The 62,701-nt window shown below is 39.2% G+C and overlaps 3 protein-coding genes across 8 annotated transcripts; all 3 read left to right on the top strand.

Moving 5' to 3' along the window:
• The first annotated feature begins 3,970 nt into the window (after positions 1-3,970).
• Positions 3,971-23,454, top strand: hps3 (HPS3 biogenesis of lysosomal organelles complex 2 subunit 1). 5 transcript variants are annotated; one of them, XM_067596323.1, is made up of 25 exons: positions 3,971-4,077; positions 5,326-5,546; positions 5,654-5,725; positions 7,602-7,695; positions 7,898-7,971; positions 8,160-8,372; positions 8,766-8,832; positions 9,143-9,231; positions 9,918-10,035; positions 10,812-10,965; positions 11,068-11,150; positions 12,038-12,212; positions 12,792-12,873; positions 13,015-13,172; positions 13,473-13,574; positions 15,916-16,024; positions 16,975-17,237; positions 17,976-18,153; positions 18,429-18,662; positions 19,179-19,376; positions 19,570-19,773; positions 19,993-20,097; positions 21,090-21,296; positions 21,455-21,542; positions 22,591-23,454. In XM_067596323.1, the coding sequence occupies exons 2-25, from the start codon at positions 5,496-5,498 to the stop codon at positions 22,716-22,718; spliced, it is 3,246 nt and encodes a 1,081-aa protein (XP_067452424.1). In that variant the 5' UTR covers positions 3,971-4,077; positions 5,326-5,495; the 3' UTR covers positions 22,719-23,454. The 5 variants fall into 5 exon arrangements, with proteins under 5 accessions (XP_067452424.1, XP_067452425.1, XP_067452422.1 ...); XM_067596324.1 differs by having other exon boundaries at positions 8,763-8,832; positions 10,815-10,965; XM_067596321.1 differs by having other exon boundaries at positions 8,763-8,832.
• A 1,160-nt stretch (positions 23,455-24,614) lies between these two features.
• On the top strand, positions 24,615-35,761 carry LOC137187446 (uncharacterized). The gene is made up of 15 exons (XM_067596319.1): positions 24,615-25,077; positions 26,166-26,342; positions 26,471-26,545; positions 27,561-27,676; positions 28,354-28,528; positions 28,967-29,092; positions 29,987-30,030; positions 30,138-30,237; positions 30,781-30,995; positions 31,866-32,046; positions 32,817-32,900; positions 33,196-33,341; positions 33,594-33,835; positions 33,986-34,095; positions 34,977-35,761. The coding sequence occupies exons 1-15, from the start codon at positions 24,946-24,948 to the stop codon at positions 35,172-35,174; spliced, it is 2,121 nt and encodes a 706-aa protein (XP_067452420.1). The 5' UTR covers positions 24,615-24,945; the 3' UTR covers positions 35,175-35,761.
• A 10,555-nt stretch (positions 35,762-46,316) lies between these two features.
• Positions 46,317-60,634, top strand: ttc14 (tetratricopeptide repeat domain 14). 2 transcript variants are annotated; one of them, XM_067596318.1, is made up of 12 exons: positions 46,317-46,946; positions 48,876-49,000; positions 49,588-49,787; positions 50,416-50,500; positions 51,280-51,409; positions 51,710-51,865; positions 53,354-53,425; positions 53,570-53,689; positions 54,450-54,572; positions 55,979-56,096; positions 58,583-58,689; positions 58,815-60,634. In XM_067596318.1, the coding sequence occupies exons 1-12, from the start codon at positions 46,813-46,815 to the stop codon at positions 59,830-59,832; spliced, it is 2,388 nt and encodes a 795-aa protein (XP_067452419.1). In that variant the 5' UTR covers positions 46,317-46,812; the 3' UTR covers positions 59,833-60,634. The 2 variants fall into 2 exon arrangements, with proteins under 2 accessions (XP_067452419.1, XP_067452418.1); XM_067596317.1 differs by having other exon boundaries at positions 48,873-49,000.
• The last annotated feature ends 2,067 nt before the right edge of the window (positions 60,635-62,701 follow it).

The raw sequence follows: 62,701 nt of genomic DNA, 5'->3' as shown, positions 1-62,701 counted from the left end.
TGTCTCCAATATAGTCCGTATTAAACACAAAGTACCGTACTCAGCTGTGTTAGGTTACTTGCCGAATGTTTTGGCCACAAAAATATGTCATCTCCATGTATAAATATAAAATATATTTTGTCAAGTCTGACCCTCTTTTTCATTTTTGCGCACCCCTGCCCCCCTGTGGTATTCTTAAGTAACTGCGTCAATTGGACGTAAACGTGCCTTTCTGCTGCCGATATGAACTGCAAAACATACAGTATGTACAGTATATTGCACATTATGTAATAATGTTCCTTCGGCTCCTTATTTAGATTTTTTTTCCAGCACATACCAACACCTGCTGGATCCTGTGAGAAATGCTACTCTCACTTCAAACTGTGTAACTGTGAGGTATATATGCATTTCATGCAAAAAAACAACAAAAAAACATAAACCACCAAATGTTCATGTATAAAACTGTTTATTACTGCTACATCCTGTTTATAATGCATTTTTACAAAGGAAACATGTGGCTGAATTATTCAGCTGACTATTCAATATAAAACACTTTTTTTTCCAAAAACATTTCAAAGCATTTTAACAGTTGGGCCACACAAAGAAAATTCATTCATTCATAATTGTGACTGTGAACCTTACTTTTTTTATGTTAACATACAATTAACATTACATTTACAAGAGTATAGCAAATGAAGTCAAACTGAAATTGAATTTATTATAAGATGTAATAGAAATTAGACTAAAACAAAACCAAACATCAAGACACCAAAAACACCAAAACTGATCTTCGTCCAGGTCCATCTCTGAGTTTACACAAATGGTGTGAAAGTTTGTGCCAGTTGTGACACTGGAACCCACAGCACCAAATCCCTCTGGGACCTGAGGAGGATAAGCCTGTCTGCACTGTCCACACCACAAAATCATCCTGTCTGGTTTTTGGCTCTTTGCAGCTCTGTGGCATACTCAGAGAGAAAAAAACAGAACACATGAAAGTAAAATGCTGAATTTTGCAGTGGAGGAGGAGGAGGAGGAGCTGGACAACATGGGAGGGGTGGTGGAGGCCTGCCAAAGGTTGGAAGCTGCACATACAAAAAGATATGACTTAGACATGTCTCGACACATTTACTCTTTTATTATAGCTGTTAAAAATGCTGTTTAATGCTTTTACATATATTATATCAAAGGTCTCCTCCACTCAAATAATGTTCTTATTGTTCCTACAGAGGAGTTTGACACCAGAGGGCTTTTTTCACATTCATCTGCTGAAGATGGAAAGTTACTCTGTGCTCATTGCAAAATAGAAATGCAAATGCAAAATAGAAATACTTGCTCTGTCAAAACAATTAAGAAAACTTTACTTTCCACTAAATGATGACCCTGGCCCCAATAGGAAGGCTCATGAGGGATTGTGTGATGCTTGGGGTAAACACAGAGGGGCTTTGGGAGGCAGAAGAAGGAGAAGAGGGAGAAGAGGGGGGGCTGAGAGGGCTGAGGGAAGGTCACAGCTGGTGGCTGGAGGGGTCTCGATGGCTGGAGTGAGAGCCATTTGGCAGGGTAGAGGAAGTTGCCAAAGTGCTGGAGTCTTTGTCTCTTCAGATATGACCTTGGGTTTCCATTCCTGCTACATGGTGGTCCACCTGTTTGATGACATCTGACATCTCCTGCGCCGTCACCACCTGCACATTCCTCCTGACCTTGCCGGTGTTACAGCTTTGGCTGGTTTTGGCCAGGAGGTGGGCCAGGTCTGCAGTTATTGATGCTACCGGAGGATGGGTGAGGTAAGGATTAGAAGGGGGATTCTTGGGCAAGGCAACTGGGGAATGGGGATGTTGAGATGAGTGGGTAGCATCAAGTGATAATGGACTTAGGGGAGCTAAGGGGGTCCCAATCCACAGTCTAGAAGTCAATGGCTGTTGGGTTCATAGGATAGATGCCACAACCCCTGAACCCTGCCATGACCACCTTTCGATCCTTAAGCCTCTGGTAGGAGTCTCTCAGGACCCTTGAAAACTGATAGATCTCCTGTACAATCAGAGAGGTCTTCCTTCAAGGATCCAAAGAAACTCACGTCCAGAAGCTGCAGGATGTGGGGAGTGTGTGGTGGCAGGCACAGGAGGAAGACCCCCTCCCTCTCTGCTGCATGGACGAGCTCTGGATCCACCTGTGACTGGTGGCTGTCCATTACCAGCAGCAGCAGGCGCTCCTGTACTGCAAACTTCAGGAAATGCACTGTAAACCACTTCTTCAACAGCCCTCCATCTAGGTTCCCCACTGGTGACATCCCATGGAGTGCATCAGGAACTCCTTCCTTCAGGCCAGGACAGTGATGTGGTCTTGTGTTATCTCGACCTACCTTTGTAAATGTTAGGTCTCTTGGGGAACTTTCTTATTCTTAGAGTCCAACTGAATCCTGTCTCAGCACAGCTGTAGATCTCAGGAGCATTCTCCCTCAAGCCCTTCTCCTCCAGGGTGGCAGTGAGGAGCCTGAAGTCCTCTATCGGCTCCCTCTTCTTGCCAGATTCCTTTCCATGATCAGTGGTGTCTGAGGTCTGGGTGGCAAGACAAAGGCGGTTCTGCTCCCTGAAATAAATCCACCACGTCTGGCCATGCATTGTCTTTGTTTTGTCTGGATTGTGAAAGTTGTAAATGGCCATAGCATGAGTCAGAACCTGAGACCTTGTCAGTGGGAAGCCGTGACTTGCAGAGCACAAACAATACTCCACCAGTGAACTCTCGTCTTCAGGAGTAAGAAGCTGCTTCTGGAGCCAGTGGCCACCTTTCCACTGAGATGGTCAGTCAGGCTGGACTTGGGGACCCCAAATTGCTTGGCTGATGTTTAGAAGGACATCTACATGCTTTTCAACATCTGCCCACACTATGACAACCACAACGCATCCAGCTGAAAGTTACCAGTTAACATGGTTACTGGTTAAAGGACCAGTGTGTAGAATTTAGTGGCATCTAGTGGAACAGACTTGGCAGAAATGGAATATAATATACATAAGTATGTTATAATTAGTGTATAATTCCATGAAAATAAGAATTATTGTCTTTTCATTACCTTGGAAAGAGCCCTTAATTTCTGCATAAGGAGCAGGTTCCCTTCCATGGAGACCACCATGTTGCACTGCCATGTTTCTACAGTAGCCCAGAACGGACAAAATTTCTCTACATTCACTTTATTATTATTATTATTATTATTATTATTATTATTATTATTATTATTATTATTATTATTATTATATTCTCAAGTAATTTAACAAATCCAGCTTTGGACACTTGTCAAGCATGCTAATACAATTACTAAATTACTAAGTTCTAAGTAAAATGAAAACTTCTTGAAGCTTCTCCTGCATACAGCTGCATTTTTAGGATTTAAAAAATATTTAATTGAGAACTGCTCTTAATTTTGGTCTTTAAGTTTAAAAAACAATATAATTTAAAACGGGAAAACAGTTATGCACAAAAGTGCAAAACAGCCTCAAAATAATTAGATGAAATGTCAAATGAGAAAATGAGAAAAATGTCATAACCAGAACACAGAAAATACTAAATATGTGTTGGCTGAAGCCTATTACGTCAGCCTTTCTCACAATACAAAAAAAAATTACAAAATTTAAGAACAACTTACACAGTAAGTAAAATTAAAAAACATAAAAATGTAGTTATGCATACAGACATATATACAAATACATCCTTGCCTTTGCAATACATAAACATGCATAAACACTTTATATATAGTGAGTCAAATGTGTGTAACAGCATTTTTGCTTTTGTTGCAGTTTTTAAAAAATCATAACATACAGGTCAACCCATTTGACTGTTTATATACAGTCAATGATCAACCCATAGGTAGGAAACATATACATATCAATGGATCCACCCTTAATTTTTGACATCTTGATAGCCAATGGAAACGTCTGACGCGATACGGGCATGAACGTAAGCCAATGAAAATGAAGAGGGGGCGGGAGCACTGGTGTTGTGATCGACTCTAACTTCCTGCTTTGCAGCGTGAAATCTATAAACCGCAGTAGCGACGCAAAAACCAAAGTAGGAAGAGAGAAGAAACAGAAGACCTGGCAGCAAAAGCAGGTAATTTTAACTAAGAATCTTTCACTTTCGATACGCACCGACTTCATATTTTAACTAGAATGTGAATAAAGAGACGATGAAATATGTTAATAAGAGTTGATTCACCCGCTGCTGCTCACAAGACTGCGGCATGTGATATCGATTAGAGGGACACACACAACCATTGTACAGTTTCATACAGGGAAAGCTTACATTTAACATCGTGGTTAGTAGTTTTTCATTAGTTAAACCTGTGTTGCTCTCTTTGGTCTTATTTGGTTACTTTAGAAATTCGACAAAATGAAGTATTGTGATTGTTTTAACTGCATACATCGATAGTGACAATGTGTTGATATCAATCTTAATCATTCCTCCTGTTCATACTGACCATTAGAAGATCCCTTCATAATGTACTTACAATGTAAGTGATGGGGGACAAAATCCACAAACCTCATTTAGTGCAAAAATTTATTTAAAAGTTTATGAAGCTAATATGAAGTTTCAGTCCAAATGAGTCAAATCAAGTAGATATCTTTCAACGTTACAGTCTTTTTAGTGCCTGTGTCCTTCTTTTTGTTACTGTACTTCCACCACAGCTCAACACTATCCGAGGAAACATAAAGAGGGAATTTTATGCTAAAAAGACTGTAAATGTGGCAGATATCCACTTGATATGACTAACTCAGACTGCTGAAATCTCATCAAAGCTTTAGATAAACTTTTAAATACATTTTTGCGCAAAATGACTGTGTGGACACACTGTGGATTTTGGCTCTTATTACTTACATTGAAAGCACATTTGAAAAATTGTTAATCTTTCCTTTTAGGGAATACTTATGGTGCTTTCAGAAGATATATCGGTTAGCTCAAGTACGGTAAGTTTTGTTGGGTTTCAGTGGTGACCAAACAGGTAGACTAAAGGCAGTCATTGGTCATTTGCATTGACCAACAATAACAACATGAAAGGGTCGGTTTTTCAATGTTTTAAGCGCCACAAAAAATTCTTCAAAATGCAGAAACAACCAACCCGTCAACTACCTTGAAAAACTGTGTGCAAGTATACCAAGGAGAACTGGTGCTGTTTTAAAGGCAAAGCGTGCTTCAATACTTTTGAAAGTATCCTCACTATACTTTTAGTGCCTAAAACTTTTGCACAGTACTGTATATACTGTATGTATGAAAATAGATACCACAGGAGACAAGTGAGAAAATGATTGATGATGTTTTTTTGTATGATGTGATATCAAAAAAAACCCTTTTTTCTTGCAGGGCGGTAGGTATCCTGCTGGATGAAGCCTCTGAGAAACACAGATGAAGCAGTGGAGTGAATGGATTTCTCGCCATCAAAGCACCATCAAAAGAAGAGAGAACAGCATTCAAAAGCTAATAAGCATTTCCACGTTCTGGTGAATTAAATCAGCTCTCCGAGTGGTGCAAACATGGTGCACGTCTACAACTGTCACCCTTTCGCCTCACAGCAGATCCTACAGGTCAGTGGAGCCTTGTTCGTGTTGCTTCAAAGCATGTCTGTTTCTTTATGTAATCAATAGTCACAGCTGATCATTTTGTGTAACTTCTTTCCCTCTCTGGGACTCAGGTGGAGCAGGAGCCTCGACTGGTCTGCTGTGGAGGTGGAGCCCTGTTCGTGGTGGCCACTGGAGGATGCAAGGTTACTTTAAAACCTACATATTTTTCTTTCTTGTTTGTCTGAAAATAACTTGTTTCCAGTTATCTTTGTGCACATAATTCCAGTAATGATCCTTTTATAACATCTTTTGTGGTTAAGTCTCCAATAATGAACCCATAATATCTACCGCCTCGACAAATTGTGGCATGAGTCACTTTTCTGTGAATGTACTGTTATCGCTTACTAGATATTATATGTTATTGAATATATACATAGAAATACAGCTGCAAGCGGCAATGGTCATGGTCCAAGCAGACTTGGAGCATTTGAATGCTTGTTTCTTATTTAATTGACAAGAAGCGAAACTTGATTTTCTTTAAAATAATTCATCATGGTCATTACTTATGATGCTTTGTTGAAGTATATAAATCTACTTTAAGAGACATTTGATGTAGCTCATGACCTTCAGTGAAGACGTGTTTCACATGACTGCATTTGTATTGAGTTTTCATTTCGTTTAAGATCTGGAATGCATCCCGTGTCCAGTAATTTATACACAAACACTGCTGCTATGTGAGAAGTGTCAGAACTTATCCTGGAAAATGCAAAGATTCAGATCACGTGCAGGATGGCAAGAGAAGGATTTGAACTCATAATCTTTTCATTCAAAGACAACCATCTTACCACTCAACTACTGAGCAAACCAGATGACCATCGTGTGTGTGTACAAGCATGGAAAATACCAAGGAATATGCCTAGGAGGTTTTGACTGGAAGAATTATGAATTGTTCTGTTTATGTGAGTTGGATATACTTTTTGTAGCATTTTATACAAATTTGGATATTTGAGATTTGTCACAGGAGATTGGGAATTTGTTGAAAAATAACAAAAGATATGGCTTGTCAACTTTTAAACCATCAATCAATTTATGAGCGTTGATGTAAAACTGAACTTAAGGTTTAAAAGTATATAATTTCGAAATGGATGGACATATCAAAGTTTCCTTAACAACTTAAGATCAGTGAAGTCTGTAGATGATCCTGACTAAGTTTTGTGACGATCGGCCCAGCGGTTTCAGACAAGACAAAAATAAGATCTTGAGAAAATAGAGTCCATTTAAAAGACATTTTTAGAGCTGAAGAGCATTGGAGCAAAGATGCAGATGAACTGAGAGATAAAATGATGAGAGAATTTTGACTAGAGGCCAAGCCGTTCTCAAGAAGAATTGCAAAAATGTAAACTTTATTATTACAGCGCCACCTTGAGGTCAATGAGTGTTATTTTATGTGCCTGAGTTGTGGGGGGAATTTGCAACCCACTTGCAAATTTTGGTGTTTCTCAGTCTTACGGGTTTTTTCTGCACAAACACTTTAAGCAAAGAAGAAAAGAAACAAAAAGAGGAAGAAGAAGAAGAAAAAGAAGAAGCTGTTTCACTGCTTTCGCCCCTAAAACACACAAATGTAACACAATCCAGATGCAAAAGAGGAAAATGTGAATGACGGGTTTTTCAAGATCAATGTCTGTATTTTGAGACTAAAATAAGTCATTGTCTTTAAGTTTGGCTATTTTCAAAATGATGCATTTCCACAATAATTATATACTTATCGAACAAAAAAGCAAATGCATAAGATCAATTTGAAACACTTAACTTGACACTTAAGTGACGAAGAGAATTAACACCGAGATGCACAACTATACCTTCAGTAGCAGAGCCTGATAGCTCATTAAATGGATATCCAATTAATAAAAGGTTAATATGAACCCTTATATATCAGTGTAACCTCATAAAAACATACACATGAATGTCTGCAGATTGTGGGAATTGCAGCATTCATCACTTTAGCTCAATTCTCAAGAGGTTACCTTTTTCTACGGGACACTGACTGTGTTGTGTCATCTTGTGTTGTGGTGAACTAAGGTGGAGGCCTACAATCTGGAGGTGGAGGGCTGCCCTCTCATCTGTCGCTTCGCCACCATGGGCACTGTGAGGAGCATGCAGCACAGCAAAATAGGTAAAGACACTTTCTTCTTTCTTTGTCAGCCTCTCATCATAAAGACTGGTTTCCATGTGTAGCAGACTATTTGAATCCTTTTATTTTGTATCCGAGAAAAGTTATTAAGCAGAAGTGGAGAGGGGAAGAGAGAGACCACTTGAGAGACCACTTTCACATTATGGCTTTCTTTGCTGCTCCGTCTCTCCTCCCTCTCATCTAGGAGACTATTTGGTGACCATTGAGGAAAAGAACAGCGCCACCTACTTGAGAGCCTACACCAACTGGCGGTACCAGGTACACACTGACGAGCTTTTTCACCATATTATCACTTAAAGATGATCCAAACTAGGAAACTGAGTAAACAATAACTGGAATATAATTCTGTGTATGTTTATGTATTGATTATCTGCTTTTATGCATGGATTGTACTATATAAATAAAGTTTATTATATGATTATGATTATTTCTTGCCCCACGTTTAGGCTGAGGAAAAGGCCCGTGTCGGGGTGCGCTTGTTGGGTCACCTGCTGCGTGGGGCGTCTCAGCGGGGTGGAGTACAGATGGAGATCATTGAGATCCCTATGTCAGAGCGCCCTGTCGCCGTGGCGTGTTGCCCGGTAACGGGTGACCTTCTGGTTGGCTGCGAAAAGACTCTGGTTCTGTTTACTTTGAGGAGACAGAACCAGCAGAACCTGGTAAGAATCCAACTGCTAATCTGGGATTTTAACTCCTCTGTAGATTTTATGTAAATTTAAGACACATTGGCATATTTTCTTCCTTAATATGATATAATTCCTGTTGAAAGAAGTTGTTGGCGTGGTAAATAACACAGTGAGGGATCTCTCTAGAGTATAAACCAGTTAAATATTATTTATTTGATTTGATTGTGTCCATTTTATTGCATCTCTAAGCTCTAAAAAAGTATTAAAATATCAAATGTGGTATTATCTTTTCATCTGGTTTATCTCTCATTTGAACATGTTTTGTGTCTTTTATATATTACCTGCTGTAATGAATATAAGTTGAATCTTATTGATACAGTAAATGTTTTAGCTTCATAATGTTTCTTTCTCTGGAAAAACAAGCAGAATCAGAGTCAGCAGAACCCTCAGAGCCCCTGGCCAAACACTCAGCAGAGCTCCAGTCAGAGTCAAGGTAACTCAAGTCAAGTAACACATAGATGTGAACATGTGAACACATTATTTGTAGGCATATTAAATTAATCCTCACATAGAAAATGGTGTAAATTATTTGTGCACTGAGACTAAAGGACAAAATTAGTTCCTTTATGCAAAACAGCCATGATGTGTACATGCAGATGTCATTTGATTCTCATCACTGGTCATTGATGGCTTTTTACACACCTTAAGAGAGACCAGTGTGCTCATAAACAATGCATATACTAAAAGGCCTGTGATGATACAAAAAGGTCGACCTAACAGACTCTTGTGCTTCTTGCTCCAAGGTCAGACCTCAAGTTCAAACCAGAATTTTTCCTTTTTGGACTTTGAACGCTCCGTCATCCTGCATCTTCCAGGAATGAAACCTAAACAGGTATTTAAAACCTTTTCTTCACTTTTTCCTTTTGTTGTCTTGTCTTCATAGTCTGTTTAGCTGTTATACAATTATACCAGTAAATAATATTCATACTAGCTGTTGTGAGAATGTGCAGAATCCCGTCAGTAGGTCGTGTTCATACTAATTACACTGTGTATAACGATATAACTAATTTCTTAAGTTGCTGTACATTCCTAACAAAACATGACCCATAATAACTGTATTTAACATTATTTGTGAGTATTGTTAAATGATTACATGCATTAACCTCTAAATACAGTATCAACCTTATGTTTTCTCTATATTCTAGACCAAACTTTAAACCAACTTTACGCCCAATGCTGCATTGATGTTGTTTTTATATCCTCTAATTTTACCATCACATCATATTGCACAGCTGTATTTGTGTTGAATAGGCTTACTGTAATACCTGGCTTAGATGTTACCACTTTATTACCACAACACCTGAAAGTGGGGGGACAAAAAGTCTCGTTGCCCCCCCCTATTCTGGCGTCAGTGTGTCAGTCATGAGAATAAATGATCGATAGAGGAAAAATCCTAAAACATTCTACTCGACTACTCAAACATAAGACCGCATAAGCATTTGCAGTTTTCATATCTTGAAACTACTAAAATTGACATTCTCTGGTCTTGGTTATTCTAACACCTCATGTGCCCCCAAGGTTGCGCTGTGTGGAGGATATGTGGCGATGCAGGCGGAGCTGGAGGTGCTGGTACTGAAACTGGATGCATCCACTGAACCTATAACCCTGGAAGAATCATCGGACCCTCATAAAAGTGGTAAAACACACACAAAACGTCATCAGTGTTTGTTAAGTTTTTGACTTCATCACTTGTTGGGTTGTATTTAGTTAGTCAGTTGTGGTTTTTCGTCAGAGTTGAGCTGAGATTGGACCGGCAGTCAGCAACAAAAACAGCTGACTGTGATGGTCCGGAGCATTATAACGACTCTCAAATATGACACATTGTAAAAGAGGTGACATGAGCTCTGAGGCCCAAATGTTTTGATTTACAAAGTAGAGTTTGGATGATCTTCCACTTAAAGCTGTGGTTGCTTGTTTTGGGTGCAAAATGTTGACATTTCATGTTCAGTGGGATCACAGCTACAGTTTTCATAACTGTGATTTTTATACAGTTTAAATGCTCACTGTTTCTTTTTTAATATATTTAAGGGACTCAAAACAGGAAAATCACATTAGCAACATACAAAACACTCAACGCCTTACCGCAGTAGTTCTCAAATTATTTCATGTCAAGGACCCCTAAACTGACACAGATTAGACCATGGACCCCCATTTGTGTATTATCATTAATATTGTGCATTATATTGTGCCCGGACCTCACCTTGAGAACCACCACCTTACTCATAACAAAATCCTTCCCAAAAACAAAATGAAAAAGACAGAACAGCAGCTCTTTTAAGCTATTCATTTTTGCCGAAAGCTGTTGAATATATTTATTTTTGGCTACCATCAAGCTTTAGGGTGTTGCAGCACATGAGAAAAACATTTGTTGTGTGTGTGTGTGTGTGTGTGTGTGTGTGTGTGTGCGCGCAGCAGATTATCCAGAAGACCAAGCTGACTTCCTGCTCCTCCCGAGACACGGGGAGTTGCTCGGCGACCGAGCTAAAGACTGTGACATCCCCGTCAGCATTGAAAAGACCGGACTGGAGGACAGAGGACAATACACACTGTCCTACGTCCTCTTCAGGTGTGTATATTTTTGAAAAGTGGTCGAACTTTAGATCTTATGAATCAGGCTGTTTTATTACTGAGTGAGGTATATTCAGCCTGTGTGATTTCTTTCCTGCAGGCGTTTTACTCCAGATTACTTCCAGGGCTGCAGTGTGGAGGAGACACAACTTCACTCCCTACAGCTCCACCCGCTGTTCACCAGTGAGTTCACTATACAGCATGACAGGAAGAGTGTCTGTATAAAAGCAGCACATTTTGTCTAATAATGCCTTCTCATCTCATAAGAACCCACTGTTTTATTAGAGCTCAACCTGAAATGCTGTATATTATCCTTCTTTATATTCTAGAGAAATATTAATAAAGCAGTACATGGTAAACGTTCTAACAAACAGATATATAATAACAAATATTCAAACCAGTTTTACATTAATTTAACAATTTTAATTAATTTTACATCATATTCAGTGCAAAACTCATTAATTTTAACAAGTCACAAGGTCTCATCTTCAGCTTTTAAGATTTATTTTTCTGAAAACAAAACAATTTAGTCTGTGGGCTGAGATTTTCTACTCTTTCTCAGCGCAGTTTTCCTTTTTTAAGGACTTTGAATAAATGTCAACAGCTACAAACTAGACAAATAATGCTGATTGTTGCTCTGGTATCAAGAAAAAGACTCTTGATTCTATGAAATTCTTGAAACACGTTGATTTGCAGATCATAATCCATAGGTGGCAGATCCACAAGAAAAATGTAGCTTCTTCTTTTTAGGTTTAATTTGGTTTGTATTGAAATGGATGAAATTGTGTCACTTTTAAAAACAATTAAATGATTTTAAGACTCTGTAATGGACAAATAACTTCTTATGATGGAGATTTATTCACAATGGTCCTACAATTCCACAGATTTACTGCTGTAATATCAAAAATTGACAAATGAAGTTATATATAAGCGTGTATTAGTCATTTTAGTAACTGTATGTGGTTTAATATGAGCGTGCATGTTTATCTGCTGACGAAGACCTTGAGAGTTGGCTGAAAGCTGTGGAAAGCTAAGCTATTAATATTGTTTCTGTCTCTGTCTCTCTGCAGGTAACCAGTCAGTGTCTCTTGATGAACCAGCGTGTGTCTTCTGCTTTTTCTCACTTCCCAGCGCCGGCTACCTGTACAGTCTGAAGGGTGGAGTTGAGCTTATCTCAGCCTATCAGTATCCAGAGAAGGTCCTGGAGGCGGTGCTAACAGACCATCTGCTACACGTCATAACCAAGTACGTCTGCAGCCCTGATTTAATGTAGATATCGGTGCGTGTCATGTCAGTTTTGTTTATACAGCCCAGAATCACAATATGTACAACGTATGATCTACATATGAGTCTTTATTCAGATCAGGAAAAAACTCTAAAATGCCAACATTTGATACTAAGTAGTGGTATAGCCCTAATTTTAATATTTAGTCTTCTGAAAATGAAATTAAATTATTTGTCTTACTTCAAAGATATCAGACTCAGTAATAGACTAAATGACTTAAGATGTCTTTCCTTATTACTCAGGTAGAGCTGGGAAACATGGTTGAAATCAATATCACATTATTAATAAGGATATTTTCTGATACAGTATGAACTGTGTTTCACTATTATGCATTAAATGGGTAAATGTTATTTTTTGATTACAAATTAGTTGGAATCATCAAATTGAACAGCAGAATTTTGTAGAAAGATAACATGAGATGATCACATCAGTATGATGCTGAAAGTCAGATATTGAATTATCACTCAGTCATATAGTTTCTGTTTAAAATACATCGCACATACTGAACATGTGTGTGTTTATTTCTGTTTGTGTGTTAGGAGTGCATTGCAGTGCTTCACGGTGCGCTGTGCAGCAGTAGCTGCCAGGATTGAAGACCCTTACATCGATACCACCATGAAGGTATGAGCCTGACCTTTAACCCCACACCTCTAAACCAAAACTCCTACTTTACTTTTTGAACATTTTGACTCTTTGTTTGGTGTAGTTACAGACACAAGTATCTTAAAATATATATGTGTGTGTGTGTGTGCGTGTTTGAAGGCCTGTCCGCCCTCCGCCCTCGAGGTGTGTGCGCTCAGGATGCAGCTGTTCATCGGCCTGCGCTCCGTGTGTGTCTTCGGCCGCCATGTTGTGCTGCTCTCCACCGCCGACGCAGAAACGCCAGAGGAGACCGAACGCAACACACAACGCAGGGGCCTGTATGTCACGCACACACACAAGCTGTACACACACACTAATACATGAACACACACATGACTATGATACTATATTGATCACACCTTTCAGTTTTAAAACCAGCGTTGAATATGTCAGATAGATAGACAGATACCTCCCTGTAGATACAGGAATAAACTGAAGAGAGGTTGGTGGTGTTTGTGTGTGTGTGTGTGTGTGTGTGTGTGTGAGTTAGTGTGCGTGTGTGTGCGTGTTTGTGCGCGTGCGTGTGCGTGCAGGCATACATGCATTTATAAACCTGTTTACTGTGTGTTGTATTTTAGCGAGTTGAAAGAACACACCATGCTGACTGGTATTTTCCTGGCGGTGGGAATCGATCCCGCAACCACGCCGGCTCTGGAGAGCCTTCTATCACGCCCCTTCCTGTAAGACAAACCCCAACCCCCCCCCCCAACAGTCTCAGTTGTCACTTCCAGGCCGAGCTGCAACGCTAAGACCCTCAAAATACTCACCTAAGCAGATGATTATTAAAGGAATCATGAGAGTAACTCTTATTTTAAAGGAATATCTTGACGGTTTGGACATTATTTCATCTTTAATGTCTCAAAACAAAAAGCTGTTTTCTCTCAGCTTCCATTGAAGCAGCTTGTTTGTGTTGTTGCATTCATCACTGAAATAAATATTACTAGACAGCAAATCAACAGTAGTGATTCGCCTGAACTGGAATATCGGTGTAGAAAGTTTTTCCCTACTTCATAAAAAATGCCTTGTGAGGGAAAAATGGACACAAGTTCAACATGTCAAGATATCTCTCCCTCACCTTGTCTATAAGATACATTAAGGTTTTAAAAACATGGAGGTACAAAATGTAGTAGGACATTTGAATGTGTGACAGCGCAGCAGAAATAGAAACAGAAATCGCAGCTGAGCATTAAAATAAATCATTAATATTCAGTAAATTCCATCAAATAAGAAATTTGCATCATTTCCAACCTGAATTTTGTAATTACGAAGCTAATCATTGATTTATATTGGTGCCATTAATCCAATAATTACAGTCACATGTGTTTGATATAACTGAAATATTAAAGGAGTGACAAACCATTTAAGAATTATATGTAAAATGATTATATGTAAATATTGCAAATCTATCACCAACTAAGAAAAATCTTTACTTTTTGATTATATTTGAAAGCAGACAAATCTTTGCCGTTAAAGGTCATTTATAATGAAAGTATCCACACAAATGCCCCCAGATTGTCTGAGAAAGAGCAAATGTTTACTAAGATGTAGCTCTTATATGGCCTTCAGTAACCTTTTCTGATGTTAAAGTTTCCCGACATCGTTTCACCTCCTGTAAAGAGTCTTAGAAACTAGATGGCAACATATTAACAACATATTAAAACATCCATACAGGCCATTTAACAGCCAGTGATTATAAATTGTCAAAATTTCTGTTAGACTTTGCAGCTTGGTCTAAAAGTGACAACACTTCCTGTTTTAGTCCCTAAATCTAGCCGACCATAACCTGCCTAACCGCCCTCAGTGTGTGTGTGCGCCTCCTTGTTCACAAACTAATCACGTTTGGAGTGAAATTAAAAAAGACGTTTTGGATTTTGTTCTGCGCTTTTAGCTAACTTGTCTTTTTTTTTAAAGAGAACACACATAATAAATGACACAAGCATGTTTAGGTACCTGACTGTTGTGTGTTACATCTAAGTATTAAAACTGCAGCACAGAAACGGAGAAATACTACGTCTGTTTTAGGCATCACGAGACAATCTATGGACGTTTCAATAGACTTGCTTCATAGCAAACTTAATAATGGCGACTAAACACACACAAGTTTTCCAACCATCATTTACATCTCCTACTGTAGTGCTGGCAATCTCTAGTAGATTGTAAAATATGCCTGTTTGTCTAAAAACCAACCAGCTGCTGTTACACACACACACACACACACACATACACACACACACACACACACACACACACACACACACACACACACACAAATCACATGCACAGGAGCCCCAGGTTACCTTTTTACCGTGTTAACACGTTCACTAACAGTTCACTAACTGTTTGTCTGGTTATGTATTAGTGTACTACCATTTTAGTGTCATACACGTGATGTATTATCTAGCAACTGTAACCAAAAGGTTGTTCTTCTCTGGGAGTATGATGGTGATGCAGATAGTATCCATTATAAGAGTGAACAACTGTCTCTAATACTGTAGTTTGTAACGCATGTGCAACTCAAGCTGTAACATTTTCTCCACTTGGTTCATGTAAAACCTGTGAAGCGATGTTTAGTATACTGTTTGTGTATGTCTTAAGTGTATCATCATTGTCCTGTGGAGACACATCCACAAAGACAACCAGATCAAATCATATGGGAATAAATAGGAATGCTGTTAGTTTCCTATGGATTTAATGTAACTTTAAAATAGAAGGTATTCTGGATAAATGGCTGAATCCCAGTGTCTGGGCCAAATCACTGATATGTGGGTGAGTGTGACAGGGCTTGTCTACATTTTTTACTCATTGTTCTTTCAAATTGACATAAGTGATTTAAGGATTTCCAGGTATTTTCCAGCATTTTCAGGTTTGAAGATTAGCTAAACATCTCCTCAAAAAGTCAGAGCCCTCCAGCAGAAGTGTTCGTCAGACTGTGAGATCATGACACCAGACTCGGGGATTCAGCTCATCTCTCTGTTTGCTCATACTTATTGTTACCTCTCTGTGTGTAACCTCTGACCTCAGGAGCAGGAAGTGGACAGTCTCTTCTCCCAGAGAGACCAGCACGGCCGGACACGGATGGAACCTCTATGTGGTTGACACCGTCTCCCCCATCACTCTCTACCAAGAGATGGTAATACATCACTTTATTAACTGTCAAACAAAAGTCTCAAAGGCTCCATCTGAATGCCTGTACTTGTGTATTTCTTGCATTTATAAGCACAATGATGAAGAATAATCATGAAAGAAAAAGGAAATGCAACCAGCCCCCCCCCCCCCCCCCCCCAAAAAAAAACATAGGACATCTTAGAAATAGAAAAAAAAGTGAAAAAGTAATTGAAAGAGCACTGAACTGTAATGTGATGTGAAAGGAAATAAACAAAATCAGTCATCGGGTGATTTAAACATGTATACTGTAGAGGCACATAGATATTTGCAAATATGCATGTGTATTAAATGCCACCTGGACTATAAAAATATCAATTGAGTCCTTTTTCTTAAAACAGTAAAGTTATCCAGTGCAGAAGAAAATAATATTTTAATCTGTTTGCAAAACATGTCAATGTGTTTTAAATATTTTCTAAAATCAGGTTTCATGTTACTTCATTCCAGTGCCCTGACATGTCTTGTTCCTTCTTTACAGACAGTAATTTCTTGGACATTCCTGAAATAAGTTTATTTCTACTGAAATCAGATTGAAATAATCTTCCTACACTGACAGATTTTTTCAAAAAAATTAAGAAATCAATAAGTTGACTATTTTCCAACATCTTTGTCCATTAAAATCCATTAATTGTTGTAAATGAAATTGAAATACCAAACATTTGCAAGCTTCAGCTTCTAAAATGTGACAATTTGCTACAATTTTATAAAATTGTAAATTGAATATTTTCTGAAAAAGCAATTAGAAGTTGGCACCTTTTTTTATAGACTCAACAATGAATTAAGTAACTGAATAATTGATAATTAAAATTATGGTTAGTTGCAGCCCTATTTTTAGGATGAGATCTTTTTTCAGTACAGATGTGTTTGTGTGCATGAACACGTTCCCGTGCTTGTCTCACTTCTCTCCCTGTGTGTCAGGTTGAATACAGTCAGCGTTATGCAGAGACCAACCCGCAGGCCCAAAGTCTGCGACACCTCTTCAGTGAAGCTCACCTCCTTCTCCGCGCCTCCTTACTCCAGCCGTCAGAACAGAGACAGAGCAGCGAGGGCGACCCTGCGGTGTCTCTGCAGACAGATACAGACAGACAGACTGAGAGACAGACAGCTGCGCAGACAGAGAGACAAGAACTGGAGGAGGCGTTGAGGGAGAACTGTGCTCAGCTGGGAGACTGTTTCAGCAGGTAACATGGACACACATCCCTTAAAACAGATATAGAAATGTAGAAATCATCTCTTAATCTTTGCACACTCGCTCTAATATGTCACTGAAACTGATGCCACACTTTCAAATGTGCAAACTTAGGGGACAGACCTCTTAAATATATCTCTGTTTATATATGTATAGTTCGTTTGTAGGTATCTATGTTTAGTGCATATATATTGTAATATTTTTTCATGTCAGACAATGAACTTCTATCCCTAAAACAGCAGCTACAATGATGAGAATAAGTCCAGGACGTAATTGTTTCATCCCTGACGATGTTTGATATGTTGTATTTTAAGATATATTTAAGTTGTATCAATAAACCTAAGCCTAAAAACCTCAAATAAAATGATTTAAATCTGTAATAGTTATTGTAAAAGCAGACTGATGAGCATGTTGGCAACATTTAGAGCTTTGCATGTTGTCTACTAAGGATTGTTGTTTATTTTATTTATATAAGTAGATGCACAATTAATATTGCTAAAAATGACCCCAATGTCATGTCCTCAGATTGCTTGTTGCATCTGCAACGGTCCAAAACCTAAAAATATTCTATTTACAATGACATGAAACAGAGAGAGACAGCGAATCCTCACATTTGAGAAGCTTGAAGCAGTTGAATGTTTGGTGTTTTGAGTTGACAAATGATTTTCTGATGATCAATATTGTTGTTGAATTGTTTCAGCACTAATTCCTCTCTTTTCCCGTCTATAAGGGGCAGCCAGAAGGACTGTCACCTGGCTTTGCCCTACTACAGGATGTCTGGTCTGTCAGTCACAAAGGTCATGGCCAGGAACCGCCCCTTTCCCAGCAGCCCTCACTCCTACGGATCCGGCTTCTTATTTTACCTGAAGCATTTCCTGTTAGAAGAAACAGAGCAGGTCCTCAGTCAGGTAAATAAAAGCTTCACACTTAACATAAAAATTCAGCTGTATTCATGGAGAACTTGCTTATGTTAACTACTTTAAAATTCGTTGCCATAGGTTACATTGAAAACTCACAATGAGATGGCCACAATACAGCCTGTAAATTGTGTATTAAACATGTAATTAATTAGTTGTATCTTTTCATGTTTAGCACTTTATCAGCTATTGTCATAAACACTTGCACCACCTGAGAGCGTAAATAAAACAATATAAAAGAAAACACAAAAAAACTCTCTCTGCAGGAAGCAGCCGATGAGGTCATAGACATTTTCAGCCAATCAGAGCCCTCGCAGCTCGTCAGCGTGTGCGCCAGCCCGTCCATGATAAACATCAGTCCTGCTCGGACGGTGCAAATCTTACAGCGTCTGGAGGACAGCACCGGCGTGTTGGTGCCACTGACAATCACCATGGCAACCATGATGCTGCGCTTGGATGACCTGCCGCAGTACACGCAGCTGATGGAGAGACACACTGAGGTTAGAGGGGAGAGGGGATGTGGTGGTTTTGTTTATTTTGCTTTCTTTTTTCTATGGTGTTTAGGGCTTGAAGTGTTTTTGTTTGTTTATAATGAACAGTATCATTGAAACTACACATATGATGTTTACAAGTGAAATCTTCATACCACATGGCCGCATTATTCCATCAAATGAAAATGTCTTGTGCATCATTTGCATATATTTCCCCATGCATTGAAACATTATAAACATTTAAACATACATTTAAAATTTAAACTTTGGGTCCACCTCTAGAATTTAAAATAAAGTTTAGTTTGGACAATGTTTGGCTGCCCAGCATGAATTTAATGACTTTCAGGTTAATCAATGGTATTTAAAAGGTTAAATAAATTAGTTTAATTCATAAATTGTTCAGTTAGTATTGTAGTCAAAGACAAATGAATCAATAATTGTGAACATAAACTCTAGAATGAGAAACGAGAGGTTAAAATGTAAAAATCTGCTGCTTTCTGTGTGTGTGTGTGTGTGTGTGTTTAGATGCTGCTGGTTTACGGGTTCATCGAGGAGCCGAGGCTGTTGCTGCACGGCGGAGGTGGAGGCCAGCATACACCCATCCATCCCACAGCGCTGACTCAGCAGCTGGCACGCTCCCAGCCAGGACTGCTAGTGGCTGGCATGGTCGCTCTGCACGAGAACAGCAAAGTTCAGCTGGAACAGGCGGACCATATATTCAAGGTGTGTGTGTGTGTGTTTTACTGGCACCTGGAATTTAGCTGGAAACAGCTATGAGTCAAATCAACCCACCTATTTGTCACATTGCCATATTGCTTGAAATTTACACAAATTTTGTTCATTTTGATCAATCTTAAATGGAAGTTCTTGAAAAAAGGAGCATTAAAAACGTGTGTGTGTGTGTGTGTGTTTTTAGGAACTGGGCTGTGAGAATTGCTTACAGGTGGATTTCTGGGAGGCGATGCTCATGGCCTCGTCACAGGAAGCTGTCATCCAGGAGCTTCTGTTCCGATTGGCTTCTGTCTACATCGACCGACTGACGCAGACAAACTCAGATACACACACCAACCCGCCACACAAACGTCCAACACGCAGGTCACTGAAGAGCGCCGACGATCTGGTACAGTAGCTGAAAATTAACGCTGTTGTCTTTGTATGATTAAAAACACACGTTTATCTCCATGAAACAGCCAGATTCATTAAAACCGATTCAAATGCTAGCTTTTCTTAAAATGACTTTTTTGATACAGGATTTCTGGTGATATTTGACCACCATCTTTAATCTATTGGCCAAAAATGATTATTGTCTTAGACGTCTGGATGTTTGTGTGTGTTTCAGATCAACTCGTGCACCCATTACGGTGCTCTGTACCCGTGGCTCACTGTTCTCAGTCCAGCTCACAATACCAGCTCCCAACACCAGGAGGCGTTATGCAAACTGCAGGTAATTTGTCTTTGAACAAAATCAGTCTGCTTCTATAGCCTCGTTTTGACCAAAAGGAACTAATCTCAAGAACTAAACTTGGAACTCTAAGTCTCTGTTGTGTAGTCGTTTCCTTAAATTAAAAATAAAAAAATCACAGCCGTGCTTGAAACACAGCATAAACACATGAGGAAGAAACAAGACAGATTTGTCCTGTTGTTTTTTGTATTTACTGCTGCATTAGTTGGATGTAACAAATGAATGAAAAGGAGAAATACAGAGGAGGAAAATGAAACTAAGACCGTGTGTTTCCACAGTAAATCAGCTGTTGTGTGTTTAATGGTTATTTAATGTAACCACCATGAAACAATCAGAAAATAACATTTTATTTCTCTCATTCACAGACTTTGTTCTCTCTACCGCAGCTCCCTCTCCTTGCTTGACCACTCTTTGCTCGCTCGTGCTCTCAGCTCACTAGCGCTCTCTCATCTTTTTTTAAAAGAGTCGGGAAGCCGACAACAAAGCCTAACTTTAATTTTAACTGTTCCTAAATCGATACTAGAGTACTTCTTCGTTTTATGAATGAAGCGGTACGCAGCGGTACCCACCCTAGAGCAGGGACTTTTCTGGGGATAAAACAGTCTCCCTGGAACTTCATTTAGACCCTGGTCCCTCCAGTGGAAACACAGGTCAAGGAACTGAGATCCTCAAAAGGTTCTTAGTCCCTGTGGAAAGCTTATATGTTCTTCATACTACTACATGTTCACAGAAACAGTTTCCCCTCCATATAGTCATTCCTTGTGTATATTTCTGAAGATTTTTGTGTTGTTATTTTGTGTAAGTACACTGAGAGCTACTAAACTGGAGTCAAATTCCTTGTATGTGTAAATACACTTGGCCAACGTTATATGTATGCTATCTATTATATATGTTAAGTTGCTTCAAGTTGTTTCATTTACCTTTGTCCAGTGATTTTAATGGGATTTATTCCTGTCTCTCCTCTCTCTCTGCAGTCTCTGCTGTGCGGTCCGTCCCTGTCTGTGGGCTCCGTCGCTCCTCTGTTGGAGCGTCTGTCAGAGGAAACCTTATGGGGCTTCAGCCTGCACCTCCTCTGCTCCACCAGAAGGGGGCAGTACGACAGCAGCATCGAAAAGCTGCTGGACCGCTGCCCTCAGGCCATCATAGCCTACGCCAATCACCAGTTACAAGACAAAAACATGGTCTGTACTGAGTGGCAGCTTTAACTGTGTGTTAACTGTTTACATTCCCCTCAATGGGCGTCATGGCTGTATTTATTTATTTATTTAAGTTTATATCTAGTTTTTCACCAAATATTACACTGTCTGTCTAACTGTCTTGTCTTGTCTCATCTTTGTAGGTGTTATGGTGGCAGAAGCTGCTCCCAGAGCTTTGTAACAGGACAAGAGCTGCCGCAGACAACAACATCCTTCTGGCTGCTCTGAAAGGTAGAAACTTATCCAACAATACAATCAGTCTCCTTTAAAAGTAGCCCACAGGTTCCTCTGAATTTAAATCCAGGCGCCTGCTTGTTTTAGGGCATCTCAATTTGGCTCTTTTGGCTGCTGACGTGAATATCAAGCAGGTTTGACAACTTTCCTGGACAAACTAACAACAAAGTCAGGAACACTGGAGGGAAATTAAATCAGGGCTGTAATGAGGACACTGAAGTAACGTTCTCTGTGTTTTATCAACCTGGGAGTGTTGAAAATGTACACATGTTAGGAATTTATCGGGTGATTGGGTGATCTTTTCAGACTATTTATATTAAGATTTGAATACTTTTTACGCCAGACAGAATAAAGGATTCAATATTTTCCTAAATGACGTTTATTCCTGGCAGTAGAGAGAAGGTTTGAAACAGTGTTTAGACCCTTGTGATAGTAAATTTATTAACAATAATTTAAATTTTTATAGTTGAACAAATAAAATCCATTAGAGTGTGTTCAGTATATGTTGCAAAGGACAAATGAGCAACGTTATTACTGCAACAACTACATTTTACAGCCATGCAGAGCAGCATTAAGTAATAAGGCTTTGATAAAGTACAACTTTAACCAATAATATTAATCTTAATAAAATGTTAATAGAATAGATTGTATGAAAGTTAGTAAATTGGTAATATTACACACTAAACACATAATAATGAATATTTTAATAGTACTTTGTTAAAAATACTAGTTTTACTCATATTTAAGTTTTTTTTTTTTCTTTTTGGTGTCTGGTCAGAATATTCTGAGGGGGTTCATTGTGTATGACCTCACTATTTCTAAAATCCTGGCTACAGTCCTGAATGAAACTCACACCGCTCCATTATGACCTAGTGAGTGAGCGTTTGGCCTAAATCACTGCCTACATTTTTAAAAAGTATGTCATTTCTACAGAAAATTGAAAGTATGACATTGAAGAAATTAGAGTTGTTGAAAGAATATCTCACAATCAACCGGGTTGTTTTCGAGCCTGCATTCTACAGCATGTGACTTTCCGTGCCAACAGAGACACTGGTCGTGGTTGCCATGGAGATGAGCCCCGCAGAATTCCTGGAGCTGATACCTGACGACGGCACGGCCTCGTACTTCCTGCCTCACCTGTTGACATGTAGCCAAAGACACCTGCTGGCTTGACAAACACACGGTTGACCTGGGCGTAGCCGTCAGCCCTTCATTCATCCACACTGACGCAACAAAGCAGTTTGTGGTTCATCAGTTTGATCAAACAACCCTCAGTAATGGTTGTTGAGGCTGATTCAACCTGATGACACTCAGATTATAATCCTGACTATCTAATCTCTACACTACAGCCATCCTTTTGGTTATCTGATTTGAGTATCAAGTAATGAAATGAATCCTTTTACAGTATTAGTGCTTCTGGTGATGTATTCTCTGTTTATTTCAGCTGATTAAAGTAGATGTAGACGAGAACAGAATATGAAGGATTTAGGTCCTTCTGCAGGTTTCTGTTACTGGGAACTACACAGTCCAGCCTATATTATACATCTCTTTTCCTGGATTTTAGTTTGTTGTTTGGATTTTGCTTTATATTTCTGAGTTGTGGTTGCCATTCATATTGTAATATGCTGTATTATTGCTGCTTATTGTAAAATTTTAAATACTGGTACTGGTATCACAGCTGCAGAGAAACATTTTTAAATATAGTCCACCAGTAGCTATCAGCTTCTTTAATGTCTAGCCACTGTGATGATTTTTATATATTTATTTCTATTTGAGCCACTATAGATTTTAAGTTTGTAACCCTAAAACCAGAAGTTTTAAGCACTTTTTAAAATATTTTGTCCTCCACTGGAAGCCTTTTTTTTGCATTGTATGCTGAGATCTGTGGTGAATAAACACCTGAAGAGTTTCATGTTTTGTTTTGTTTTTCTTCTGCAACACAAAGTTTTCAGATCGCAAGAAAATAACCTTGAAATCTTCTATAGTGTGAAATCTTTTCACAGCGGTGAAATGGTCGTCATGTTTGTCACTTGAGCAGGAAGTGTTTTGGATTTTACCCAAAAGATTATTTTATCTAAACTGCAATCACCCAGTTTACCAAAGCTGATTACGTTCTGTAGATATCGAATTCTCACTACAAACTTCCTGCTACCCTCAAAATGAACAATGAACAACTTGAAAACTGATATTTATGCCTTTCACGTCTCATGTGATTATGTCAAACCTATGTGAAGTCAGTAAACAACAGGTTTTAAATTTCTTGTTGTGCTGAGTGCAGGGAGTTGCTGATAGTGCAGTTTGAGGACAATTCCTTCTACATAGCACGGGTATGTGCTTGAGATCTGTTACAGATTGTTAAGTGTGTGTTTTTGCTAAGTCACCACAGTTTTACCAGAGAAATGAGGTGTGACACCTAAACAAACACTTCTCTGTTTTGACTTTGTCCCCTTCAAGATACCTGGATCATTGTGGTTTAGTATCTGCTATCTGGGATCCTGCTTAAGTCTGCAGCATTTTATCACTTATCAAGTCTGTCATTTTGGAGTTTTCGAACACAAAGTTCAGGAAATGTCACACTTTACTTGGGCTGAATAAACCTCAACGTTTAGGACTGTTGAGCTTAAGTGTCGTTTTCCTCATGCCTTTTAGTTTTTATCATTGAATAACTACAGGATTGATTTTGGGGACAAAAAGGTTGAGTCCTATGTCAAAAGTGACTCAATCATTGGATTAATGATGAAACGGGCCACAAAAGATGTGTGAAGAGTGGCTGATTAATGACATTAGTTGTGTGTTTGTCTTTTTCAATCTTGTTAATTAACACTGATTAAAAGACTCTTCTGAACAATTGAATTCATTCATTTGAATACTGACAAACAATTGTAATATTTAGGCCAATATGCTGTAACTCTACACACTACTAGAACCAATCGGAGATGTTTAACACACCTCTCAACCAATAAAAGCGTCAGACCTGTCCACACAGCCAATCACAGTCTGAGAGCACAACTCTGAGCCAATCAGAGCTGTAGACTCTGATAGATCTCAGCTTGAGGTAATGAGTTAAGATGTTTGGAAGGCCTCACATCACCTGAGGAGTATTTGGAGGTTCAGCTGTTTGGGGGAGAGGTAGAAAGGAGAACGGGGGCACTAAGAATGAAAATAAAGAGGGACAAGAAGGCTAAGATTGAGAAATAAGGGACAATAAAGGGAAAAGTTATCAGAAACAGTGGGGGAAAGTTGTGGCTGAGGCGAAGACAGTGATCTAAAACAAAAGCTCAAAAAGGACAGAGAAGGAATTAGGTAAGAAAGAAGTGAAACAACATTGTTCAAAGTAGGATCAGTTGAGGAAAAAGGAAAGAATTAAAGCAGATATCAGGTTTTAGTTGCAGCAGAGAGGATGAAGTTTAGTGAGAGAAAGGCAGCGCTGCTGGCCATCACAGAAAACATTGAGATGGAGTCATTCTCTTCAGATGAGCCCTGTGTGGTGATATCAACCCTGGAGAGGAAGGAAGAATACAGCTTTCCCCAGGTGTGTCTTCTGTAACACTGCATCTTGGAAAAAAAAGAAACCTAGAAGAGGACTGTGATGATCCTCACACTGCTCTTTGGTGTCATATAACATTTTCTCCAGGTCATGTGAAAAAAATAAGTTTGTCCCATACATCTATGCAAATGTGTGACTTAAAATACATTCGAGAGTTAAGGAGAAGGAAATCTATTAATTAAGAATGGTCGTAAATCTGAGTGAGATTAGAGGCTCGACGCTGCTGATTCCTTTACAAAAAATCTCTGAAAGTAAAATTAATAGAACCGTAAAATGCATAAAGATTAAAGATTAGTAGAGGAGCATTAAAAAAGCAACATAAAGGATAAAAATTACCAAGTGCAGCTTTAAATTTTAATTAAAGGTCAGGGCAAACAGATGCGTCTTCAATTTAGAATTTAAAAGTATTCAGCATTGTCCCCACTCTGAGATCTTCAGGTAGTTTGTTTCAGATGTGAGAAGCTAAAAGCAGCTTCACTATATTTAACTTTAAAAACTACAAGTAGACCAGAACCAGCTGACCTGAGAGGTCTAGAAAGTTCATACTGTCTGAGAAGATCTGAGATGTTTTCAGGACCTGAACCATTCAGAAATATATAGACAAGCAGTAATACTTTAAAGTCAATTCTTTCACACACTGGCAACTGGTGTAGTGATATGAGAACTGGTGTAATATGGTCTCAGGACTCTGAGATATATATGATTTATTTAATGATCAAAACTGTGTATCAGTCATTTAAAATACTGAACCATTATTCCAGTTTCAACTGGATTTATTTGCACGGTTTAAAATCAAACAAAGTCACAAATAACTAATAATTAAAATAATATTAACTAAATGTGCAGGGGTTGAAAGGAAAGACCAGATTACCTCTTTCTAAATAATATACAGTATATGTACTAAAATAAAAGAAAAACAAATCACATTGTTAGAAATAGGATTATAAAACCGAGATTAAAGCCTTTTTTAAAGAGTATGCCCCTCAATATGCAGCACCCATTTGTTGCTTTTGGGATTATTTATGTATGTTCTTGCATGATAAACCTCCTCATCTTTCTCTTCTTGAACCCAGAGATACCTGGAGCATCCTCTGGAGCCTGACTATGAGGAGGATCCAGAGCCAGAGGTCCAGATTCAACCCAGGCACCAGACCAAGCCCAACACAGCGTCCCAGACCAAGGAAGACACTGAGCACCGTCCCCCTGTCTCTTCATGGAGCTCCATGGAGGAGATAGAGATAGAAATGGAGGTCAGTCAGTATGAGGGATGTCATGTTGGCTGGTAGGAAAGTAAATAAAAAGATTGAGTTTCATTGAATAGGAGCATCACATCCTCACTTACTTTCTTTATTTCCTCTCTTTTCCTCCCCTGTCTCAGGTGTTTCCTCACCTCAAAGTGTCTGGGAGCGAGCTAACAGAGATCAAGTCAAACCATCCTTCCATCATGACCCCGGTAACCATCCTTAGCTTTTATTTTGTCATCGTCTCATCAGCAAATGACAATTAATTTCAGGGCCTTGGGTCCTGTAGCAAGGTGGATACATACTAACATGGAGCCCAAAAATATAGATTGTATCAGGTTTAGTGTTTGTGTATTTCAGTGACCAGGCTATTAGGATAAGGGCTCAATCCTATCAGTTGGATGGAGACAGTATTGTCAAAGTGCCAAAGTCATGCATAAAAATAATGTTACCTTAGACATTTAGCATACAAAATGTCAGAAAATTAGAACACAGCTCCCAGAGCCAAAGAGGCTGTCTTTCAATTGCTTTAGTTTATCTTAACATTAAGTTTATTAAGATTTAAGAATGGGGGAAAACTGATTTTTCTCATGTCGGGGATGCTGGTTCCTACAATTTTTGAGGTATTTTTATTTGATTATTATTATCATTTCATATTGGCGAAACAAGACAAAACACAACAGGTGATTTAGCATCAACGGACATGATGTAGATACATACAGCGAGACAAACAGTACATTTAACAGGCTACAGCATGAATGTAAAATGAGGAGTGATATAGAGCAGGAAATCATGTTTAGGTGTGATGTGTGTGTGGTTTGTTAGGAACAGATATGGCATATGGGGATATTTTGTGTGTGTGTGTGTGAGGCTGATGTAAATGTTCTTTTACAATTATTTACAAATATTACTTGAATATTAAAGTTGTTCTTGATTGATTTTGTGTCAATTGACTAATTAGTCAACTAATCTTTTCAGCAGTAAGGTTATCTTTTCTTCTGTACTAGATTAAGTTGTTTCTTATTATATTTGCTGCCCAGTAATATTTAAGTAGTATTTAAGAAATAAGAATTGTCCTTTTTTTAAATAGTTTGCATCAAAAAACAAGTTATTTTTCTGTTAGAGAGAAATCATCACATCAGTCAGTTTAGACATCTTTCACTCTGTTTTGTGGATCCATCAAATCAATCTATATCTATATGTGTGATGTTGTACTGTGTGCTGCAGCCGTCCCCAAACAACGCTAACCGTCTCAAATGGAAGAGACTGACTCCGCAGAAGACGGGCCTGGTGGTCAAAGATGTGGTCTGTCTACCTAGAGGACAATACCTGGAGCTGGAGAGGTGAGAGTGACTGCACTACAGTAGATTAGAAGACTAAAGTTCTGGCTAGACTGGATATTTATAGTCCACATTATGAGTCCCTCTTCACTGGAAAAATGTTTGTTTTTTTCCTTCTTGTTCCTTCACTTGAATGGGTTTGGGTTTGAGTTTCACTGTGCAGCTTGATGATTGTGTAAACTTTGACGCTCAAAGACTGTTTTCACATTCATCTGCTGAAAGTGGGAAGTTCCTTTTATTGCTTACCGAAACTCTAATGTGGAAACTTGAAACCTGGAATGCATAAACACTGAGATTGAACTTTTCAGTGAAGTAGGAGGCATCTTGTTTCCAGGAGGTTAAACTTATGAACTGAAAAATGTTTTAATGAGCATAGATTCTGGACTTTTCAAAGAGGGAGGAAGCCGTTTTAAAAGGATAATTGTATTTACATTTTTTGTGGAAAAAAACCATATCAGACACAATTTATTCTTCATAGCAGAGTATTTTTAAATATTTTAAAACATATCTAGAGGGGATCTCTAATATCTTGTGTACTTTTTCTCAAGTAGCACCACTATTAGTCAGAATTGACCAGCTCTGTAGTTGTACTCTGTACTCGCTGATGTGTACTGATATCTGATCATCCAATAAATCCATAAATATATCAATAAAGTAAATATTTATTTCCTTCCCTGCAGACACATCATTCCACGAGGCAAAGAACGAGCAGCTCTATCAGCCATGGGAATGACTGCTCGCATCACCATTGACTATGGCTGGTCAGCCAATCAGATGGAGAGTCGGCTGGTGACACTCTTCCGAGGGCGATTTGTCAAACAGAAAGGAGAAAGGTTTTCATTCACATATTTACAGGTGTGTGTGTTTATATGGTGTATTTCTTTCCCTGTGTGAGCTAGTTTGATTTCAGCATGAGTACATTTGACTGGTTCTTTATTTCTTTGGAGGCCAGAGAATTTATTATTCAGGTAAATTGAGATTACATTTAGGATTAAGTTTAGTTTGCCACAGAAGGTAAAGAAATCTATGACAACAGCGTGAGCCAGCTCAATATCCTGAAAACAAATATAACACAGAACTGAACTTAGAATTAACAAAATAAACACTTAATGCAAAGACACTTTCCTTTCTGGTAGTTTCGTATTTTAAATAACCAGATTGGGGCTGAAAATATGATCTCATCTCTTCATCAAACAAAATCCTGTTGTACTGATTCAAATAAATCTGTTGGTAAATAAAAAGTTTGTTTCTCGTGTGTGTGTGTGTGTGTGTGTGTGTGTGTGTGTTGTGCAGTGTGTGCCGGGTTCCAGGGTGCTGTTTGTCCCAGACACCCCTGCAGAGGGCTGGACCGGAGAGCAGCTACTCAGGATCTCTGCACACGGTGCTTTGTATATCCTCAGCCACCAGGACGACCCGCAGGTAAACCACAGCAGCTCAGTCGTCTGCCCACTTTATTTCTCTTTCTAGCTTGACTTTGTCGTTGCTGTGACATTAGTGTAAAAACCCAGCTGCCTTCTCAACACTGCACTTATAAAAAAAAAAAAAAACTGGAGATGCAGCTTTTTCCATCAATGCCCCTAAACTATGGAACAGCAGTAGACATCAAGAAGACAGCCTCAGTAATTAAAAGCTTTTAATTTAGCTTTTAATTAATGCATCAATTTTTTTTAACAGGCTTTTCATTGTTTTCAATTTAACCATTTGATTATCACATTTTTTAAATTATTAATCATGAATCTGTTGTATTTTTTTCTCTTGATTTTTCATATTTTTACTTTATGTGAAGCACTTTGAATTACTTCCACTATACAAATTATGCTATATGAAAACATTTTGACTGATTGATTGATAGTGGAGGTTTTTGTCTTTGCAAAAAAACCTTTTAGTGAGCAGAATTATTAAACATATATTTTCTAACAAATATGTTTTCAAATTCCATCAGCTTTTGGACCCACAAAAGTCCCGCTCTTTAATTATCAATTTAAAGAGTCTGATTCCACTGACTTTGTTAAGGTTTGCTGTGCAGGATTGCACATATAATATAGATGGAGGGAGCTTTGAAAATTTACACTTTACTGTAGAAAAAGCACAGTTGTAAATAATAACATCTATAATAAAAATAATCAATGGATTTTATGTTTGGAAATTAATGTATTTACTTTATTAATTTAACTTTTATATATTTCCTCTGCAGTGGATAAAGTTTAAATATTGTATACTGTTTTGCAGTCCGATATATATCTTTATGAAAAACTTAATTTTGAAAAAGTTGAGACCTACTATAAATTCCAAAATTAAATCTTCTCTTACCAGGAGGAATCCAAGCAGACAGCAAGCGAGACACCTGTGGTGGACAGGTAAGAAAACAGTAAGCAGTGCCAGTTTTAGAGGCTTTTCCACGTTGCCAAGAAACATTAATAAAATAATGAATTATAAACCATAGAACTGAATTACCTCTCTTCAGGAAGGAGTTTTGTCTGGAAGCCAGCACAGAGAGCTGCCCAGAAGACAGTCAGCTGGGAAAACAGACCCAGCAGACCAGTGTCCGCAGGAACACAAAGGAGGTGAGTTTATTTCACTCTCAGCACACTGAGACCTCAGTAACCATCATCTGGGATAAAATTATACCTGTTTTACCTGAGTTTTGTTTTTAAAACGGAAACTTTTTAGTTTGTCATTGAAAATCTATGTCAAGTTAATAAGTTAACCATGATTTCCTTCTCTGAGTTAATAAGTTGGCTATGTTTTGTTAGTCAAAATAGTCATTTCTTTGGAAAGTTGAATGTGTCATATACAGCTCCAGCATCATGAGACATGACTATTAAATGATGGTATACAATAATATGCCTCAATCTTTAACAAAAACTGGATTGGAGATACTCCGAGTGACTGCATTCATCTGTGGATAAATGATAAAACTGGAGAAACAATGTGACCAAATCATCATTTAAATCAAACATTTGATTAGTCCAAAAAATCCTATAATTTTGGATTAGTCGACATAAGAAGAAATTTTAGTAAAGGACAGAGAGGACAACATTTCCTCGGCTGTTAACCTGTGTCTCTGTTATCCTGTGTCTCTGATAACCTGTGTCTCTGGTGTGCAGTTCACATTAGACCTGGACACCATCCTGAGACTGTTAAGACAAGAGAACATGGTTCGAGACGTAGAGACACACGTCCAGGTGAGGAGGAGAGATCTGCTGCACAGCGCTCTGAAGGAGGTGAGGAGGCCGGGCTTCTGCTTCAGGACGACTCCCATCATCTCCTTCAGCGGAGAGGAGACCGACAGCCACGAGGGGCCTCTCAGAGAGTTCTTCAGGTTATGATGGTTTCCCTCATATTTTACCAGAAGCTGTATTTATATTGGTGATTTCAATCATTGCTGCTACTTGGACTGTGAAATATGAACAGAGTTGTCTCTGTTCTCTGGTTTTTCATACTTCTGTCGCTTTAATTCAGTGGAATTTTGAATAAGATTATAATCATGTGTTTCAAAGTAAAGTCTATAGGCTTTATGAATGGTGATAATACAGTTTTTTGATGCATAGAAACACAAATTATCTCTATTGGCCAACTTTTTATAAGGTTTATAACATTTATAAGTTTAGCGTTTATAAATTCCCAAAATGAAAAAAATGTTTTAGATATGTTCATAATTTGATGGAGAAATGACTTTTTATGTTGCAAAATTATTATAATCTCAAAAAATACTGATAATGTTTTGTTTATAATAGATATAGTATACAGTATATATTGTGAGGCTGCAACTTATGATTATTTTCCTTATCAGTTTAATTTAAGCATTTAGTCTAATACCAATCACAATCTCTGAGTTGGAAGACATATTCAAATTACTAATGTTATTCAACCAAATATCCAAAACCCAAGATATTCAATTTACAATGATATAAAGCAAAAGAAAGCGAAAAAAGTTATATTTTGATGAATTTTGTGCTTGATAAATGACTTAATAGATCAACTGATTGTCAGAATTATCTGCAATTAATGATTTCTCTCAATGAACTATCGATTAATCAGTTCAGCACTAATATATTGCTTTGGAGAGGAATAACACATTCAGTCTTTATGATAGTACTCTACACCAGATCACTAAGATCTGGTGTAGAAGAATTTTGTAGTCTCTGAATCCCTGACTAAAGATTTTTTTTTTACATTTCTTCTCACACAGGTTGACTCTGCTCGAGCTGCAGCAAAGTTGTGTCTTCGAGGGTCATCCAGGACGCCTGTTTCTGACCTACGACCTCACAGCTCTTGAAGATGGGAAATATTACGAAGCAGGCGTTCTGATTGGCTGGTCGCTGGCTCAGGGTGGTCCAGGACCTCGCTGTCTGCACCCTACACTCTACCAGGTTGTCCACCATGAGTCACTTATGTAGATACTTAAAAAATGTTTCCTTAACCCTCACATACTGTTCATATTCAGTCCATCCACTACTCTGGTCCAGACTTAAATATCTCAACTACTGAATGGATGGCCATAAAATCTTGTTCAGACATTCATGTTTCCTGGAGGATGAATCCTAATGACTTTGGTGATCCCCTGACTTTTCATTGAGCGAGTTTAGTGCTAATTGGCAAGTGTTAGCATGCTAAACTAATACGGTGAACACGGTAAACATTATACCTGCTTATAGTCAGCATGTGAGCATGTTAGCATGCTGATGATAGCATTTAGCTCAAAGCACTGCTGTCCCTCAGTACAGCCCCACAGAGCTGCTAGCATGGCTGCAGACTGTTAGTCTTGTTACATGATGTGCACAGATTGATCACCAATATGTCAACAATCAGTGTTGAAAAACGGAAATTTACTAATCTACTGAAATTATCATGGACTACTGTTTTGCAATTTCTAAGAAATTTTAAAAAAGTTTTAAAAATATGTACAGGTCTTCTAATGATCTGTGATAAAGAAATGGTCTCTTTGTTCGGGACTTTGACACAACTTAGAAACATAATATGAGATATAGCATCCTTTCCTGGGTTATCTTTCTTGGATGGCACCTTGTTTGTTTAAAGCAGAGATTTACAATGGAAATAAGGTGGATAATTGTGCGTGAACTGTTGTGTTCTGTATAAACAGAAACTTCTTTCTCACCGTGTGGTATTTATGCATTAACAGTTGATGTGTGGCCACATTCCATCTTTGGAGGACTTCAATTGGAGAGACATTGTTGACGCGGAAGTTCAGCTCCGACTGCAACAGGTAACACAAACACACATGCACACACACATGCACACATACCTGTATAGCTGAAGACATTGTGAAGGATCAAGGGATTAACACAAAAGAACTAGATGAAGTGTTATTTTTTTTCATGTGTTGCACTCTTCTCTGTAATATTATCTATTTAAGCCAGTACAACATAAATAGGACTTTCTTGTGTGTGCCTAGAAAATTAGATTTATTGTTCCTAAACGACCTATTCCAGAGAGTGTGTATGTGATGTACACACATACACTATTACGTGTGCATACTCACTATTCTGCTCTTCTTGCAGCTGCAAAGTTGCACTGATGTGAAGTTGCTGTCTCCCAGTCTGTGTGACTGGGTGTCGAGCTGTGGGATCCCTCAAATCTATTCAGCCGGTTCTGATGAAATACCAGCATTCTACATCCACCTGGTCAAACACTTCATCTACCACAGGTAAACATACACACAAACACATGCTGTATACACAGATAACACTCAAACATGTATACACTGATAACATTAATGCAGTCATAAATTTTTGGTTCATAACAATATCACAACAGCTGCTGGTATGTTAAACGTGACTCAGCAGGATGGTAACAAAACGTGCTGTCTCATTCTTCAACAAAAAGTATTTAAAAAGGTCATCTTCACTGAGCCAGTGAGACAATGAGAGTCTCAGTCAATCACTCTGCTGTTTTTCAGGGTGGCCAGTATGATCTCCCAGTTCACCGATGGAATGAACAGCTGTGGTGGATTGTGGGACACGGTACAGTCCCACTGGGAGGCGTTTGTGCCAGTGATGACGAGCGCACAGCAGCAGCCTCTCACCTTGAAGGAGTTCAAACAGCTCTTCACTGTCTGCTACAGCCATCCAGACAGCCAGCTGAGGGCGGCTGAGGAGGCGACAGCTGGACACTGGGAAACAGTCCTTACCTTGGTCAGCGGTAAGAATGAAGGGATGGGAGTAGAGAATACAAACACTCCTGTAGTTCTTTTCTCAGACTCTGGAAGAAAAAAGCATCATAAAAATTCTCTTGTCAGGCTGTACTGTGAAAACATTTTTACTAAAATAATTCCTCCTTATTCATAATCAGATGGGCAGGCAGATTTTTCCTTTGAAGACCTCCTCGCCTTCATCACAGGAGCTGATCATCTGCCTCCTCTTGGGTTCCCCAGATTGATCTCCCTGTATTTTTACACACAGGTTGGTATATATCAGATCGGCATGAATCTGAAAAGGGTAACGGTATATGCAGGGTACATGCAGTGGTATAACTGGTTTACTCAAATACTGCACTTAAATCTGCACTAATTGATTTTTTTGGCCACTTCAGGGCAGTGCAACAAGCTGTAAACACAACACTGACATATTATCAACTTTTACATTTGATGTAGTGAACATATTGGCAATAACAGAGCAACACTGGCATTCTTTTGGAGTCATGTGAGGATTGTAAGTCCAATATTCACTCTCATTTTAGCTCTGTTTTGGTCTCCGTAGATCCCTGACGGAAATATCTGGCTCCTTAGCAGCTAAGTGCTTCAGTATGCTCACAAGCTAACCGCTAACTTGTGAGCACATACTGCATATTTAGCACTGAACCCATACATAAAACAGATAAAGTGCAAATGAAAAGAAATAAGTTCATATATAAACAAATAAAATGCAAATAAAAGAAATAAGCTCATAAAGCAGATGAAATACCAGTAAAAGAACAAAGCTTGAATATAAAACAGAAACAAGTACAAAATATATGGAAATGTGTATAAAAAACACAAAAATGATGACACCAAATAAAAGCATATAAATTGTATGGCAATAAGATTAAATAGAGTAATATAAAAAGAAATATAAATGTTTTTGTAATTTTGTAGTGGAACATATTACAAAAAAACATGTTTTATTGGATGTTCAACCCAGTTAGAGGGCCGTCTTGTAGGTTATCAGGCTCAAAGAGACTTTTGATCACTACCTTCCAGTATTAACTAGATTAGGACACTGTTTCCAACTTGAATGTATATTTTGTCGTCTCCGGACAAAAATCTTCATGTCACAGTTCCCTTGTCTTCAAATTAATTTCACAGGATGCAGGCACATCAAATGTGCGCCTTCCCCACGCCTCCACCTGTGCACTGGAGCTCTTCCTGCCGAGGGGAGCGACGGGGGCTGCTGACCTGTTGCTGTTGCTGAGCAGAGCCATGCACGAGGCCTTGGGCTTTACACGTTTCCAGGCAGAGGGAGATGGAGAGGACAGCTGCACTGAAGTGATGACAGGTTTATGAAGTGGAAGCTCTCCCTGATACCTCACATCCCGCTGAAGTTGACTCTGTGGAGCTCAAAGGTTTCTGCAGGATATTACAGTAACAATGACTGAGAAGAAAGCTATGCCCCAGTTAGGTTATAAAGGCTGATCTGTGATCTTTTAATTGTTCCAGTAGTCACTGTAACTTGTGTGACCTGATTGGGGAGCATAGAACAATTTTTACATTCTTTAAAGCTGTATTCATACAAGTTGCACAGACGGTGCAAATAATTTCTTGTGCGTCATGAGAATAATAATGTAATTTAGAAAAGTAGGAGGGAATTCTTCAAGATAAGTATATACATGGTTATTCCAACATACTGTAGATACCAACTCTACAGATATGTGCCTCCAACACACATTTTCAGAATTCCTCTTTTTTACAGAATAACTACTTTGATTATTTATTTAATTTCACATCTTGTATTGTGTCTCTGCTGATATCTGCAATTTGCTATATTAAGGAAATATTTTACACACTCAACAGCAAAATTTTCACTTGATATGATTTTTTTTGTATTTTCACATGTTTTAAGGCAGATCTTGACTATGAATGTTTTAACTATAAGTAATTGTACAGTATGTGCTTTAAAATAAAATTGTGAATAAATAAAGTTTCTTTTAGAATGATTTATTAATTGACACAAAAAATAACACAAAGAATAGGCATTTCATATAGCTATGTCTCTTTATTCATCTTTCATTACATAATATAAAATAACAACTAGTAATCTTGTGTGTAAATGTAGTGTTAAATCTAACTTAAGTCTAAACGTCTATCAAGGTATGGCTAAAACAGAGTCTGGAGAAGAAATTTCCATATAGCCATAAATGAAGGTGACTGAGACTAAAAAAAAAGTATCACATTAAACAATAATTTTTAAAGTGAAGTATGCATTAGGTCAAGTAAGATTTAAATACAAAAATAATTTGAAAAAACAATTCAAATCAGCAATGAATCAGGGAAGAGATACATTCTGAGTGCATGTGACAAAATTAAAAAAAACACTTGTTGCATACGCTGACAGCAAGAGAATAAGAAATGACACACACATGGCCTATGTTCAGAATCACAAATGGTTTATCTTACTTAAATACATCACATTTCCATACATTTGACACATAGTAAGCTCAACACCAGGCAAGTTTACCAAATGGACAGGAGACTGAAACAGCCTGTCCAAAACATACACATTTAGCCTTTAATATGTGCTTTAAGACCATGTAATATAAACGTTTAAAAAATGAACCTTCATGCAGTAGACTTCCTTCTCTGTACTACAATATTTAAAGGCATTGTTTTATAGCCAAAACCTTCCACACAACAAACAAGCAGTTCCTTCATATTCTGGTTTTCCAATAAATTGGAAAGACAACCTCCAGTATAACCTTAATAAATCAATTCTTAACTACATAAGACAAAACAGATTCACATTCATTAGTTACATATGTACCAGTCACATTCTGCCAGTATCACATGGCAGACCATTCATATCCTTAATTCAGGGTGCAATAGTCATTCACATGGTATGAGGAACTCAGTGAGGTTATTGTTGCCAGTGTATTATATTTAATGGAAGGGAGGAGTGAGCAAGAAACATTTCCTGGTTACCAGGCTTGTCAGGCATGTTGATAGATGCCTCTCAGATAATAAAGCATGGTAATTATTGACACCTCTTGAAAACCTCTTTGACAGCTCAGATTGCTTGGTTTGAGCTTCCCATTGTCTTGCTCAAATAATTTGACACTTGATTCAAATGCACTTCCCCACTATTCACAATCCCTGGGAACTACAGTGTAGCATGGTGCTTAAAATTCTTAAGAATACTGTTTGAGGATTAGAGATGAATGAAAGTGAGTCTTAATATTGACTCATTTGAGGAACTTTTTCAGATTTAATTTGACAAAATGATTAGAAGCAGGCAAAAGAGGGGACTGAAATCTCTGTGTCTAAAGGGATCGTTTACTCAAAAACACTATCCACGTACATCTGCTGGTTGGGGGACATTTGCTGTAGCTCACTTCAGCTCAGTGGAGTACAGTGACATGCGATGTGTTCTGCTAAACTTATTGAAAAACTCAAAAGAAATATCTCTTTCTAAATATGATGAAACGTTTTGGGTGAACTGCCCCTTCACATTGTGTTAAAACAATACCACCAGCATAACCTTGAATTGCTGTCTTTACACATTCACCTTTGACCATTTCTGTCCATATGATGCTTTCATGGGGAAACTTGAACCCTTTGAATGTTTATCACCTTCAATGTGTGGGCTGTTCCATTCAGAAGCTGGTCTCTAAAAAACTAAATGGAGAGGAAACAGAGAGTAAATATCAGAAGATCTATCTCATTCCCTTCACCACAATATATATGTTTGTGTTTCTATAATTTATCATTTTAGATGAAAAGCATTCATAGACAAAGTTATTAAGTCACTCTGTTTTACAAACCTGTTGAATGTCTTTAATGATGGTCTCATTGCTGACCAAGCCATAGGAAATGATCTTCATCTGTAGATGTGCTAGTGATACCAAGCCTGCAGGGATTCAAATTCGGAAATCAATAAAAGACTAATAAAAATTACTTGTGTATGTCAATGTTGAAAACTCATCCTGAAAATAGTAGATTTCCTTGATCATACAATAATTGCAGTTCCATCACTAATGTTAAAGGTAATCACTAAAGAAGACAAATGAGAAAAAATGGCTTTTAAGGTGGGTTTTAAAGCTAAAATCAATCACTGATCGTCTCTTTGGGGTAATTTTATTTACAAGCAATAGACTTGGAGTCAATTCATTATAAATAAAATTTGGGATGAATTTTGTATGACCACTTCCGATGTCATAGATCAAAGTCTAAAGAACGTTTTTATTATCGCACCTCCTAGTTGAAACTTTCCAAAAAAATCCTACATTACAGCCAAGAGATTGGAAGAAAAAATAAGGGAGTCACATACCTTGGGTTGTTGTTTGTCCTGTAGTTGAGATGGTTGGTGGTGTGGTGGTAATGGGTGTGGAGGTTTCTGGGGGTATGGTTGTGGTGCTTGGTGTTGTGGTTGTGGTGACTGGGGGTGTAGTAGTTATGGATGTGGCTGTGGTTGTTGGAGGTGAGGTTGTGGTAGTTTCAGGGGTGGTTGTGGTTATTGGGAGTGTCATTGTGGTAGTTGCTGGGGTGGTTTGTAGGGATGTGGGTGTAGTCGTCTTAATTGGAGGTGGTGTTGTGGTTTCTGGGGTTGTAGTTACAGGAGCAGTTGTGGTGCTTGGGGATGTCGTAGTTCCAGGTATAGTTGTGGTGCTTGGGGATGGCATAGTTACAGGAGTACTTGTGGTGCTTGGAGATGTTGTTGTTCCTGGTGTAGTTGTGGTGCTTGGGGATGTTGTAGTTCCTGGTGTAGTTGCGGTGCTTGGGGATGTCATTGTTCCTGGTGTAGTTGTGGTGCTTGCAGATGTCGTAGTTACAGGAGCAGTTGTGGTGCTTGGAGATGTTGTTGTTCCTGATGTACTTGTGGTGCTTGGGGATGTTGTAGTTCCTAGTGTAGTTGTGGTGCTTGGGGATGTCGTTGTTCCTGGTGTAGTTGTGGTGCTTGCGGATGTCGTAGTTACAGGAGCAGTTGTGGTGCTTGGAGATGTTGTAGTTCCTGGTGTACTTGTGGTGCTTGGGGATGTTGTAGTTCCTGGTGTAGTTGTGGTGCTTGGGGATGTTGTAGTTACAGGAGCAGTTGTGGTGCTTGGGGATGTTGTAGCTCCTGGTGTAGTTGTGGTGCTTGGGGATGTCATAGTTCCTGGTGTAGTTGTGGTGCTTGGGGATGTTGTAATTACAGGAGCAATTGGGGTGCTTGGGGATGTCATAGTTCCTGGTGTAGTTGTGGTGCTTGGGGATGTTGTAGTTCCTGGAGCAGTTGTGGTGCTTGGGGATGTCGTAATTAAGGGAGCAGTTGTGGTGCTTGGGGATGTTGTAGCTCCTGGTGTAGTTGTGGTGCTTGGGGATGTCATAGTTCCTGGTGTAGTTGTGGTGCTTGGGGACGTTGTAATTACAGGAGCAATTGTGGTGCTTGGAGATGTCGTAGTTCCTGGTGTAGTTGTGGTGCTTGGGGATGTTGTACTTACAGGAGCAGTCGTGGTGCTTGGAGATGTCGTAGTTCCTGGTGTAGTTGTGGTGCTTGGGGATGTTGTACTTACAGGAGCAGTTGTGGTGCTTGGAGATGTCGTAGTTCCTGGTGTAGTTGTGGTGCTTGAGGATGTTGTACTTACAGGAGCAGTTGTGGTGCTTGGGGATGTCGTAATTACAGTAGCAGTTGTGGTGCTTGGAGATGGCATAGTTCCTGGTGTAGTTGTGGTGCTTGCAGATGTCATAGTTACAGGAGCAGTTGTGGTGCTTGGGGATGTTGTAGTTCCTTGTGTAGTTGTGCTGCCTGCAGATGTCGTAGTTACAGGAGCAGTTGTGGTGCTTGGAGATGGAGTAGTTCCTGGTGTAGTTGTGGTGCTTGCAGATGTCGTAGTTACAGGAGCAGTTGTGGTGCTTGGGGATGTTGTAGTTCCTTGTGTAGTTGTGCTGCCTGCAGATGTCGTAGTTACAGGAGCAGTTGTGGTGCTTGGAGATGTCGTAGTTCCTGGTGTAGTTGTGGTGCTTGGGGATGTCGTAGTTACAGGAGCAGTTGTGGTGCTTAGGGATGTTGTAGTTCCTGGTGTAGTTGTGGTGCTTGGGGATGTTGTACTTACAGGAGCAGTTATGGTGCTTGGAGATGTCATAGTTCCTGGTGTAGTTGTGGTGCTTGGGGATGTCGTAATTACAGGAGCAGTTGTGGTGCTTGGAGATGTCATAGTTCCTGGTGTAGTTGTGGTGCTTGGGGATGTCGTAATTACAGGAGCAGTTGTGGTGCTTGGAGATGTCGTAGTTCCTGGTGTAGTTGTGGTGCTTGCAGATGTCGTAGTTACAGGAGCAGTTGTGGTGCTTGGAGATGTCGTAGTCCCTGGTGTAGTTGTGGTGCTTGCAGATGTCGTAGTTACAGGAGCAGTTGTGGTGCTTGGAGATGTTGTTGTTCCTGGTGTACTTGTGGTGCTTGGGGATGTTGTAGTTCCTGGTGTAGTTGTGGTGCTTGGGGATGTCGTAGTTACAGGAGCAGTTGTGGTGCTTGGGGATGTTGTAGCTCCTGGTGTAGTCGTGGTGCTTGGGGATGTCATAGTTCCTGGTGTAGTTGTGGTGCTTGGGGATGTTGTAATTACAGGAGCAATTGTGGTGCTTGGGGATGTCGTAGTTCCTGGTGTACTTGTGGTGCTTGGGGATGTTGTAATTACAGGAGCAATTGTGGTGCTTGGGGATGTCGTAGTTCCTGGTGTAGTTGTGGTGCTTGGAGATGTTGTAGTTCCTGCTGTAGTTGTGGTGCTTGGGGATGCCGTACTTACAGGAGCAGTTGTGGTGCTTGGGGATGTTGTGGTTACAGGAGCAGATGTGGTGCTTGGGGATGTCGTAGTTCCTGGTGTAGTTGTGGTGCTTGGGGATGCCGTACTTACAGGAGCAGTTGTGGTGCTTGGGGATGTTGTGGTTACAGGAGCAGATGTGGTGCTTGGGGATGTCGTAGTTCCTGGTGTAGTTGTGGTGCTTGGGGATGTTGTAGTTCCTGATGTAGTTGTGGTGCTTGGGGATGCCGTACTTACAGGGGCAGTTGTGGTGCTTGGGGATGTTGTGGTTACAGGAGCAGATGTGGTGCTTGGGGATGTCGTAGTTCCTGGTGTAGTTGTGGTGCTTGGGGATGTTGTAGTTCCTGGTGTAGTTGTGGTGCTTTGGGATGCTGTACTTACAGGAGCAGTTGTGGTGCTTGGGGATGTTATGGTTACAGGAGCACTTGTGCTTGGGGATGTCGTAGTTACAGGTGCGGTTGTGGTGCTTGGGGATGTCGTAGTTCCTGGTGTAGTTGTGGTGCTTGGGGATGCCGTACTTACAGGAACAGTTGTGGTGCTTGGGGATGTCGTAGTTCCTGGTGTAGTTGTGGTGCTTGGGGATGCTGTACTTACAGGAACAGTTGTGGTGCTTGGGGATGTTGTAGTTCCTGGTGTAGTTGTGGTGCTTGGAGATGTCATAGTTCCTGGTGTAGCTGTGGTGCTTGGAGATGCTGTACTTACAGGAACAGTTGTGGTGCTTGGGGATGGCGTGGTTCCTGGTGTGGTTGTGGTGCTTAGGGATGCCGTACTTACAGGAGCAGTTGTGGTGCTTGGGGATGTCGTAGTTCCTGGTGTAGTTGTGGTGCTTGCAGATGTCGTAGTTACAGGAGCAGTGGTGGTGCTTGGAGATGTTGTAGTTCCTGGTGTAGTTGTGGTGCTTGGGGATGCCGTACTTACAGGAGCAGATGTGGTGCTTGGGGATGTCGTAGTTCCTGGTGTAGTTGTGGTGCTTGGGGATGTTGTAGTTCCTGGTGTAGTTGTGGTGCTTGGGGATGCTGTACTTACAGGAGCAGTTGCGGTGCTTGGGGATGTCGTAGTTCGTGGTGTAGTTGCAGTGCTTGGGGATGTCGTACTTACAGGTGCAGTTGTGGTACTTGAGGACGTCGTAGTTCCTGGTGTAGTTGTGGTGCTTGGGGATGTAGTAGTTACAGGTGCGGTTGTGGTGCTTGGGGATGTCGTAGTTACAGGAGCAGTTGTGGTGCTTGAGGATGTCGTAGTTCCTGGTGTAGTTGCAGTGCTTGGGGATGTCGAACTTACAGGTGCAGTTGTGGTGCTTGGGGATGTTGTAGTTCCTGGTGTAGTTGCGGTGCTTGGGGATGTCGTAGTTCCAGGTATAGTTGTGGTGCTTGGGGATGTCGTAGTTCCTGGTGTAGTTGTGGCGCTTGGGGATGTCGTAGTTACAGGAGCAGTTGTGGTGCTTGGGGATGTCGTAATTCCTGGTGTAGATGTGGTGCTTGGGGATGTCGTAATTCCTGGTGTAGATGTGGTGCTTGGGGATGTCATGATTGTGGTTGAAGCTAATGTTGCAGGACCAGGACAATTATATTTCAGTAGTCAGAAAAGCAATAAAATCAAATATCTCAATATTTCCACTTATCTTTATATCCACATATTTATCTTATATGAGGCCATAACTTCCACACAGGATCAATTGTCTGTGGGATGTCAGTTTGTACAACTGTCACTAAACATCTCAAAGACTATTTTACAGATTGGCATGCTTTTGTGTTCACAGTCAAACACTCAAAAGAAGGATCCTGGTGATATAGGTGACGTTAACACCTTTGCTTGACCTCAGACCATCAGGCCACACTTTGCCTACTTTTGTATTCTTTCATCTACACAGCACAATGCTGACTGTAAAACTAACAGTCAGCATCTAACTCAGAGATAATTGAACCTTCACAGAGGTTGACGAGTGCTTTATATGTGATTTGTTTTAAATGCACATTCATTTTGGAACAAATGCATTTGGTTGTAGTATTAATCCCAAGAGGATATGTTTTACAACATTAATTTTGTCATGTTTAACAAAGCTATTCATCCAATAATGCTATAAAGTACAAATAATAACCTCTCCAACCTTTTTTTTTTTACTAACTTTTTTCAAAAGTAAGACAGTGGCACCTGATACTATCTGCCTGCCAAGATGTATGTTTATGCTCTTGTTCATTATTATCCAATGTCCTTGGCAGAAGACCATTCAGGCATTTAATGCTCTTTGGGAAATGAACCAAAACAAATGAATCAACTCAATGTAACCCAATTTTAATTATCTAATGATTTCATTTATTAAATACATTTTGATAATTTTATCTTAAGGTGATTCAGGTGAATAGTCATAAATGTGTGCATGTTTATAATTAGTCAATTTCTGACAGCAAATAAACACTTTCAGTCTAATTTTTATTATCTGATCTTGCTTGTGTAATTAAAAAAACACTGTGGAAATAACTCAAGTTTATTTTATCAGATTACAATTAATAGTTTTCTTTAAGGAAAGAGCAATAACAGATAATGAATAAAAGACAGAAAAAAATCCCTTTGAGTATTGGTTCTGTGTTAAGATTTGAATAATAACTGCTTTGGAAATACTCCTGTCTACTACTTATGTCTTCAGTTTCTGATTCAATAAGGCATGTCAGAAAATGAAAAAGCCATATATAAATGGAAGCCTTATAAAGTAAATTATATTGAATATTGAATAGTTACCTTGTCCAGAGGATGCATGAAAATATCCAAGCAAAATTATCCAACAAAGAATTTTTCTCTCCATGATGAATGGTATCGTTTCTCACTACTCCAGGTACAGACAGGTACTTGTCTGTGATTTCACTTTGCACTTAATTTGCGAGCTGCTCCTCCCTCAGCTATAGAGGGAGGGACAAGGTGCTTGTGTTGAACGCTACTTTCATATAACCTGAAAAACCAGGTAATTCACACACACATGTTTACAAAATATAGGCCACTTCAACTTGTACATTGCCACTTGAATTTTCACAAATCCACCAGTTTCAACATCATTCCATTCATCACATCATCCATACAATCCATTTGTGAGTGTTTAGGACATCATGTGTTTGATTTCAACACAGATAGAAGATTGATAACACAGAATGTGGTACTAGAAATTTAACGGCACCAAAATCTTAACCTTAACTCCTATATGAAGGTGGTCCATCTTGATTGTTATCCTGTATTTATATTGTGTGATATTTGTTTCTGAGGATTTTTTTAAAGTACATGACAGTATCACTATTATTTAAAGTGGAAGCCATTTGCTCAGTCATAGACTGAGACAGATAGAATACACAGGCATTTTATTTGCCATAAAAAGATTAATTTATACAGGAGAAACATTGGAGGAATTATATTTTAAGTAATTAAAATGCATATTGACAAAACTGTTGTACAGGATTCTACCAAGATTTTCCCATATCATATTCTGCTCGTGACTGGTTTTCTAAACAATTGTGCTACATGCCAAATCCTTGAGTGATGGGAAAGAGTGTGCCACATCAACTGCAGAGTGCCATTTATATATAGAAGACATGCAAATTTGCACTACTCACAGGGGAAATGTATATTTTTCTGCAATAATAGTAATGTTATTTTAATGCTTTTCAGCAAAAATTGCCTTTGTGAAAATAATTTTCTTTCTATGAGTATGACTCAACATCTGAAATAGAATTTACTTGCCCATTGGGGGAAATATTGGTTTCACCTGGCCTTGGCATGTCTTCACAGGCCTAGGAGCCAAAAATCAAACTACTTTTTTCATAAATTTAAGTAATTTGTGTAAAAAGCACATAAAAACAGAACCTTGCTCATGACTGTTATGGGTGTTAATGTGATGTATGCTGTGTAAAAAGCATTGTATGCTTAAATTATTAAGTCAGTGGAGATGTAAATGAACCCTTCCTGTATCTGATACTTCATAAAGTGTTGGGAGGAAAGAGGTTAGGATGAAAGAGTCATTGTAAGATGTTAAGTACTGAAACCATTTTTTTGGAATGACCAAAAAATTTTAATGACTTAGGCCAATGACCCACCACTTGGCCCAGGTCAGCAATTTACTGCCTCTGAGACATTTTTAGAAATGTCATCTTTATATAGAAATACTCCCCGGTGAGGCTGGAACATCTATGTATGTCATTATTGTAAAAAGGTGTAAGAATTTAAACTTGTAAAATACTTTGTCAATATAACTGATATTCAGGTATGCTGGATTACCAGGACACCATACTCTTGATGCTACTGAGGACCCTTTGTTTCAGAACTACTTTAACTGGTATCAGATAACTTGAATATTTGAATTGGGGAAAGTACGTGACCATCAAAATTGTGAGTTTTCCGCATTTAAAATGACGTTGCACCTAGTGGATTGCCGGTAACCCTCTTCAAGGTTGTCAAACAGGTTTAGCACAGTTCCTCTCTGTCACTGCTGGTGCAAGCAGGGTAGGTCCCAAATGCAGCTGTCTGAGGCAGACTGATACAGTTCAATGATTTAATGACAAAACACGAGGTACATAGGTTTACAGAGTAAATAAGGCAGGCAAGGGTATAAAGGGGTGCAGGCAAGAATCCAAAGTCCAATATTCATGCAGAATGCCAAAACAAGCAGGTTACAGGTTTTCAAGTTTCAAACAACAGATAAACAGAAAAAAAGACCGGAGGCTAGAAAGCAAAGGCATGACGCATGACAACTTAACAAACTGGCAGAGAACAATGGAAGTGGACCGGTACAAGTAGTGAGTGGCTGATGAGGGAATGAGTCGCAAGTGAGGATTGGGCGGAGTAGGCCAGGAAACTGTAGGACTGATGAGAGGTAGGAGTAGGTGTGTAGATGGGGAAAGGAGGGAAAGTCTGAGAGTGTCCGGTGGACAGTTTGAGGGTGGCAGGTCTTGAGAGTTGGAGGAAAGTGTATGGCCTGGTAGAAGTGAGCATGGGCTGGAGACAGAGACAAAGCACAATACAGAGGGCTGGGGATGAGAGTGTGTGGCTGTAGAGAGGAACTGAGGAGCAGATTGTGACAGGACCCCCCCTTCAAGGGACGGATTCTAGACGTCCCACCAAGTCGATCAGGAACACAGAGCAGGGTAGCTAGAGGGGGTCTGGAGGAGGGATTCAGGGGGAAGTGGCCTGGGAGCTTGAGAATGGAGCTGGGACCTCAGGCGGACGGCCTGGGGGCTGGGCCACTGGGCTTAACGGATCTGGAGGGTGACCAGGGTGCAGGATCAAAGGGCAGAGCAGGTCGGGAGGGCGACAAGGAGGCAGGGCAAAAGGGCGGAGTAGCTCTGGATGACAACCAGGAAGCTGGGCCGGCCTCGAAGTCAGTGACGAAGATTGCAGGTGAAGAGTGGTCCATAATATTATGTTTTGTTTTTTTTAGGACATTAATGTGTGCTTTTTTTTCTTGAAAAATACTGCATAATTTTACTTCTTCAGGCCTCTGAAAGTTATTAAAATTACAATTAAAAACAATCTGAGTGTTCATACCTCATAGAAATACAGTATGTAACAACTGATGTCTGGTTGATTGAAGTCTCGTGAGTTGACTTTCTATTGTTTTGGGCTGGGGGCCACTGATGATTTTTCAAGTAAGTTCAGAAAAAAATAAATCACAATCGATCAAAATCACTATAGTTCCTAGACGGAGCTTGTTTCACACGACATTATTCAGTGTAACAAATCATACGCATGCGCAGTTATCAATAGCTGTTGGCAGTGCAGGCTAAGCATGGAGACTTGAGTAGTTTGCTACTGTACAGTTTTTGCAGTTAAAACACTGGCTGTATTTTGTAGTGGGGTAAACGGACGAACTTTGCACATGTTAAACTACTGAATTACTGAAGAGTTTTTTACCAAGATAAACAGCAAAACCGTGAAAAGCGTGAGGCAGCGTTAGCATGTTTAGCGTTTGTTTTGCTAGCTAAATACAGCGTTAGCTACGTACGTCACTTTAACGCTTCATATCTCAGCTTGTTCCCCTAAATAATATTTTAAACACGTCGCGAGTTGCTGCACAAATCTGTTAAATTGATTTAGTTTATTTAATGCTGTCTTTAACGCGTTACTAATTTAGCTGAATCTTTATAATCACAGTTAACGACACTCAGTGTCTGCAGGTTATTTGTGACTCTCACAATAATGTGACTGCGGTCTTGTGAGAGCAGAGAATGGACAGAAACTTATTGAGGCAGTGTCTGACGTTTCATGGAGAGTCGTTATTGAACAAGCTGAAATGTGAACAAGCAGAAAACCCAGACTTCCAAGCGGCGGCGTCTGAGCTGTGCAAGGCCACGTATGAAAGGTATGTCACAGAGTTATTACGGCCTCTAGCCCACCGTGTAGCTTTCACACAAGTCTAAGAAGACAGCCCATGTGTCATGCAGTGGTGGGAAGTAACTATTTACTCAAGTACTGTTCTTAAGTTCAAGTACAGTAGTTGAGGTACTTGTTCTTTACATTTGATGCCACGTTATACTTCCACTCCACTACATATCAGAGGGAAATATTATACTTTCTACTCGACTGCATTTATTTGACAGCTTTAGTTACTTTTTCAGGTTTGTGTGTTAGAACTTTGTTTTCTCTTCTTTTCTCTCCCATTAATCATCTCACGACCCCTCAGATTTATCTGTTGACCCTTTGGAGGGGTCTGACCCCTACGTTTAGAACCACTGAACTAAACTAGCTAACTGTATATAAAGTAGTTGAAATTAGATCTACCTCCAGCAGCTACAACAGTAATATGAACACACTGATGCTTCAGTATTAATAATCTAATGATGTCATATTTAATAATATATTAGTCTGAGGGACCAAACCACTACTTTTACTTGACTACTTTAAGTATATTTTGCTGCTTATACTTTTACTCAAGTAGGATTTTTCATGTGGGACTTGTAATGGTGTATTTTTACATTGCAAGTTGTAAGTGATGGGGGTCAAAGTCCACAGTCCTTTTTCTGTGCAAAAATGTATTTAAAACTTTATCTGAAGCTAATATGAAGCGTCAGCCATCCGAAATAGTCAATTAATAATTCTAAAAAGTCAGTAACTTTCAACGTTACAGTCTCTTTAGTGCCAAAGTCCCTCTTTTTATTACTGTACTTCTTCTACAGCTCAACAGGGAAACACTGTCCGAGGAAACACAAAGAGGGAATTTGATGCTAAAAAGACTGTAAATGTGGCAGATATCCACTTGATATGACTAACTCAGACTGCTGAAGCCTCATATAAGCTTCTGATCAACTTTTAAATGCATTTTTGTACAAGATGACTGTGTGGGCATATTTTGGCTCCCATTGCTTACACTGAAAGCACATTTGAAGGGGATCTTTTAATAGCCAGTATGAACAGAGATGAGGAAAACCTCTTTCAGTGTTCATTTGGGGAACCTGACTGTTGTTTTAAGACAGACTTGGAAAAAAAAATCCTTAAAGGTTATGAAGACATTTCAAGTTTGGATGATAACTTTGACTTGATATTGTCAGATCTACCTCCCCATCCCCTGTTTAAACTTGTTTTGTTGCTAAGAATTACTTACTTAGCGTTACCCATAACTATTTGTCTTTTTTTCTACTTCTTTTTTCTTTATTTCCATTTTTATTTGTTTTCTCTTGTGTATTATTGCTCACAGTTTTTTGGAGTATTTTATTCAGGAATTATTAACGTTATATTTGTCTTTACAGCTGAAACAATCAGCTGATTGATAATTAATTAATTATTCCTGTAGCTCTTCAAGGAAAAAGGCCAAGCAAAGCTTGCAATCTGAAAACGTCTCATTGGATTCTAAAATATTCTGATTGACAATTTTTCTCTATTGTCTATTTTATATATCAAAGGAATAATTGACTAAACAAGAAAATAGTCATCAGGCAAAATTAATAATGAAAATGATAATTACTTGCAGGTTTACTTTTCTGAGGTGTTTGTGATTTTCTCTCCTTTTTGATTGGTTGTCGCTATTTGAGGATGTCATACAAGGATGTTGTTCTTTCATGTTGTGAATTTGATGCCTGACAAAGGTCAGTTACTGAAAAGCTGCATCTCTAAGACACTTAGTGATGACAGTGTACAGGAATGAAACTTTTTCTTTTTGTATTTCACTTTATGTGCCTGTCTACCTGGTGTACAATATATAACACTTCGTCAAAAGATGAGTCAAGTCAATTTTTACTTACTAGATTATTTACTGAAGAGCCACTGCTGAATGTGTGTGTTTTCTTTGCAGCAGGGGTGAAGTGCAAAGTAACCCCCTTGTGGAGCAGTTCATTGCCAGGAAGGCTGACATCCTGTTCTGTCCAGCATGGAAGACCGCCACTCTTCAAGAAGAGGAGCACGAGGAGGAGGAGGCTGCAGGTCGGTGTTGGTTTGACCACATATCAGATACTTGGGGACCAAAATCCACGGTGTGTCCACACAGTCATTTTGTGCAAAAATGCATTTAAAAGTTTATTTGAAGCTTATATAAGGCTTCAGCAGTCTGAGTTAGTCTTATCAAGTGGACACAGCATAAAATTCCCTCTTTATGTTTCCCTGTTGAATTGCGGTGGAAGTGTAGTAACAAAAAGAAGGACATCGGCACTAAAATGACTATAATGTTGAAAGTTATTAACTTGATTTGACTAATTTGGACAGCTGAAGCTCCATATTAGCTTCAGATAAACTTTTAAATACATTTTTGCACAGGACTGTGGATTTTGGCCCCCGTCAGTTAAATTATAAGTGCATTATGAAGGAATCTTCTTCTGGCCAGTATGAACAGGAGGAATGATTATGGAAAGAAACAACTATTTCAGTGTTCATTTGGGCACCTGTTTATTGTTTTAAGACAGACTTGAAAAATTGTGAACATGTCCTTAAACATGGATGCACTCTCAGTATATGATAAATTACATCTTTGTGTTCCACATGTTTGACTCGGTTTTCTGCCTGTGCTTTCCCAGAACCTTGTGCCGTCATGCCACCAGTGGAGTTTTTCATGGAGGTTTCCTATGATGAAAGAAGAGCCATGCTGTACAGGGACCTAGAAAGAGGAGACCTTGTGGTGGGGAGGATCAACAACATTAGAGAATATGGCTTCTTTCTCACTCTACTTTGCATGGCAGGAGGACTGAAGAGAGACATTGAAGACCTAGAGTTGTCGGTAGGTTAACAAGCTTAATCAATTAAATGCTCATGAGCCATTTCATAAGTCTTGTAACAGATCAAAACCAATTAGTTGACCGTTGTAGAAGCAGAAAACTGGGATTGTCGGCTCTCCAGCTTTACCTACATTGTAGTTTGACTGCGAAGGAACGTAAACGTGTCTCTTAGCGGATTGTACAGGTTGAGCTCTCATTCAAGCTAAGTCCCATGCTAGACTTTTATGTCATGTTTGCAATCCAGCTATGAATACTGTGCCATAGTACTTGGTCTGTGAAATGTTTTGCCCTAAATGTTCAAAGGGACCAGTGTTACTGGCTGTCTTCCAGGAATTCACAGACCGATAGTTCAGTAATCTCCTCTCTGCTGTGGAGTGGTGGCATGTCTAAACTAGGCCAAGCTCACCATCCATCAATGCTTTAAACTGTTAAATGAAACATGGAAAACACATCAATGAGTGTGTCTCACTCTAGATAAACACAACACAGGTCCCTTCAAAGCAAACATTTAAATTTGTCTCGGTTGATTCATCGGCTAGGGTGAATGACGTATAATCAGTATGTCTCTGCTTCTAGACTGCTATTGTTGTCTAATAAAGGCTAATATATTTATTTCCTTTTTACCTTCAGGCTCTATGTCACATCAGAGAAATTCCCTCCACTGGCAGCCACGATGATCCTCTGTCCTACTACCAGATTGGGGACTTCATCAGAGGTTAGTGCAGAAACATAATATGTATGTCATCTGACAACGCGCTGAATTGTCATATGGAATTCTGCTGTTTACCTCACATGATGACAGAGGATGAAATGATTGCAGCTGTAAAGCTTTTTTTAGTATTATAAACCACTGTGACGTGTTTTGGCATCTGATAAGCTTTCAAACTTGTATATCTGTTACTCAAACCGGCTTTCCTGGACAATATTCTATTGTCTTACTACAAACAACACGCCTCCGCTAGTGCAGCACTTTGTTTAAAGCAGAGTGGTTTCAGTCTGAACACCCATTTAGTTTCACTGTAAGATGCCAATATATTTTGATGAAACGTAGGCCTGAATGGATTGTGGAGACTCTGTTACACATTAAACTTGGTTATCCAGAAATGTAACTGAATGATATTTCTCTCATCTGGTTTTGTTTTTCAAATGTCATAGTCAGAAAAAGCAGTGATACAGTATATTAGGGCTGCAACATACAGTTATTTTTATTATCAATGAATCTGATGATTATTTTCTCGATCATTTGGACTATAACATGTCAGAAAACTGTGAAAAATGTCCATCAAATTTTTCCAGAGTCCAATCTGACGTCTTCAAATGTCTTTTCAAATATTTGAAAAGTTGCACCCAGTGGATTTTAAGCATTTTGGCCAAAGAAACTAATGTAAATAAATAGTTGATTATCATCTTAAATAAAGTTACATAAGTATCTGTGGAACAACATGACTTTATTTCTTGAGTTTTTGAATTTCTTGTCACTTTCTGGTTTTGTAGCTGGAGTGAAAGACATCGATCGTTACCAAGAGAAAATCACAGTGTCCCTCCACCAGGCCTCTCTTTCACCCAGCTTGGAGCACATCAAACTGGGAGTCATTACTAGGGAGGAGCTGCCCATACACTACAGGTAACAACACAAAATGACATAATAAAATAAATAAAATGAAATAAACACTGGTTCAAACAAACGGTGTGTAAAAAGAATTAAAATATACATGAACTGTTTGTAATTTGAGAATTACTTAAGAGAAGAGAATCTGGCTGTTTTTACTGAACTCTAATTAAAACGTTCATGTTAATTAATTAAAGTCAGAAAGGAGGAATACAGAAACCCAGTCTACCATGGGACTCAGAATCACATTAATTCACTCTGACACTTATGAACCAGATACCAAAATTACTCTTTCCTCCTCTCCTCTCCCCACAGTCGAAGTGTTTGTGCAGCCAGTGACTCCAGTGTGACATATGAGTGTATTCTGATGGGTTGCCATGGTTACCACAACCCCTCTGTTGTGGACTACCTGCTGGAGAAGGTGGGAGTTAGCGACACCCACCCTCCGTCAATGATGAGAGGACTACAGAGGTAAACATGTCGCCTGGCCTTTACTAACAGATTAGAATACCTCAGTAATTTGTTAGTTCTGTTGTCATTTTTAGTGTTCAGTCAGTGTTCTTAAAAACTCCTTTTAGCATCAGTTATCTTGTTAGTTTGATCTCCTAGACTGATGTCAAGGCAAATTGCATAATGTGCAGTGAATTGCAAGAATGAGCCAAGTATGTTCAGGTTGTGGCAACAACCACTTTGATCCAGACTGATACAACTATTTGATGGATTGTCATGAAATTTTGTGCAAACATTCATGTTCCCAAGAAGATAAATCCTACTGAGTTTGGTTCTCCAGATTCCTCCTCTTGTGCCACCAGCAGGTTGATGTATTTGATTTTTACTAAAACACCTCAACTACTACTGGATTGCCTGCTATGAACTTTGATACATATATTTATGGTACCCTGAGGATGAATCCTCTTTTTCCTTTGGGACCATCATCGAGTCAAAGTTTAATACTTCAGTTTATGACTACATAACCACAAAATGAATGACATTCCCATCAGCCTTAGCTGTTCTTTGTCTTTATTGCTAATTAGCAATATTAGCATGCTTACCATGGATGTATAAGGAGAGTTGGATATGGTGCCATCATTCAGCCTTGCTACCAATTTCTCCCAGTAGCCACTTGTGGTATTACAGTGAAAAGATCCCCGCGGCCCAAAAAGCATAGACCGCCATCATGAAAGAGATGTCTGTCAAACTGTTGACAGGACACCTCAAACTTCAAACAAGGTTAATTGTTACTCTTTGGATTAAGAATTTTTAAACCAAGCAGGTTTTATATCTGTAAAACGTTCCCAGAGTCTAGAAAAGTGATTTTAAAGTTGTGTGTAAAGTTGTATGTAAAGTCTATGGGCCAGGCGGGAGAGTGGGGGCGTGGCCAGGGGGAGAAACACTATTGCACATTTTCAGTGGGCTGCACAACATGGCAACTTTGAGTCCAGTATCCAGTTCCTGTAATACATCCATCATGCTTACACACTAAACTCAGACGGTGAACATGGTAAACATGCTGACGTTAGCATTTAGCTCAGAGCACAGCTGTGCCCTAAATACGGCCTCACAGAGCTGCTAGCATAGCTGTAGATGTTAGTCTTGTTTTTGTGAATTTTTCCTTTATGTACAGAACTGTCACACATAAAGCAGCTTTACATAATTTCAGTTACATACCATAATACCTCAGAACTGCTACTACTTGTTTTCCTTGCTAAAGATAAGCTACCAACAGATTGTCTTTTTACTCATGAACTTTCTAGCATCAAAAACCTCTCTGTGTCCCTGTGAGTATTTACATGTCAGGAGACTTTTCTTTCCAGGGATGTCTGGAAAGAAAGATCCCTTGTGTTAGATAGGCCGGTGAATAGTGGTAACCTTTAGGAGAAGGAAGCCTACAGTGTTGAGATAGGACTGTTTTAAAGGTCACTAAAGTTATGTATTCTTACGTGCCTCCCTTCTCTACAGTAAACTTTTCAAAGAAGACGATTTTGCCTCTGCAATCCGGAAGAAACAGTCTGCATCCTGGGCCCTGAAGTGGTACAGTTAAACTTTTCTCACTGCAAATCTATGGAGTGCTCTCATTGTGTCTCACTGGACTCTCATTCTCTTTTGACTTGACATTAAGTAACAACTTAACCTCTTTTTTTAAAATTTTTATGTCCTATGTCTGTCCTCTGTCAGTGTCCGTGCTGGTGTGGATCACTTCAAGCATGGTCGTCATGTGGAAGCTATGAATGAATACAACAAAGCTTTGGATATCGACACTAATAACGTAGAAGCGCTGGTGGCTCGGGGAGCTCTGTACGTTGATTCTTATTTTATAATTATACTCTTTGTCACAATCTCCATTATTAACCAGGCTTATGTAGGCTTACATCTATCTGGAAATATTTGAATTATTAGACATTCATACTTTGAATACCCATACTTTCGCAAGCCATTTATCTGTTTTATTTACCTTTTTTTAATAAGAAATGGTTGAAGTAAACTATTTATAATCTGTCTGTAAAATTGATTCCTTACACAAAATGTACAGATCACCATTTCATTTGGAAGAAAATGTGTGGAAAAACATTTTAACGCCACACCATTACCTGCCAGGATTAAGCCGTCTCTCAACTATGCTGCAATAAAAACTTTGGCTCAGCGCCTGCTCAGTGTAATAACAGCAGCGCATACCGTTTACGCCTTTGAACGCTAATGAGGCATTGTTCAATAAAATAGTTTTGAACAGCAAAGGTGACTCATTTTGTATTTTTATTAGCGTCTAGTATTTATTTGTGTTTCTTTCACCTGCAATTGGTATGTGAACAAACACTGCAAATATAGGAAGGATGAATCATTGGTGTAGCTCCCAACTGTAGATGTTTTGTTTGTTTGATCACAAAAAAATAATATAATAAGATCTGGTTTAAGCAGTTTGACAGAAATTTCTAAAATGAAAATAAATCTCTCAGTTACTCAGTTGTGATACCCTCTGTAGTTAGCATGACTGGATCATTTCTCTGGATGTTTTTTTTTGTTCTTACTCTTGTGTTTTTCATTTATTGTCTATTCTCAGATATGCTAACAAAGGCAGCATCATGAAGGCTGTAACAGACTTTGAATTGGCCCTGGAGAACTGTCCAGATCACCGCAACGCCAAGAAGTACCTCTGCCAGACACTGGTGGAAAGAGGAAAACAGTAAGCACAAACAGCTCACATGTTTAAGATCTTGGAATTCAATCCTGCTACAGATAAATAAAATTACTAAAATCAAGTAGTATCGCTGACATGGACAGTTCATTAGCAGGTTCTTCACAGGGGTAGGAGGGTAAAAGCTTCCATATTTTACTCCCACTAGTTAGGAAGGACTGGAACTGAGATTTGGTTGAGTTAATAGAGTGTTAGCTGAGGTGGTAAGCCATATACATCCTGTGCTTTTAAATTGTGCTTCCAGTTGATGTTTGGGACACACAGGTCATTTCTCACCACCTGTGAGAGCTAACGTTGTGTAGTTTCTGTTAGTGTTACCACTGCGACTAGATGCCATATCTCACTGACTCCATGCGTCATGTTAGAGAGCTAAAGCCAACAGATGTCTAACTGTGTCATGTAGTAAAAATGTTTTGCAAATGCGAGGATGGCTGCCACATACAAATACATCTCTACTGGTTTCCAGCAAGTTGCTTCATTTCTCAATACTGAAAATAATGATATATAAGCTATCACAACATTGCAGCAGTGAGTTTTCTGCCACTCCACAGCACAAAAAGTTCTCTATATACTATATTTTTCCATAGTCGCAATGATTAGATATTATAATTATTTTTTAATTATTAAAAGTGTATTAATTTTTCACAATGTTAGCACAAATGGTGTTTATTTCAAGTGTGGTTGCCCTCGTCTGCTATAAAACACTGCAGAAAATCCTGTTATGGGGGAAAAATACATGGATTTGCATTTGTTCCACACAGCAGTGAAGTGGCGCCACTGGAGACTAAAAAACACTATGTCACTTTAAAGTTTATTTTCATCAGTAAATCTGATTGTTTTTATGTCACACCTAAAGTTTTGTTTCCTTGTTGACACAAATTCATCAGCGGATGCCTTCAGATATGCGGAGTTTGTATAGTAATGTTTGATCAGGGCATATAGGACTTGTTTTGACTACTTTCTCTTCATGGCAGTGCTGAGGGCTTAAAGCTTGACAGGCTGACATTAAAAATAACTCGAGATTAAAGAATAGACTACAAACCAAACCAGTTAAACAGCTGTGGGAATTGTTGCCTGTGTCGACGCCTTCTCTGCTGCGTCTAAATACATTTTTTAAAAGCCTGAGCTTCAGTTCTCTTCCTGTCAGCACCCGCCCCCCTCCCCCCTCCTTCTAAACACCTCATACTAGGATGCAATTAAAACAGTAGAATCCAAAAAAGCTTGGTAATTAATGACAGAAATGGTGTTTGGAACAGATGTTTGAGCTATAACTGGACTGTTTGGTTTATTTTTACCACGACAACAAGGATGTCAGTGTAGATGGGAGTGGTATTTTCATTTATTAATTGTTATTTATTTACTCAGAGATCTATTTTATCTGTGTGTGTGTTTAGGCTTGAGGAACAGGAGAAACTAGTAACAGCAGAGGGACTGTACAGGAGAGCTCTGTCCCTAGATGATTCAAACCCTGAGGCACAGGAAGCCCTACACAAGATCACAGAAACTATACAGGTGAGCGGGCCACAACACACACACACACACACACACACATAAGGGGGTTTGGGAAAGTTAAGCAGGTAAGCACTGTGTGTATTTTAGGCTTAAATATTAAAGCACATGCCAACAATGATGGGCAAAGCTTTGTTAAGCATAATTTTAAATGTGGTGTCACATATGACTGCAGAAAAACAATAAAACAGGTAAAGCAAATAAATAATGCCACTGTGGTTTTTTGGCTGTATCAGAGTCGTATCAGCATCTCACACCGTGGTGACACTCGACTTGCACTAAATGTGTGACTGTTGCAAGGCCAGATTAGTTTGTTCAGCTAATAAAAACAGTTGAGACATCCCCTTATTTGCATTTTTCTGTCTGAAACAGATGTAAAAAGGCTTTATGCATCTGTATTGCGTCTGTGTATTTCTTTGCAACAAAGAAGTGTTGTCTGGAACACTTGCAGAAACCTTTAAAGCAGCTATAATCAGTATTTTTATACTTAATATAGATCATTACGATGGATGACTGCTTGTATGTAAGAAAAGGATTGCTTGTTGTGATGAATCCGCAGTTCTGCAGTTCCCTTCAGCTCTACAGAGCTTTATATCGTCTTTCAGCTCAATATTTTGGTTGTGTAGCCTGCAACGTTACACAGTGTGGTGCAGGTCAATCTCACCACTCACACACATAGTTTTCGGGGCGCAGCAGGCAGCTGTTTTCAGTTGAAACACTCTAAAAACAGACCGTACACTACCTGCTCAGCACCAAACAACAGACAGGCGAAGTTTAGCAGCATTTAGCAGCTACAGAGCCAGATATTTCCCTCAGGAGTTGATAGAGTTCAAAACAGAGCTAAAAAGGAAAGTGAATGTTCAACTTACATTCATCAGGTGACCAGAAATGTGACTCTAAATGAATGTGGTGTGTTTACAGCTTGTTTTCACTGCCTCCAAATGGCCAAAAAAATGTCACAGGTTTAAATTTAAATACTGTCTAATAGTGTATGTAAGCCCACATTCAGCAAACTGAGAGTATCAAGTTATAAGAAGATATTACATCAAAGTAGTTTTTTAAGATTTATTTTTTACCAGAAAGTGTCTTGAGATACATCATCATAACGGAGGAGGAGCATAAAATAGATGTCACATAGTTGCACAAAAACACACATCATTAATTTACAGCAATCACATCCAGCATTTCCAAACAGGACGTGAGAAACACAAGGAAGATTAAAAACTTAGCTCGTTCCGAGCAGACTGTAGGAACACTTAAGATGATCCATCTAGATGATCTGATCTGATAGCTGTAACAGGAGGAAGCATTTCACAGAGATAAACAGGAAGCTTACAAATGATGGCTTTAAAGATATAAAAAAAAAAAAAGCTTATGAAACCCAGAGATGAATGATAGACAGTGTAAAGTCTACAAGGTAGTAAGTCTGATATCTGCACATACAGGAAGTGACTGAAGATGTACTGGATATCAGCTTTTTCAGACAGTAGTTTTATACATCCTGTACGTAGCCTGTTAAACTGGTTCCATGTTAACTAATCATAGCAAAAATACATCTGTGTTACAACAAGGAAGGATCAGGAATTTACTTAATCTGCAAATGATCAATAAGCTTAATTTTAGTAAAGGATTCATATCAAAACATGAAACATTCTGACTCCACATATATCATATCATATATTTCTTGAGGGAGTATTAAAGTAACAAATGCTTCATTGTGTAGTTTCCCCCCCCCAATAAAATGGCCTCTGTGCACTTCTGTAACACACTCTCATTAGTTAGATATAAAAACCTTCTCTCTGAACAGAAATAATCCATGAAATAAAACGGGGAAGTGAACTGTTCATAGTTAAAGACTGGTTTGTAATACTGATGAAGTGTTTTGGTGTGTATGTGTGTCCGACCCTGGGACTCTGCCCTTTGACCCTCCGACTGCCACGGCCTTGTCACCTGCCTTGCGGGGGGGCGAAAAAAAATAAACTGCAAAATGAACAACGACTCCTCTTCCGGACACATGGTGGGCGCCGTGTCCCCGATCCTAACACGGTAATGTTGCCACCCTCTCTGTCTCGATGGGGAACAAATGCTGTTTGTCTCTCTGCACATCTCTGCCTGCAACTCTGTCCATCCATCTGCATCTATGCTATCTACTACCTCGCTCACGGATCGCACCACTTTTTCTATGGTAAATACGTAACCCTCCGTATATATCTCTTCATCATTCTGTCATCTGTTAATACTCTTGGTTTGGTGGTTGTGGTGGTTTGCTCCTCCTTTCATTTATTCCTTCTCCAATCTTGGGCTTTCCTATTCTTCTCCATACTTTCCGTACTGTGATATGAATGGATGAATTAATGAATGAATGCCGTTTTTTTGGGGGTCTCTGATGCATGTTTTGGGTCATGGTGTTATATGTGTTTGAATATATATCTGTGGGCTTTGGGCTGCCATTGTCATGCCTTGCATTGCCTCGTCCGGCGACCGTAAAGAAATCAATTCGCCTGCGAGAAGAAGCGCTGGCTAAGGAACAGGAGAAAGCAAAGAGCGTCCCGACGAGTGCTGAGAAATTGCGTAAGATCTTAAAAGAGGAGAAGAGGTGAGTTAACGCTGATTTTTTTAAAAGTATGGCAGGTAAATATTCTGGCTTGTAGACATTTCATATATTTAAAAAAAAGCTGTTTAATTAGAAAAAGGTTGTCAGTGGATGTGTCTTTTCTTCAGGATGAAGAGAAAACGGAAGAGATCGGCTTCTTCCTCTTCATCGTCCTCCTCTGCCTCCAGGAACTCCTCCTCTTCGTCGTCTTCCTCCTCTCGCAGGAGGTCCAAAAAGAAGAAAAAGAAACGGAGGAAGTCTGAGCGGGAAAGCAAGCGCCATCGGAGGGTCTCCTCAAGGGAGAGCCGGAAGAGTGAGGAGGGTAAGAACGAGAAAGAAAGGAAGGAGAGAGAGGAGGAAGAGGAGTTGGAGTGGTATCCTGCACCTCCCAACACCTCTGCCACCTTTCTCAACCAGAAGGGAGGTCCAGGTTTTGGAGAGAGGGATGAGGAGGAGGAGGAGGTAGAGGAGAAGATAAAGGAGAAAGATGGAGAAGACAGAAGGATCTCTCAGCTTTACTCTTTGTCAGCAGCCTCAGAGGATGAAGAGTCCAACTCCTCACGTAGGGAAAGGAAGAAAGGGGATAGAGAGGGGAGCAGGGGGAGGAGAAGGAAAAACACACTGAGTAGAAGTCCAGAAAGAGAGGAGAGGAGGAGCAGGAGTAGAGAGAGGAGGGATGTGAAGGATAGGAGAAACAGTGACTCCAAGAGGAGAAGCAGCTTAGATGAGAACAGGAAGAGAAAAGTATCCTGCTCGTCGGTCGAGTCCGAGTATTCCCGGAAATCTAATCTCAAACCCGAATATCCAGGGAACTCCGGTTCTGCCTCCAAACACTTGGAGAGCAGGAGACGAAGTGACTCTTCCCAGAGAAGCTCCTTCAACGGCGGTAGGTATGAGAACAAAGGGCGGGAAGAAATTTGGGAGGGAGAAGAGGTGAAAACGGAGAAGGAAAGCAGAAAGAGGAGAGCGGAGGAGGAGAGCAGAAGTGGCAGCAGGTCAGACGGAGGGCACGGTAAAAGACTGGACGGCGGTGTAACCTCAGTGCCGGGAGAGAGGCCAAAAAAAGAGCTTCCTGCTAACCTGTTGGATATTTTTAACCAGATCGCCCAGTTTGAGAAGGAGAAAGGAGTCAGGCCAAAAAAGTAACTCCAAGAATATGCCCGATACAAATAAACTGATGTGTGCAGAGAATCAAGGGAAAGTTTTATGGAAGGAAATCAGCAAAATGGATGATTGTCCCATGAATTCACTCTCCTGATACAGCTGAACCAATGGCTAAATGTGTTGCTGCTTAAATGTCCCAGTTGTTGCAAGTTACCTTCAATGTCGGAGAAAAAAAAAAGTCATTTTCCTTACACACGTCTGTGCTAATTGCTTCATAATAGCTGGTCAAAATGTAATAAAATGTTCATCTGAATGGGTTGAAACTAACTTCATCTAAGAAAATACTTTTGCAACTGTATTGTAACTGGTGATTATTAGCATAATTTAAGAGTCCGCTAATCATATCTTATTGATTTCGATATAATATTTAAAGATGAGATGATCAATGACCACATAGTTTACATTTTTAGTCAGTATTATTAAATTATCTGTGATAATCTCCCCATTTCGTTGGACATTTTGTTTACATTTTGACGAGTTTTTACATTCAGCACTTCTGACACCACGAGTTGCTTCAGTCTTAAAGAAAACCGTTGTTTTGTCTTCATCTTATGTTGAGACATGTTTCTGTAAAGAAGATACTGCCTTATGTCTACTGCCTTGTGCCATTTTGAGCTTTCTTTCTCTGGATTGTTAAACCTCTTCACAAACAACCTGACTGTTAGTACGTCGGTACTTTTTCCAGCTTTACACAATACAGTTGCTCCAGTTGTATTGCAGCACTTTTTCTCCCGTAGTAAAATGAACTCAGAGTCAATAAAGCATTTACAATGTCAGAACTACATGTCAGGTCTTTGAAGTCCTTGTGGTTTGAATGCAATGCTTTATTTTTTTTTTAATACAGTTTATTTCTCTTTGCTGTTTTATTGCTTTTTGTTTTGTGAAAAGAAACGCTTGCTGAAAGGATTATAGAGACTGGAACCAAATTATGAATATTAATCTTTTCCCCAGTACAGATAATAGCACATCAGTATTTTCCTAATTAGTTTAACAGGGATGCATCATCCCTTACAGAGTTGTACTGTTTATGCCACAGAAAATATTATTAATCTGGAAGCTTAGAAGTAACAAAGATGAACATTACATCAGGCAGGAAAACAGTTTGAGCTCATGAAGAAACAAATGCTCTTATTCAAGACTACATTATTTAGAACTGATGAAAATAAAACCTTTTTAGACGTTTACTCATGATATACTCATATACTCAACATTTTTTCACAAAGTTTATATCACCACGTTCCTTTCGACGTGTAAACTTTTAATACATCATATATTCTCAGTCCTTAAATGACTTATAGCAGAAATTTACTACGTCTATATTGCACTCTTGTCATTGTCCTGTGAAAACCATGTATATCCAAATTGTCAGCTTTTCATGCGCTAAAAACAGTCTTGCCTTCATCTTTGTGACAATGTAGTTTTTAGATAGTCCACTGGGTTTTTTCTACTTTTTTATGTAACACAAGAAGAAGAAATGGAAGTATTTTTCTCACCTCATGAAGGAATATTTATCAGAATGATCAAATTTGGAGATGTGTGGTTTTAACGGGACAGAAACACAATGTTAACATTGATGCTAGACGCTTCCCTGCAGCAAAATTATTATTTGCAAAGACAGACTTTTAGATTTAACTAATAGACTTCAGATAGACGTCTAAATTCATCTGTTGCTAAAAGCTTTATTATCTTAAGAATAGAACTACCTAACCATGAATTCTAGGTAAAATAAAGACTTTTTTTCCAAGCTAAAAAACATGGCTGACAAAGCAACCACATCACACCCCCACAACTTGCTCCAATTCAGCAGAAAATAGTTTGTTGCCTTTGTAAAAAATCAACAGTTTCAAGGACGTTTTACTGGGAAAATTCAGCAAAGAGTGTAACAAAACAAAAACAGAGCTGAGATGCTGTGGCTTCTCAGTGTGGCAGAGTTCAGTATTTCTGCTAACCTGTCAGTCTGACTCAGGAGAATTTCCCTGGATAAACGACCTCACTGACGAATATTTCCAACAGGTTACTCCGCCATATAAAACTCTTTCCCTCCTTATCATGAGCTCCACAATGTGTTGAAAAACCACAAATTATGAGCCATATTTTGCTCTTTTTTTTTTTTTAAGCCCTGTTCAGCAGGTGTAGGGTGTCTCATTTTTTAGGCTTAAAATAAATCAGTCTTTATGTCACACAAACATCTTTATAGAGGGCAGCATCAGCATCCAAGGTCACATGAATATTCTATTGTTAGGAGTCAAACTTTAAACTTTACAGTTGCAAGGAGATAACGTGAGGACACAGCCATGATCTAGTTAATGCAACAGTGTAGAAAACTTCAAACTTGGTGGTGGAAATATCCAGCAACGAGGCTGTTTCAAGTGACTTGCAGAGGATCAGCCACACACTTGCCAGAGAGAGAAATAACACTGTATTTTGCAGAGACATGCTATCCCTTCTGGCTCAGTAATATGTTAGGAAGAGGATTCATTTTCCAGCAGGATATTGATCCTAAACATGCATGGAAGCCACTGTGTGTCGGCCTGTTTGAAGTCCAAGGAAGAGCGAGCGCTGTTGGCCGGTGTGGCTTTCCTCCCCACATTCACCAGACCTGTACTTCACTGAAGACCTTTTGGGAAGAGTTCAGAAGTGAAAAGCATAAAAAGCAACATCACAAGTAACTGATCTGGATTACCATGAAAAGGTCGGTTCACCCAAATTACAAAAGAAATCTCATTATTTTCTCACTTAAGTCTGGTGGTATCCAGTCATGCAGATAGTTTTGTTGGCCCAGGTTTGGAAATAATCGTGTTATTTTCTCCACCTTAATAGAATTAAGGTAAATATAATTTTGTTTGTGGTG

The sequence above is a fragment of the Thunnus thynnus genome, chromosome 8 (assembly GCF_963924715.1).
Source record: "Thunnus thynnus chromosome 8, fThuThy2.1, whole genome shotgun sequence".
NCBI lineage: Eukaryota > Metazoa > Chordata > Actinopteri > Scombriformes > Scombridae > Thunnus > Thunnus thynnus.
This window is presented reverse-complemented; position numbering and strand designations above follow the sequence as displayed.

Excerpts from the sequence above, each read along its gene's own strand:
- LOC137187446 (XM_067596319.1), top strand. The coding sequence starts at position 24,946 with ATGAAGTTTAGTGAGAGAAAGGCAGCGCTGCTGGCCATCACAGAAAAC. Across the intron at positions 32,047-32,816 it reads TGCACCCTACACTCTACCAG|TTGATGTGTGGCCACATTCC; the intron begins GTTGTCCACCAT and ends ATGCATTAACAG. Across the intron at positions 32,901-33,195 it reads TTCAGCTCCGACTGCAACAG|CTGCAAAGTTGCACTGATGT; the intron begins GTAACACAAACA and ends CTCTTCTTGCAG.
- hps3 (XM_067596321.1), top strand. The coding sequence starts at position 5,496 with ATGGTGCACGTCTACAACTGTCACCCTTTCGCCTCACAGCAGATCCTA. Across the intron at positions 16,025-16,974 it reads TCACTCTCTACCAAGAGATG|GTTGAATACAGTCAGCGTTA; the intron begins GTAATACATCAC and ends CCTGTGTGTCAG. Across the intron at positions 19,774-19,992 it reads TGAAGAGCGCCGACGATCTG|ATCAACTCGTGCACCCATTA; the intron begins GTACAGTAGCTG and ends TGTGTGTTTCAG.
- ttc14 (XM_067596317.1), top strand. The coding sequence starts at position 46,813 with ATGGACAGAAACTTATTGAGGCAGTGTCTGACGTTTCATGGAGAGTCG. Across the intron at positions 50,501-51,279 it reads GATTGGGGACTTCATCAGAG|CTGGAGTGAAAGACATCGAT; the intron begins GTTAGTGCAGAA and ends CTGGTTTTGTAG. Across the intron at positions 51,410-51,709 it reads GAGCTGCCCATACACTACAG|TCGAAGTGTTTGTGCAGCCA; the intron begins GTAACAACACAA and ends CTCTCCCCACAG.